This window comes from Populus alba, chromosome 13 (genome assembly GCF_005239225.2).
Source record: "Populus alba chromosome 13, ASM523922v2, whole genome shotgun sequence".
Classification (NCBI taxonomy): domain Eukaryota; kingdom Viridiplantae; phylum Streptophyta; class Magnoliopsida; order Malpighiales; family Salicaceae; genus Populus; species Populus alba.
This window is the reverse complement of record NC_133296.1, coordinates 7,175,248-7,236,195: the sequence shown is the minus strand read 5'-3', so window position 1 is coordinate 7,236,195 and position 60,948 is coordinate 7,175,248. Positions and strand designations below refer to the sequence as shown.

Genomic DNA, 60,948 nt, shown 5'->3' with positions numbered 1-60,948 from the left:
TCCCATCAATATCCAAGAGTACATGCATTATAAACAAGAATACGATCAAGAAGGATCAAAAACATAAATTTTTAGGAATTTATTTACATGTGAATTTCAAAACTGAATTAATTGTTGGGATTTAAATGAAATCTATGCCATGTCAAAATGATAGGTCTTCTCATTGAGATACACTCCAACACTCACGTGTTAAGGGTTTATGTATTTAAATCTCCCTAATTTAATCAATGAATATGTTCTACTAAAAGCTTGCTCTTCAATCTTGTCTCCATTACTAGAATGTTACAAGGTATATATGAATTAAAAGATCTTAATTTTCAGTTGCAATGAGCCTAAGGTTAAAGTGAGGTAAAAAAAAGGAAAAGAAAAGGTTAAAACCAAAGGAAGTAGAGCATTCTAAAAAAAATGAAAACATATAAAAAGTTTAAGATTTCAAGCCATTAAAGCTTTCACACAATGGGTAAAACATTCAAGTGTCAAAAATTTTCAACATAATCTCATGAGATATCAACAAGCTCAAAAAGGCTCACAGCATGGGTAAGAAAAGTTAATATACTTTGGGTTGACTTTTTGGCTCAAGTGGATAAAATTTCTAGTGGCTTTATCATCTTCATGTATACATGTAATGTGAATATAATCTCAACAAAATATGAAGCAAGTTCTAAAGATATATATAAATTAGAGAATGCACAATCAAAGAATACAATGTTGAAAGCTGAAAACTTACATTGATACAACACTATTAAGTCAACATGGTATATTTTCAAAGTCAATCCATAAACTAATTAAACCTTAAAACTTGCATGGACACTTATTCATTCAATTTATATTTTGATCCATCTCAATTAATTCTCATATATAATATTCACATTCTTATAAATTAATGGTAGTACAATAGATAAAACTTAATACTTAAGGTGAAAAAACATAAATGTTTTTTTTATATATATAAAAACAATAAAGAAAACAAAAAGTCTCCAAATACCCCTACACTTTAAATGCAACATTGTCCTTAATGTTGAAATAAAAGAAAAGGAATATAAAAGAATGATAAACATAAAGAAAAATATGAAAATAAAAGATAAGGGGAAAATAACGAAAATCTGAATTTATTTTGTAAGGTTGCCTCCAAGTAAACACTTTTGTTCTATATCATTGGCTTGACACATCTCATGCTCATGCCTCATAGATTGGTTCAACTAACTCAATGAAAAGTTTTCAATTTCATAGAAAGTTTTCAATCAATGTCCATTGACTTTGAGCACTTTGTTTGTTTCTAAACTTTTAATCTTAACTACACCATAAGGAAAAACCATTAGAAACAATAAAGGGTATAATCCAACGAAAGCGTAACTTTGCAGGAAAAAATTTTCAAACATGAATGATAAAGGACTTTGTCTTCAACATGAAACTCCTTTTTTATAATCACTCGGTTATGAAGACTTTTAGTCTTTTCTTTCTAAATCCTTGTATTCTCGTAGGCATCATTATGTATCTCTTTCAACTCTTGCAATTGCAACTTCCTTATAATCTTAGTAATATCATAATTAAAATTGCATTGCTTAATGACCCAAAAAGTTTTGTGTTCAAGCTTTATTGGTAGATGACATGCTTTCTCGTAAATCATCCTATAAGTTGACATTTCTATAGGTGATTTATAAGTAATCCGATAAGCGCAAAGTGCATCACCAAGTTATAGAATTCAATCTCGCGTTAGGTTACACTATTTTCTTCGAAATGGACTTGAATTCTCAATTTGAAATTTCAACTTGGCCATTCGTTTGATAATGGTAGGTTGTGAAAGTCCGATGAGTCACATGGTACTTGCGTAGTAATGCTTCCATTGAACGATTACAAAAATGAGTGCCACAATCAGTAACGATAGCTTTAGGATTCCAAACCTATCAAATATATGAGTTTTGACAAAATCTAAAACAACTTTAGCATCATTAGTTCATGTGGCTTTCCCCTCAATCCATTTGGACACATAATCAACAATAACAAAGATATAAAGATTAACAAAAGATGAAGGAAATGGACCTATAAAATCAATACCTTAAACATGAAATATTTCACTTATAAGAATATTAGTTAAAGGCATTTGATTCTTATGATTGATATGGCTAGTTCTTTGGCATTTTTCACATGATTTGTAAAAGTTATATGCATCTTTAAAATAAAAGGTCAATTAAGACTATTTTCAAGTACCTTGTGGGCTATTCTTTTTGCTCCAAAATGCCCACCACAAGAATGAGAATGATAAAAAGTGATAATGGAATGGAATTTATCCTATAATACACATCTTCTAACTACTTGATGTGCACAAAATTTCTATAGATAAGGAGTGTCCTAAAAATAGTATTTAGCATCAGCTCGTAACTTATCTTTTTGGGATTTAGATAAACTTGAAGAGAATTCTTTGGTGACTAAATAGTTCACCAAACCTACATATCATGGTCTTGTAAAGAAATGTAACACATATAATTGCTCGTCCGAGAATGTCTCTTTTAACTTTTTGGTTTGTATATCCTTGGTTTGCAGCCGACTCAAGTGATCATCTACATAATTCTCGACACCTTTTTTATCTTTGATTTTAAGATCAAATTCTTGTAAAAGCAAGATCCAAACAATCATTCTTGGTTTGGATCCCTTTTCTTCAAAATATACCTCAAAGCTGCATGGTTAGAAAAAACAACTTTTATACCCAGTAAATAGGACTTGAATTTTTCTAGAGCAAATACCACTGCAAAAAGTTTTTTTTAGTTGTATGGTAATTGCATTGCGCTTCTTCCAACATGCGGAAAGTATGCGCAACATGCAAATTCTTTCCTATTATTTGCCCAAGTACAACCCCTACTATGTAATCACTCGCAATGCACATTATCTTAAAAGGTTTATCCTAATTTAGTGGTTGTATGATGGGGCATATGTGACACCCCTCCTAAGCTCATTATGGGCATCTTTACACTCTTGATCAAACACAAAATCCACTTCTTTGGCTAGCAATTTGTATAAGGGTGTTGTAATCTTTGAGAAATCTTTGATAAAGCGTCGATAGAAACATGCATGGCCAAGAAAAAAACAAACCTCCCTCACGTATGAGGGGGAAGATAATTATGAAATAACATTTATTTTAGCTCTATCAACCTCTAAACCATGCGAATACACAACATGCCCAAGAACTATTCCTTGTTTTACCATAAAATAACACTTTTCATAGTTCAGGACAAAGTTAATTTTAATACATCTTTTCAAGACTAAAGATAAATTTTCTAAACACTTATAAAAAGAATCACCATACACCATTAAATAATCCATGAAAGCCTAAATTATTCTTCCAACATAGTAAAAAAAAAATCATCATGCATCTTTGAAAAGTTATAGGTGCATTACATAGACCGAGTGGTATTTTTTTATATACATATGTACCAAATAAGCATGTAAAGGTAGTCTTTTCTTGATCTTCAAGATTAATAAAAATTTGATTATATCCACTATATCCATCAAGAAAGTAATAAAAGACTTACCTACTAAGCATTCAAGCATTTGGTCCATGAATGGTAATGAGAAGTGATCTTTGTGTGTAGAAAGATTAAGCTTTTTATAATCAACACATTCTCTGATCACTTGAGATGCAAGTAGGAATGAGTTCATCATCTTTGTTCTTTACCAACATGATTCTAGTCTTTTTGGGCACTGCATGGATTGGATCTACCCACTTACTGTCCGTTATGAGGTAAATGACTCTTGCATCCTATAATTTTAAACTTTCAGCTTTCACTACCTCCATCATTGGTGGATTCAACCTCCTTTGCAACCTTTGTTGGTTTTGCATTGTCCTTCAATAGTATGTGATACATATACATTAAGGGACAAATGCCCTTGATGTAAGCTAAAGTCTAATCAATGACTGTTTTGTGATCGCACAACAATTTCACAAGCTTTTCTCTTGCACACTTGTCAAACCTTTTGCTATGATAACAAGGGGTTTATTGTTATCGCTAATGAATACATACTTTAAATTATAGGGAAAAGGTTTCAATTCTAACTTGGGTGATAGTAAAATAGATGACAAAAGTTTTTTATGTGAAAGTACTAAATCAATAAAAAAACATCACCAGAGAGGGAGGTTTGCAAAGCTAAAGCTAAAGCGGATTCCTGCATGTTTTGGGGAACATATGTGTTCTTCTTCATCTCCTTTATCTCGGTAAAATCAACGCTATAACAAAGTTAAATTCAATTACTTGCTGTACATATTCATCAATTTGGTTAGATCATGTGATAGAATAAACATTATTGTAAGGATATTTCATTGCATCATAAAAGTTAAATTGAATTACTTCATTTTCTATTTCCATAGACAAAGTATCCTTACCACAATAAATTTTAATGTTGGCAATTTTCAAGAATGGTCTTATAAACAAAATATGAGTATTGGTGTTTGAGGAATTATATACCATATCAAGAATATAAAAGTCACATAGAATAACCAAACAATCAATATTGACTAGGACATCTTCATCACACCACGTAGATAAAAAAAACTATGATCCGCAAGTTGTATTACACTACTAGTCTTAATTAAAGGCTCAAGACTAAGATAATCATAAACATGTTTAGCCATAACAATAATGGATGTACCCAAATCACATAAAGCCCTTTTAAACCTAGCATTACCAATAATATATAGGATAATAAACACACCTGAGTCTTTTTGCTTTAAAGCAAATGCTTTTGACAACAATTGATATAACTTCACCTATACTTACCATTTCATAGCCTTTTAGCTTGTAATCTCTTTTAGTAGTACACGACTCCTTCAAGAATTTGGCATATATGGTGATTTGCTTGATAATATCAATCAAAGGAATGTTGAGTTCCACTTTCTTTAAAACCTCTAAATTTTTTTTTTCTTTTTCCTTTTTCTTGGACCTAGAAGAACTCAAAGGAAAGGAAGGGATTTTCCTGAAATTGGAATTCACGAATCGAACTTACCTTTGGAGTATTAGTGGTTGTTTTAATTTGTGGAGAAGTAGATTATTTCTTCTTTATGCTTAGTTTGGTTTCTATCTCCTTCTCTTCCTCCATCTCAATTTGTTTCAACCTTTGCTCTTTAAGTTCTTTACCACATTGCAGCGTGATCACACTAATATTTTTTTTCTAATTTAATGTTTGGGAAGACAATTTTCCATTAATTTATGCTTCTAATTTCTCAACACTTGAATTTACTTGCCCTATTTGCTTATTTAAGTTTTGAATAATTGACCTTGTTTCCTATTGAAAAGACATGACATTTTTTTGTAATGTTATTGTGTTAGCAGCTAAAGTTTTCATTATTTCATGAAGATCATCACTCAGTGACCCTATAACATTGGAATTTGTCAATGCAGGGGGTTGTCTCACTTGATAATTCTGCTAAGGCTGAAATCCATATGGGTAGAACTAGCGGCCTTGATTGCCTTGTTGAGGTAAGTTCCAATCATGTAAGTTCAGGTGATCTCTCCATCCATAATTGTACATGTTAGAAAAAGGGATCATGCTTACACTAGGGTTGGCCATTGAATGCTCCATCAATTGTATTAGCTTGTTCAATGTAATCTTCTTGCATTGTTAAACACATATCTAAAGCATGGCTTTGTAACGAATATATGCTACAAATTGTTTTGAGTTAACTACCATATCTGAGATCAATTGACATGCAACCTCTGGTGTTTTATCTATCAATGCCCCTTCATTTGCCACATCAATGATACTGCAGTCAGTAGGCATCAATCCTTCATAGAAGTATTGAATGAATATCTTATTAAGTATTTGATGATGAGAACATTGAATGCACAATTGCTCAAATCTTTCTCAATACTCAAAGAGTGTTTCCCCATGAGATTGTTGAATCCCATATATTTCTTTCCTTATATTGGCAACTCGAGAGGCAGGGAAGTACTTATTCAGGAAAATCTTCTTCATGCCATTCTAAGTTCTAATGGAACTTGATTAGACCTTACCTTTCGTTCATATTCAACATAAACCGAGATAGGCTTAGTTGATAAGCTGCAAGTAAACTTAAAATCATGAATAATACACAAAGAAGAATCAATCTCAATATATACCCTTGCAAAGTCAAGCCTTCCCTGCCTCTCAACCATGGTTGACACCTTGCTCAAACCCTTTATTGTTCACAAATGGAATGGTATGCCATGTAGTCTCACCTATAGTGACAATCTCTTGATTTTATTCGTATCAAATACAAAGTGGGGATTCCATTATTGTAGCACATTCACCTTCCCTCCAAATATCCATAACCATTTTTCAATAACCGAATAGACATCATCCTCAGCTTTGAAATGAAATATCTTGAAACCTTTGTCATCATCTTGACATCCTCAAAACCTAAACTCTTTCATATCTGAAGAGCTAAAATTTTCATGGCATGATAAGACATCCTGCAACCAAGGAAAAATCCAACAATAATTCTTTGCCATAGCAAATTGCTCTTATTAACAACATATCCGAGACATCCATCATTTTTACTATTTCATGCCTAGGTAATGGTTCCAAGGTAGATCTGTGATTGGGTATTGGTGACTCGAATCTTTTCAGCTCACATTTGTTTCATTTCAATTTGGTCCCTCAAGTTTCAATTCTTTTAGATCAATAAAAGTTTATTTTATTTTATTTTTTTTCAAACTGAGCATCAACCGAGGGACAAAATGTTTTCTCAACATCACATGATTTTCTAATATAGGTAGTCAAACCAAACCAACAAGTCTAATCCTAAATAAACTCAAATTTAAAGGAATAAATTGAAAAACAAATCAAGGCATCAAAATAATAAAAGCCAAAGGACAAAAAAAAAAACATTGTGAAACACTATTACAATTCATAATTTTTTTTCTTTGTGAATACCCCCCCTCTCTCTTTAATGACCACGGATGTTTAACTCTAAAATCTCACTAAAAATTATGTTTCCTTCACATGATACACACAAAGCATTTGATAACCACATCTAGCTCAATACCTGCTTTAGCATAGTTGACCTTGCTTTTTCTCTATGGTCTAATCCTTGTTTAATTTATAGGACACCATTACATATGTGTTCATAACCAATTAACAAAAACATTTATTGGTACAAATATAAAATCTTGTTTGCGTGGTTGCTTCTGCGTTTGAAGCAACCACAGCAAACAATACGTTTGGTTATGTCAAAAACACAATTTAATTTCGGTGGGGCCCATGTAAATTCGCGTTCTACACGCGAATTTTGAGAAGCAGCTCCTGGCTACTTTTCGAAATTTAATTTACGTGCACAGTGCAATTCACTTGCACTGTGCACGCCAACAGTGCAATTTATTTGCACTGTTCACGCGAACAGTTTTAGTTTTTTTTTTTTTTTTTAGTGTGTGTTTTTTTTGTATATATATTTTTTTTAAAAAAAAAAAAAACTAGTTTAGAATGAATTAAATTTACTCGCATTGTCATGTAAACAATATTTTTTTTTCTCGAAAAACTAGTGTAGAGTGAATTAAATTCACTTGCACTGTAATATCAAATCAATTTTATTCCTGATAATATTTTATCTAATTTTATATAAAATATTATTTATTTTATGAAGTAATAGCAATAGTTAAATCCATAACATTTAAATTAAAAACCATCAGTATTAGTATATATTTTTAAAATTATTTTATAACCTCAATTTCAAAAGCACTCTTAACCAAACATATTAAACTACCTTTTATTCAACCTCAATTTCAACCACAGTTTTAATCAAACACCTATTTTTTAAAACCAACTTCAACTACAAGTACTTTTTATAAAACAACTTTTTTCAAACCACAACCACAACAACTACCACAATACCAAACACACAAAGCATTTGATAACCACATCTAGCTCAATACCTGCCTTAGCATAGTTGACCTTGCTTTTTCTCCATGGTCTAATCCTTGTTTAATTTATAGGACACCATAACCAATTAACAAAAACATTTATTGGTACAAATATAAAAGCTGGAGTACGGACTTGTTCAGGGAACAATATCTGCTTTATTATTTGTTGTTTATAAAGCATTTGATTAGGAAGTTCATAAAGTATGGTCCAGGAAATATTATTCTTGTTTGGAAGAATTGCAACATTAATTAATTAGAGGCATCCACAAACTATTTGGATTATACTATTATTAATAAATGTTTCTAAATTTGTAAACCATGCGTCTATTAATTATTACTCTGTATATCATTTTCCCAGATAGAAACATCATGCGTACGCATAAGCAACATTAACAACTTGAACAACTACTGCATTATGCTTCTATTGGTACTTGCCAATATTATTGTCCACTAGAAATCATATTGGATTGTAAATTTATAGCAATAAATCAGCAATTCCAAGACGATGTTCAGTTTCTCCATTAACGTGATCCATAAACAACTCCAGATGTAGTTTTAATATATATGAATTCAAAGTATATATATATATATACACTTATATATAAAATAGCAGTACATTTAATAATTTTCAGAGTACTAATTTTCCTTGCAAGGCGGAAAATGGGGGTTTAGCATTGCCACTACCATTTGACAGCTTCTTGAACATGCTATCCAGCTCCTTCGCGAATCTTTCCATTGCCGGAGTCGGTAAGCAAAGAGCCGGTATGATATCTGAAAGCTTGCCACATTACCCCTGGCAGGCACACTAGACATTGTGAAGTCCATCTCTGCACCATTGTGTGCCATTAGCTCAGCCACAGATCGCACTTCAGATCGAATTCCAATGTAAAGCCTGAATAATTACGAGAAATCTCTCCTGCTGGCGCCATTGCCACTGTGTATGCAGTGCAGTTGCCATGATAACGGAGGGTCGAATATATTGCGAGCATTGACAATGCATACTATCCGCGTCTCATCATTGGGGTTTGGTTGAAGTGCAATAGCTCGACGACTCCACAAAAATGCTGTCAAGACTTCAAATGTAGAGCAATGGCGAGGGTGGAGCAGAGCAGAGTTACGAATAGCTGATATGTTCGAAGGTCCATAAAAGAATGAACTATGGGTCCTGCTAGTAAATGGAACTCGTGGAGAAAACAGGTTTCATAAATTATTATTGATAGATTTATTGATGGAAAAAACATGCAAACAAAATTATATACTTCATTCCATTGGTATTTTCTCTCAGGAAGATTGTCATATAACCAAAAAAATATCGTATACAATTTCATCGGTAATTATTTAAAAATATTTTAAAAAAACTATTTAACAAAACTAGAATAATTAAATTAATATAAATCAACACTTCATAATACTCAGAATTAAGTTGCTTGCAAAAAAGAAGAAGATAATCAACTCAAACAAATAAATAACAAAAAAAAAATAAAACAACAACATTGATCTCATATGAAAAATAAATCCTACAATAACATTCTACAAATATTAAGAACAAAATAATTTAAAAATAAAATAAAATGAAAAAAAAAAAAAAAAAAGAAAAAAAATCTTACCATAATGTAGTTGCGAGTGAAGTTGAGAAGAGAAAAAAAAATTCATAAAGTATGTTAATTTTAAAAAAACAAAAATGAGAAGAGAAAAGAAAAATAGAGAAGAAGATATATCTGAGAGCGGAGGAGATGAGGAGTTGAGGCGAGAAAAGAAGGGAAAGAAAGAAATGGATGTTGATGTTTTTCACATAAGAGGAAGAAGAAGAAGAAAAAAAAAGAAAAAAAAGAAGAAGAAGAGGCCCGTCTATTGTGAAATAAGGGGTTCTATTTATTAGAGTATTTTACCAATGGTTTTATCGACAAATAATTAAATATTAATATTTCTAATTATTTCGTCAGTGATTTCGTCTGTAATATTGAATTAAAATTTTTAATTTAATCAAAAAATTTTAGAAACCGCTAAATATCACTAATGACTTTATAATTCGTCGGTGATTCCATTTGTAATATTTAATTTAAATTTTCAATTTACTTGAATTTTTTTAGAAACTCGCCAAATAACACTAGCGACTTTTCAATCCATCAGTGATTTTGTCTGTAAAGAACAATAATTAATAGTGCAATTGGAAAGTGAACAGTTCCAGAGCTCTAAGGAAAATACCGTCAAAATGTTCCATCGGTGATTCCCTTTGTAATTGACATAATAAACAACGTCAGAGAGAAGTGAACAATTTACCAACGATTTTACCAATGGATTTTATCGTTGATAATTCTGTTGGTATAAATGACACGCCTTCATATTTTTTTGGCTTTATTTTAATTTTTTTTCTCACCATAATTCTCTTGATATATATAGAGGGAATATTTTCGTCGGTAAAATTCACTGTAATTTACTGACAGAAATATTCCGTTAGTATTTTCGTTTGTATTTATCAATTTTCTAATAGTGTTACATATTTGGGATTGAAATTAAATGTTTAGATTGAATTCAAATAATGTACCAATATAAATAAGGTTATCTAGCTGCTAGAAAAGATGGTTAGCCCCTTATATGCAATTTGTTTTATGTGATTTATTCAAAAAAAATAATTCCCATCATAGATTTATTTATTTTATTTAACAAGTATTCATTTACTTTCTTATTTTATTTATCTTTCAAATTCTTCTTATTATTTACCTATTTTTGTTCTTGTGTGGTGTTATTTGAGATAAATATACCTATCTTAAAATCTGAAATCTTGAAACACCTATATTTGTTTGGTTTTGTGAGTCTACTACCTATCTCAAACTAGGATTTAGATCCTAATTATTAGTTCTCCTTATTATAAGGAAGAAATGATTAATAGGCAGCATAATTGATCAAAATATTAATGATTGATCACCTGATTATTTAATAATTGATCACATAATTATTTATGAAATTAATATATTGGCACAACCGATATGATTAGATTAAGTGTTTGTTTCATCAACTAGCAATTATGCCATAAAACAATATAGATAAACTTGTCATTGTAGCACTCAATGAACAGTCATTGCAAGAAATAAATATAGGCTAGTTTCTTGGCTGAGAATTACTTGATATTACTTCATCACTACGGGTCCTTGTGGAACAACTAGTATTGGATATACCAAGAGATGACTCTTCATCATTTAAATTGCCTTTACAACATAAAAATACATCAAGACAAAACTTTAATGTCTTTATTTAGACTCTTACGTTCCCTCAATTCCCAATAATGATGTCACACCCAACTATACACGATATGTTGTTTTATTTATGTCTCAAACACAACCCTATGAGTATCCATTTTATGGTTAGACTATGTTGTTAGATGGCCATAACTAATTATGATGAGTACCAGTCAACTAGCCATAACTACTTCTAAAGAAGCAACCTTTTATTAGCCATTAAATCACTCTAATGTTATTATGAGGGTCTTCTAAACATAGATAGAGAACACAACAAACACATTCTACCATAATAATATTATGGTAATCAATAAAACTATGTAGGCCGTATTAGATCTAATGAAACAAATACAAAAAACGAGTAATGAAAAAGTAGTTCCAGAAGTTTATAGGTTCATACACCTAAGGGTAAGTCCAATATATTTTATAGTTAAATACACTCTAATAGGGTGTTTGAAACTGTAATACTCCAAGTAGGACATTATATAGCAACATATGAAGAACTACAACAACCACAACCAAGCCTGAGTATCCTTACCTCTTATGCAACAATTGTCCTTAGAGTATATAAGCAAGCATAGGTCAATTATATAGCCTAACAACCCTATTACAAACCATAACAACATATCATATTGCAGTTTAATGCCCCACCAACTATTTTATAATTGCATAACCCTAATCCTTTAGCAAAATAAGCCCTTATTATCGATCATTAAGTAAAGAAAAGGATAAAATAGGTGAACTAGCCAACATTTAAGAAAAATCGAGCTAGAAATTTAATGAACAACTAGTCTTCTATATATAAAGTGGATTGATAAGTTATACCCAATTCCTAAATGAATAAAGAATGTTGATTTAAAATAATTTTCTAGGAAGATAACTAACTAATAAAGGACTAAATTGTCAAGTTCACTGACTAATATGAGTTTCTCTTAACAAATGCACTATAACCATAACATAAAGCTAATACATTAAAATCATTCTAGAAGGGATTTAGTAGAACATAATAAATCATTTTATAGAAACCAAATACCTAAACATTTATACTTTTATAGATGATGTTACTTGATATAAGAAGATGCTAGAAAAATGATCAAACAAGAACGAAAACTAAAAATTATATAGCCCAAAAAAATGATGTTTGTTAAATGGAAAGAAAAAGAATCCAATTTTTTTTTTTTTAAAAAATGACTTGAATGAAAATTATATAGTTGAGGCGGTTCACTTTTTATATGTGTGTGTGTGTGTGTGTATATATATATATGCATGAGGTGTGTTTTTATTATAAATGTTATACATAATATTAAATATCTTAAAAGAATTAGGGTTAGTGGATGCAGTTTATCTGAATAGTGCAATACTTCTTTTTTATTTTTTATCATTAGGTTTTTTTATTGAATCCTTTGTGCATAAAAAAAAATCAAAATAAAAAGGATTACAATGTAAAACACAATAAAAAAAAATCCACAACCAGTATTAAAATCATGAAAGAAGTGCATGTTAGATTACCTATTTTCCTTTCTCCTTCAATTTATTCCTAGTAATTTTAGGAGTTTTAATTTAAATCCACATATTCATTTTATTTTTTATTTTTCAACCCATAAGCTTTAGAGAGGAAACAGAAACACATCTAAAAACAATGAAAAAAAAAAAAGAGGATCAATCTTAGTTATAATTGATTCTATTAGATAAGAGTTGTTACATTAAAATGTTTTTAGACCTTCAAATTCCTAAAAAAGTATTTTAGGGATGAGAGAGAAAATATTTTTCAATTTGACTTTGTATTTTTAAACTCATTTTGGGGTGTTTTAAGATGAGAGATTGGTTTATTGACTTGATAATGATGCTTATTAGGTATTCTAGATGAAAACATGTTGAAAAATAAAAAAATTTTGTTCAAAAAATTATTAACCTAGTTTTTTGAGCAACTTTTTAGTAATTGAGAATTGAACAAATAAACGTGTTAATTATATTTTATTTTTAAAAAAAAGATGCATGTAAAATCTATAATATATTTTCTGCAAATGCCATAACACAAGTTTTGTTCTTATATTTATAGTAGGAGATGGATATATACAAACGGGTAAGAGATAAAGTATGAGGGTTGAGAGACACTTGAAGTGATCTTAGCTTGATCCTTATCTCCTTTTGCAGTAGTGGATGAGCTGAGTTTAATTGTGTTGTTGGTGGGTTTGACTAGGTCTCTAATACGCCCCTTCAAGCACAACGATATAGGAAGAACGTTGAGCTTGGAACGCAGAACACCAAACCGTGAGGAAGATAGTGGCTTGGTGAAGATGTCGGCGAGTTGGTCTTTGCTGGAAATGAAGTTGATGGAGAGAAGTTTCTTGGCTACCATATCACGTACAAAGTGGAAATCAATTTCTACATGTTTCGTTCTTGTATGAAATACTGGATTTGCACATGGATAGGTGGCGCCGATGTTGTCACACCATAAGACTGGAGGTTGAGACATATGAATGCCAATTTCAGAGCATAAGGACATGAGCCAAGATAATTCAGCAGCAGTGTTTGCTAGTGATTTGTATTCGTCTTCAGTGCTTGATCGGGCAACTGTTTGTTATTTGCGACAGCGCCATGATATTAAGTTCCTACTAAGAAAGATGCAATAACCCCCAGTGGATCGTCAATCATTGCGGCTTCCTGCCCAGTCTACGTCAGAGAATGCCTGGCGATTAGTGGATGTGGAAGCATTAAAGTGAAGTCCATGTTGGATGGTTTGTTTGAGATATCGAAGTAGACGTTTGACAGATTGCTAATGAAGGTTAGTTGGTTTGTGCATAAACTGTGATAGTTTATTCACATAAAAGGAAATATTTGGGCATATGATGCAGACATATTGAAGTGTGCCAACAACACTTCTATACATAGTCAAATCCAAGAGGAGATCACCTTCAAAACTGGAGAGATGAGTAGAGAAAGCCATTGGAGAGGTGATTGGCTTTGCATCTGCCATTTTTGTTTGTTTGAGAATGTCCATAATATATCGCTGTTGTGATAGTATGATGCCCTGGTTGCATGGCATAACTTGAATACCAAGGAAATAGTTCAGCGGCCCTAAGTCTTTTACTACAAATTCATTATGTAATTCTCGGAGCAGTGACTGAATAGCAACATGACTGGAGCATGTGATAATGATGTCATCTACGTAAATTAATACCAATATGAGATAATCAGTGGAGCAAAAAATAAACAGGGAAGTGTCTGACCGTAAGCTGATGAAACCAAGTTGAATCAACTTAGAGCTTAAACGTGAGAACCAAGCTCGTGGGGCTTGTTTTAAGCAATATAAGGCTTTGTGCAGCTTGCAAACATGAGACTGGTGTTGGGGATGAAGGAAGCCAGGCGGTTGTGTCATGTAAACAAACTTAGTTAATGTTCCATGTAGGAATGCATTTTGTATGTCAATCTGATGTATAGGCCAGCCACTACAAAGAGTAAAAGAGAGAACTAGACGTACCGTAATTGGTTTTACCATAGGGCTGTAAGATTCACCATAGTCTAGTCCTGGTTATTGATGAAAACCTTTTGTGACAAGTCGTGCTTTGTAGCGATTAATGGAGCCATCTGCCTTTCGCTTTAACCGAAACACCCATTTACAACCAACGATGTTTGATGCTTCTGAAAGGGGCACTAAAGTCCATGTTTGATTTTGCAGTAGTGCATCATACTCAGTATTCATTGCTTTTCTCCAACACTGATTTTGCATGGCAGTGGAGTAACAAGTAGGTTCCATGGTTGGTTGGGTAGATTTAGTAAAAAGAGCTCGGGGTAAGGGATAACGGATAGTGCCATCTGTATGAATTTTGGGTTTGGTGATGAGGTTCTTTGCACGTGTGGTCATGGGGTGAGTTGATGAAGGGAGGGGCGTCTGTGAGTTAGTGTTTGGGATAGTTGGATAGGATGGTTCAGGTGGGGGAGGGGGGTTTAAGGAATCTGAAGAGGATAGTGAGTGATGGTGTGGTGGTGTTGTGGCAAGACTTCGTTGGATGATTTTTTTTGTTGATGATGGAGAGTCCAAAGAAGGTGTTGTCGTGGCCTGATAGTCATGAGGAATGAGTAATGGACTTGGATTGTTGAATACCTGCACGAATATGTTAGGGGACAAAAAAGATGTAGGAGAAGCAAACGTGCATGAAAAAAAGTTTTCATTAAATACTACATCCCGGGAAATATAAACTCTATTTAATGGTAAGTGAAGGCACTTGTACCCTTTATGAAGGGAACTATACCCTAAAAAAAGACACAGTATAGACCGTGGTTTGAGTTTATTTTTATTATAAGGACGTAAGTTTGGTCAACATGCACAACCAAAAGTGCGTAAAAAGGAGTAATCGGGTTCACAATGAAAGAGAGTGTGAAAGGGTGAATTATTTTGAAGCACAGGGGTGGGCATGTGATTTATAAGATAGCATGTCGTAGAAAATGCATCATCCCAAAATTGGAGAGGAACTTTGGCGTGAAAAAGTAAGGCTAGGTCAATTTCGACAATATGTCGATGTTTGCATTCAATTTTGCCATTTTGTTGATGTGTGTGGGGGCAAGAGACACGATGGGAGATACCGAGAGTTTGAAAGAGTGTGTGAAAAGGATGGTATTTACCACCCCAATCAGATTGGACTATACGAATTTTTTCCTTAAAAAAGCATTCAACATAATTTTTAAATTTATGAAAAATTCTAGTGACATCACCCCTACAATAAATGGGATACAACCAAGTGTATCGACTAAAATCATCTAAAAAGAAAACATAATATTTAAAACCAGATTTGGAGTAAATGGGGGCAGGGCCCTAAACTTCTGTATGGATGAGCTTTAAAGCATAGGTAGAGCCAGAGAGAGATGCAGAGAATGGTAATTGTTTGGACTTAGAGCTGAGGCACGCGAAGCATGGATCAGTGACTTTAGAATTAGAAATTGGAAGTTGAAAGGAGGAAATAATTTTCCTGACTAGCTTGAGGGAAGGGTGGCCAAGCCGTGAGTGCCACTAAGGAAGAGAGACGCGTTCACCAATTAAAGCGAAAGGGGATGTTTGATTTTTAAAAGATGGGAATTGATAGATATTCGAGCCATGAAACAACAATTTCTTCGAATGTCGATCCTTCAAAAGAAAATAATTTGGGTGAAATTCAAAGAAGGTGTTAGTATCAGATGTGAATTTATGAACCAATAATAAATTCTTGGAAATTTGAGGAACATGGAGAACATTAAGGAGGTCAAAGTGAAGAGTTGGAGAAAAGAGACGGGTGTGTCTAATATGATGAATGGACAACCCTTTACCATTGCCAATTCGTATTTGATCAGGGCCATGAAATTCTTCCGACTTGAGGTTGAGGTTTTTCATGTTAGAAGTTACATGATGAGTTGCACCGGAGTCTGGATACCAATTGAGATCAGGACCATGAGAAGGAGTTGAAAGGTAGGCTTGTGGTGGCTGAGGAGAGTCTTTAGAGAAGGACTTGTTGTGGCGGTTTGAACAATCAAGAGCGATATGTCCCACACGGTTACAGACTTGGCAAACAAGGTGAGAAGAAGAGCCACGAACTAGAAAGAAGTGAGTGTTGCGCCCCTTGCCACATGACTGTCGATTTGAATATGGCCATGAAGGCCCCCTTCCAGAAGGTAGGGCACCAAGGATTGAGTTGTAGCCGCTGCGATGAGGTCGAAAGGAATTTCCTCCACGAGCAGCATAGTAAGCCCCAGTGACCGAGAGGTCAATGGATGAGTAATGGTGCTAAGTCTGAGTTTATGGGAGAGAAGATGGCCATAGATTTCTTCTACAGACAGAGGTTCAACACGAGTTGTAACTAACGTGACGAAGGGATCATAATCAGGTCCTAGTCCAGCAAGCAGGAAAGCCACCATTTCAAAATCATTAAGAGGTTGACCCACGGTAGCCAGGGAGTCAGTGAGAGATTGGAACTTTTGAAAGTAGTCAGGAATAGAGGAGCTTTCTTTTTTTAAGGTAGCTAATTGATAGTGAACCTACATGGTGCGTGCACGAGATTAAGACGTGAATAGTGTCTCTAAAGTTGTCCAGGCAGATCTGGAGGTGGTGCAACGTGTAACATGAGTGAGCATTTTTTCCGTAAGGAGTTGAATTGATGGCACCAAGAATGATTTGATTTTTCATGGTCCAATGTAAGAAGGCAGGGTTTGGGGAAGTGATAGTAACACCACCAATGGTGGAGGAAACAGTGGACGGTGGGGGGGGTAGTAGTGCAATCTATGTACCCGAAGAGATTTCCGCCTCTAAGATGAGGAACGATTTGAGGGAGCCATAAAGGATAGTTGTCCCGAGTGAGTTTAACAGGATTGAAGTTGGTGAAGGTGATTAAAGGAGGGGTTTGAGTGGAGGAGAGGGTTGCTACTGCAGACATGGTGAGAGGGGATGAAAGAAAGAAAGAAAAAAATTGACGTAAGCCAGATGTGCTCTGATACCATGTAAAATCTATAATATATTTTCTGCAATGCCAGAACGCAAGTTTTGTTCTTATATTTATAGTAGGAGAAGGATATATACAAATGGGTAAGAGATAAATTAAAAGGGTTGAGATACACTTGAAGTGATCTTAGCTTGATCCTTATCTTTTTCTGCAGTAGTGAATGAGCTGAGTTTAACCATGTTGTTGGTGGGTTTGACTAGGCCTCTAATAATGCATAACATGTCATCCATTTCTTCTCCCTAAAAGGGGGAAAAAAGCAAGTACGGATGGACTGTTTTTTTAAAATGAGGTAGGAACTTTAAATGAGGTAGGAACTGGGCCACCCAAGGATAGGCGTTTGACCTTTGTATATTTGTTCCAATATGCACTCTTCTATTTTTATTTTTTTTTGAGTAAATTTCATTACAATGTATAATTTAAAATAAACTAAAATATTATTTTTCAGAATAAAACTATATATTTTTTTATAAAATTATTACGTGCTTTTTAAAAAAAAAGCTTCATGATTTGTATTTATTTTTTCTAAAATTTTAACTTTTAGCTTTTATATGTAAATTTGTTTTACTATTGTATGGTTATATAAAAAGAATAAGAAAAAAAAAAAACTATTGTCCACAATGAGGTAGTTGGTCTTTCTCCGCAAGTCAACATTAGCCCACCTCGGCCATCAAAAGTCCAACTATTGTGTCGTGTCAACTTTAAATACGGTGGCTTCGCTGGCTCTCATATTATTATTATTATTATTATGAGTTTGAGTTCAAAATAATCCCGAGAAAGACCAACTACCTTATTATTATTATTTTTAAAATTATTTTTAAGATTAATATATCAAAAAAATTTAAAAATATTGAAAACATTTTAATTTAAAATAAAAATAAATAAATGAAAGTACACTCCTCAGATCTACATTTATATATATAATTTTCCAAGGTCATCAACCAAATCTTGTCTTGGCTTGTTCTTCAGTTATTTTTAAACTTTCACCGGGGAAGTACAAGAAGCGATAAGGACATGGTTCAGCGACAGCGTTGAACATGGGATAACATGTGCATGACTGCTGTTACCTCCTCGCTGCTAACAATAATTAACGTTTTCAAAAAATTAGTCTCGTCAAGGAATCTTTTTTGTTATCATCGTCGCTGTCGGGGATAAATTTTTGAATAGATTTATCGTATTATTTTTAGTTCCCCGACAATTTTTTTACCTCGATAAATTTACTTTTTGCTCCATTCTTAAGAGAAAAAAGAAAAAAAAGGCATCAGTCATAAGCTAGCCAAAAAGTTTTGAGAGAGGGAAACCAAACCCCAGATGAATAGCATATCTCTTTTAATTAATTGGAGATATTTTGAACAAAATATAGCTTGGAGAAGACGGTGGTGCTAAAGTGAATGTCTACATCAGAGAAGGACTGGCGATAAAATGGTAGAAAGTTAGTTGAGGCATATATGGGCCGGCAAATTATAATATAAGGTCAGTAGAATGGGACCTGTGTAGTGTCTACTATTAATATTCAAGAAATGAGATGCTTGTAAACTACAAAACGGGCACATCATGATGGTCCCGTCCACGTTTCTTGATGGGATTTTTCATGAAACTCTCATCTCAAGACCAAGTGACTGGACCGGACCATATGCATAATGAGTGTTTTATTTTTGTGTTTTAAAATTATATTTTAAAAAAATAAAAATTATATTTATTTTATTTTAAATTAATTTTGTATATTTTATATTATTTTAATGTGGTGATCTTAAAATTAAAAAATATATATATTTTTTAAATAAAAAGTACTTTAAAGAATAATCATTAAAAAAAAATTTAGCCCTTTGATTTAAACTATATAAAACTTGATTTAATATAACTTGGTTAATTTGATGGATTTAAAAGCAATTTGGATAACTAGTAAAATATAATTCGACTTAAAAAAAATTAAATCAATACCTTTTTTTAAAAGTATTAAGGCAAATATATTACAAACCTGTCAAATTCATAATCTGGATTATGAAATTATGATAGCTCCTAAAATAGTATATCAAAACAAATTATAAAACGCAATCCCTAATCAACTTAATATAAAAATATAAAATTGAAAAAAAAAATTAATTAAACAGAAAAAATAAATCCGAGTCAATTTGGGTTAACCCATCAAATTTATTATTTAATCATAAAATCAGGATAATTCTATAAAAAATAAATCAAAATAAATTATAAAACTTAATCTTCAACAAACTTTAGATTAAAGAATGAGATTAAAAATTAAAAAAAAAAAGAAAGATAAAAACATATCAGTATTTTTAAAAAAGTTGTCTTGTTGCTAATGTATTTGTTAGTAAAAAGAAAAAAAATTTAAACTATATAAAACTTGATTTAATATAACATAGTTGATTTGATAGGTTTAAAAGTAATTTGAATGACTTGTAAAACATAGTTTGATTAAAAAAAAATTAAACTGATATCTTTTTTAAAAGTATTGAGGCAAATATATTACATTGATCTAAATCAACTCGGTTTAACCTGTTAAATTTATAATCTGAATCATAAAATCATGATAACCCCTAAAAAAAAACAAATTATAAAACACAATTCCTAATCAACTCAATGTTAAAGTATGAAATTATAAAAAAACAAAAAAAAAATAAATTGGAGTCAATTAAAGTTAACCCGTCAAATTTATGATGTAATCATAAAATAAAAATAACTTATAAAAAATAAATCAAAATAAATTATAAAACTTAATCTTCAACGAACTCTAGGTTAAAGAATTTTTTTAAAAAATTAAAAAAAATTAAAATAAATTATAAATCTTAATCTTTAACAAGGTTAAAGAATAAGATTAAAAATTTTAAAAAATAAAAATAAAAATAAAAATAAAAATACTATGCTAGTAAAAGGAGGTCGGTAGTGATTTTATAAACATATAGCCATAGCATTGGATTATTTGGAGCTGTAATCGGTTGCAGCCGTGTAGCCAAGCCATGAAGTTTTTTGGATAAGACTTCACATGATCCTTTTTGACGCGCAAACAGACGTATGCATGCTGTGGACCTCAATAATTTTTAGATATTGGGTGTGCAACAAGACGGAGTTCTTGGCCTTTTTGCGAAATAAAAAAATGAATTATATCTCAGTGGAAGTAGTCAGTTTCTATGCAAACAATTTATTTTCTTTTCTTTTTTCAAAGTTTTAAAATCTTCTAATTTAATTCTTAAAAAAAAATGTATTTTCTGTCAAACTTTTCTTTAATTTGTCCTTGGAGTTTTTATTACAACACCATGCTAAAAATCTTATTGTTAGAAATTTTCACCCCTATGGAAAACATTCTAGAATGCCATAATTTTATAAAATTAATAGTTTCTAGTTGTTAGAAATTATATATTTCTTACCGTTCTTATTTGTTTGACAAAAAATGGTTTTCAGTTTGATGGAAAATAATTTTTTAAAAATCACTTTCCAAACTTTCTTGTGTTTGTTTGTCGTTAAAAAAATTGGTCAACAAAAAACACTTTTCAGTTATAAGAAAATTTAACTTTGTTTTTAGAAAAGTATTTTCCTTTTATTTTAGACAGAAAATACTTTTTGAAAGTTATGAAAAATTTAAAAATATCATATTATTTGTTGATTATATCAAATTTGATCTTCAAATTTTTGATTTATATATATATATATATATATATATATTGAATATTTTTTTTTCAATTTGATCCCTTAGAATTTTATTTTTATATTAACTTTGGTCTTTATTTTTATAATTGTTATTTTTTTTCTTTATCATTTTTTAATTGAAATTTTTTATTTATCAAATTTAATCCTCATTTTTTTTATTGTTACTTATTTTATTTGAAATAATTTATGAAATGATAATTATTATTTTAATTTTTTCATCTTTTAATTTTTTTTATTTGTTAGATTTGATATCTATTATTTTGATTATTATTTGTTTTATTTGAGATAATTTATGAAATTATATTTTTTTCTCAATTTCATTCTCATTCTCTCTCTCTCTCTCTTCAACTATTATTTGATAAGATATCTGTTTTTTTAATCTTTTTATCTAAACCCCAATATCTAAAAGTTTATTAGCCCCAATTAATTCGGTCAAAACAGGTCGGTCTACTATGGAGTAATGCTATCTCATTTATAATGAACTCCATTCACAAAGCTCAACTTAAGATCTAAATTAAATATAATAAATATTAAATCACTTGAACCAATCATCATTGATTGATGTTTTTTTTTTTTTTAATTTATAAATTATGCTTGATTTTTTTATTATTAATTAGATATGTTTGCCTGTTGTCTTGTGATCTTATATATAGAGGAACGATATTCGAATTACAATGCTTCTTTTCTATGACAAATATTTATTTAAATTGTTTAGATAAGGGGGCTGGGCATCTTTTGCTAGCCTTGTCACTAACTACAGTGTACAGATCATGAAGGCTATGTTTCGTAACGTTTAGCAAACACACCCGCGTGTTGTTTCGGAGCTGCTTGTCTAAATTTTCAATAAATTACAATCAAATTAAATTCAAGTAAGAAAAAAATAATTAAAAACGCATTATATTAATAATAATAAATTAATAAATCAATAGTCTCATCGAGGCAAGAGCATTTTGTGCGAAATAAAATATTAAGTATTATTTTTTTCTTTACTTTCTCCATTTTGTTATTATTTTAATTTATTCATATACCTGATTCAGTTATTATTTTTTAATTGATACTATGTTCTAATCACTTAATTGTTAATTAAATTACAGTTTCTAATAGTCAAGTGTGGATATTTTATAAGTTGTTTCCATGATTTAAATAAAAACTTTAATTATGTAAAAACAAAAAACTGAGCAAAGTAATATATAATTTACAATTACGAGCTGGAGCATAAAACATTAAGAAACTATAAATTAAGATTTATTTATCGTAATAAATTTTAATTCTTTTACTTAATTATTTATATAATATGAGGATGTGTGAAATTAAACAACAAATAATTGTAATATAATAAAATCATCATATTTAATTTATTTTACATTTTCTTTCTTAGAACATTTTTTTTTAATTTTTAAAAAAATTCTAAAATCCAAAAAAAGGAAAGCCTCAAGTTCATTTTTTGTATATACCAGGCAGTTTTGAAAATAAATTTTTATTTAGATTTGTTGTAATGAAAACCGTTATTTGTAAGAAAAACAACTTTTAAAATTCTAAAAAATAAATATATTTCATTAGATAAATTTTTATTTATTTTTCAAACCTAATTAAACTAATGAGCAATAAATATACATACTAGAATTCATAAAGAAAATTCTAGTATTCATTCATGTTTAAATATATATACTACAACTCACGGAAAAGCAAAGTCCATTCAAACATCCTTTCAATACAAATATAATAATAGAATTCAAACTTACAATTAATATCAATTCAAAAATTTTAAAGCATTAAAATTTTAAGAATGAATGTCAAAATTTTCATTAAAATTTCCAAATCAAGGAAATCTCTAATTTTAAGGGATTAACATCTAAACTTTTATTAAGAATAAAAATTGATGAATCTACTATTTTTGGAGATTGACATCATATTTCTCGACAAGTTTTCAACATCCTTTAAAAATAAAAAAAACTATAAATATCATAAGATGCATCATAAAAAAAGGTTAAGAAATAGATTTAGATAATTAATAAAATGTGTAGAATGAATTTAAGAGAAAATAGACAATAAAAATAACCTTTTGTTTTAAAGGTTCGAATAAGATTGATGTCGATCTTTCCTTAGGCATTACTAATTCAATATTTGAATCTTTAGACTAGTTTTCATTTTTTTATTCCTAATTTCCTTTTATTACCAAAAGGAGCAGGATTAATAATCAATTATAGCATTGTATGCAACCAAATTTAAAAATTAAATAAAAATAAAGTAGTCTCCTTTTTTATGGCATGGAAAGTTTAATTTGGTACGTGAAGTTTTAGTTTATGTATTATTCAATTCCTATTGTTTTGTTTTAACATATTACACTTTGATCCCAAACTTTATTTATTCATGTTTTTGTATCTAGAAGTTGAGAGAAAAAAAGAGAGGGAGTCATTGTAAAATATTGAGAAGATAGATAGAAATTGCTCATGCCCGGATGGCTAGTCTTGTTGTCAATAAAAGTTGAATAAATGTGGTGTTACATTTTAACCATGTAAAAAAAAAAAAAAAGTAGATTAAAGCTGATAAAATATTCTTTTTACTTATTGAAATTTTATTTTTAAAGTGATTAAAGAATCTTTTGGGATTAAAAATTAATTTATTGAGGTATTTAGGATGTTGTTGAGATATTTTAAATGAAAACAAGTTGAAAATATAATTTTAAATCCCAAAAACCCAGACCTTGAATTTTCAATAACCAAAACATTATCCAAAGCATGACAAGTTATCTGCCATGGTAGATTATGTGTCATCCATTTAAAAATAAAAACTAGAGTAGATTAAAAAAAATAAATCAATTAGGAGCACATGGCCTTTTCAATTATTTTTTAAAAAATTTCTAAGTAATACCCTCTTTCTTATTTCTTAAATTGTTTAGTTTAACTTTTTTAAAATAGTAATTCATCTCCTTAATTATTTTTTAAAATTTTAAGGAAATAATTGTAATAATTTGCCTTTAATTTTTTTCCTCTTATATTTTCTATAAACAAATTGTATTTACATAGATAAAAAATATAGGGTTATTAGCAAACAGAATTAATACCATCTTTCTGCTTCTCAGTTGAAGAATTAATAATACTGGAAAGCACATTCTTGACACTATCTTCTTTTCTCTTAGAAATTAACTTGAAATATTGCCGTAACGCAGTGCCGGTTATATATAACTAGCTTGTTATATATATCAAGAAGGATAGGTAGCCTAAAATCCACTGAAGAGGCCGTAACTTTGATCAGTGAGCCACATACGGCTTTACAGGAGATGAGCCACAAGTCGATCCAAGAAGCCAAGCCAACAGTTGATCAATGACAAATACAGCCAAGAGACACAGTTGAAAAATCATATCTACTCCATAGCTAAGACTGCTACTACTTAGATAAATAAATCACTAAAATCCATCACTACCGATCGATTTATAAAAAGAAGGTGGCGCCACTTGCATATCTTTTACATTTATTACGTAATAAGCATGGAGGATGCTCAAGCTAGAAGCTTACAACAACCATGTATTTGTCCCATATGCTCTCAGTTTTGCGCATGTTCACGTCATAAGTGTACAACAACCAAATATTTGTACCATATGCTTAAGTTTTTCCTATATATCACCCGTTAGGTGGCATCATCTTTCACAGAACTCATTCTATACCACATCAACATCAATGGCTTCATCACTCGCTTCTCTCGTTTTCAAAGTTCACAGACGTGAGCCGGAGCTGATCAAACCAGCGAAGCCCACCCCACATGAGTTCAAACTGTTATCTGACATTGATGACCAAGAAGGGCTTCGATTCCACATTCCGGTCATACAATTCTATCGCCACAATCCCTCAGTGCAAGGGAAAGACCCCGTCAAGATCATCAGAGAGGCAATTGCTAAAACGTTAGTGTCTTACTATCCATTTGCCGGTAGGCTGAGGGAAGGGGATAACCGCAAGCTCATGGTGGAATGCACTGGCGAGGGTATCCTGTTTATAGAGGCTGACGCCGATGTTACTCTTGAGCAGTTTGGTGATGCACTTCAACCTCCATTTCCTTGCCTGGAGGAGCTCATCTTTGACGTCCCTGGCTCTAGCGGGGTGCTAAACTGCCCTCTGTTACTTATTCAGGTATGTTTCACTGCACCCGTGCATGGACAAGTGTATTGTTTATATAAAAATTCCCTCTCTTAACTTTTTTTTTTCTTCATTTCGGGATGCTTTCAATAATATATATATAAAAAATCCAAACTATTTACTTTTAATGTTATATCCTAATTAGTAATTACAAATATTATTAAATCTAATTGGGTGGATTAATTTATCACTTAATTAACCGATTGAGTTTGATATTTTTTACAAAATATATATTTTTGAAATGATATGTACTTATAACTCATTTAACTTTTTTTTAAGTTATGTATTGTTTTTTCTTGGAGAAAAATTAAAAAGAATAAAAAATAACTGCAAAAAATAATTAATTAGTTTTTAAGACTCTAAAAACTATAATATATTTAAAAACAAGAAAAATAAAAACTAATTTATAATTTACTCTCACATGTATCAACAGTCATTTTGAAAGATAGACAATGGTAACAAAATTACACGAGTTTCTTTCTTTCTTTGTTTTTTTTTTCATGAAACGATTAAAATATGCAATTACAATTAGAATTTTGTACTCATTTGATGTCAAATAAATATATGATTATTTATATAGTTTTAAAACCTGATTCGGCCAGATAAGTTAATTTAGAATTTGATTGATTAGGAACTAGAATTGGACCGGGTTTATGAAAAAATAAAAAAGTTAAAAACTTGGTTGACTTGATGGATTGACTCGATAATCCGACAAAATTAGATCAAAAATCCAGTTTTAATCTATTAATTATTTATTTTTTAAACTAAAATGATATCATTTTGATTTACAAAAAAAATTAGTATTGACCCGTATGACCTGGTAACCCGTCCCGGTCAAAACATGATCTGAGTCTTGAATTGGTCACCAACCAGGTTGGGTTAAAAACAATAGATATTCTATTAAAAGAAGAAGAAGAAGAAGAAGAAGAAGAAGAAAAAGAGTTTCATGCGAAGAAGCCTTTTATCTGGTTTTAACCCCATAAGTTTCTCTTTTAGAAATCCATGGGAATCTATATATTTTCTATAGCAGGATAAGAAAACCAGTTAAACAGAGGAGGAAGAACAAATCACCCCATATATGTTAAACCCGATTATAATCTATTAATTATTTATTTTTTTAATTAAAATGATATTGTTTTGATTTATAAAATAATTAGGATTGACTCGTATGACCTGGTAACCCATTAAAACTCATGACTCGGTCTTGAGTCGGGCTAATAACTGGATTGAGTTTAAAAAACCATGATTATTCTATTAAAAGAAGAAGAAGAAAAAAGAGTTGCTTACGAAAAAGCTTTTTATCTAGTTTTAACCCCGGAAGTTTCTCTTTTAGAAATCCATGGGAATCTATATATTTTCGATAGCTGGATAAGAAAACCAGTAAAACGGAGGAGGAAGAACAAATCACACCATATATGTTACATGAGGTTCAAAAGTACTCTTTAGTATATACTTTCAGGGAATTAAGGAATACTTTAAATCAGAGGTGTTGACACAGGCATAGCCCAATTCATGGTGTCTGATATACTACGCAAAATGGCAGGTGACACGCCTCAAGTGTGGTGGTTTTATCTTTGGCCTTCGCCTCAATCATACCATGAGTGATGCCACCGGCATAGTCCAATTCATGGCGGCGGTTGGTGAGATGGCACGCGGAGCCACTGCCCCCTCCGTCCCAGCTGTGTGGGAAAGGCATGTTCTGAATGCAAGAAACCCACCACGGGTTACATGCATACACCGTGAGTACGAGGAGGTAGCTGACACCAAGGGTACAATTATTCCACTTGATGATATGGCTCATCGCTCCTTTTTCTTCGGCCCTTCAGAGATATCTGCTCTTCGAAAATTGATCCCGCCTCACCTCAGCCGGTGTTCCACTTTCGAAATATTAACAGCATGTCTTTGGAAATGTCGGACCATTGCCCTCCAACCAGATCCTACTGAAGAGATGCGCATAATATGCCTTGTAAATGCTCGTGAGAAATTTAACCCTCCATTACCAACTGGATACTACGGTAATGGCTTTGCTTTTCCGGTAGCAGTGGCAACTGCCGGGGAACTCTCGGAGAAGCCATTTGGATATGCCTTGGAATTGGTAAGAAAGGCCAAGGCTGAAGTGACAGAGGAGTATATGCGATCGGTAGCATCTTTGATGGTAACCAAGGGGAGACCTCATTTTACAGTGGTAAGGGCATACCTTGTATCGGACTTAAGAAATGCAGGTTTCGAAGTGGTAGATTTCGGTTGGGGTAACGCCATATACGGCGGGGCTGCCAAAGGTGGAGTTGGGGCAATCCCTGGAGTTGCAAGCTTTTATATTCCATTTAAAAACAAAAAAGGAGAAAATGGGATCGTGGTGCCATTTTGCTTGCCAGCTCCTGCCATGGAAAGATTTGTCGAGGAGCTTGACGGTATGTTGAAGGGCCAGCTACAAAGTGGGCAAACTCATTCCAAATTTATCGCATCTTCCTTGTAAGTTTAATTGTTTACTTTTTTCCCTCCCGTAAGCTAAATGGTTCCTATGTGATATAATGTAACCAAGATTTTCGATTCTGTTTTGATTGCTGTTTTTATTTTTTTAATTGAAATAAAATGTTATAGTTTTGGAATATTTCAACGTGTTGTTTCGGGATTGTAATATATATATATATTCAATAAACATAATTTAAATTCAAATAAATTGTTTAATTGTTTACTTCTTTCCCTCCGGTAAGCCAAATGGTTACTCTGTGATATGATGTAACGAGGTTAAAAGTGTGCGTGTGAAAGTGATGAGGAGCGCTGCTAAAAAGAGAAAAAAAAAAAAAATGGTGACCATCGATGAGAGAATGAATAATATATACACCCATCATTTATGTATGTTTGTTTGAAATTTTCTACAAAAGTTTACTGAAATATTCACTTTTCCAGTCAATTTAGCTCTGTGTTCTGATGATAAATCATTTGTTGCAATTATAATCAGGTGAAAGTATACTGCGTACGTACATACACATGTAAACGCGAGGTTGCAAAACGATTATTTCTAGTTGCATACAAGTGATGTCCAAAATCATCTACAAAACTGATATTATTATTATATTTTATTTAAAAAAATAATGCGGTATATCAAAGTAAGTGCAGAGACCCGGAGTCCCTGATATCTGCAGGTGCTCTGGACTGGCGCGGACCAACCTAGTCGCACCTAAAAACCAGGCATGCTAGGTCTGGCGCATTGTCAAGCTCATTTCCCAATAGGTCTAGCATGACATCAGGTATAGACGTACTGGGTAGGTGCGGTGCTATGCCCAGAAAGTTTCTAGGGTTCTTAGTGAGCAGAAGAGGATCATGCAATATTACATAAAAAGTCATACTTTGATCTAGCACAAATGGATAGAAAACCTGCATATCAGTTTGCCAGTGCCCTTGAGAAATAAAGTTGTACAACTTAGTGCCAGGTTGAAAAGCTAAGTAAACGAATCATTTATAGACTCCATTAAAATTGACGAGGAATCATAAATGATTGTAAACTTTACAAGCTAGATAGCATTGTGTGGAATGTCGAGGCAAATAACCACCTCAACTTCATAGCAAAATATCCTTTTGCTCCTTAAAAAACATCACCTAAAGTATTTCACAATATTTTTGAAGTTTTATGCAATCAAATCCCTATTTTATTTTCCTCGTTCTAGAATCGTAATTCTCTGTATAAATTACACTCTAATTTTTAATTTTTAAAATTGATTTTCAATCAAGTTATAATTGATAAATCGTCCTAGTTGAATTTTTTTACCATTGATTCTTAATGTTAGTGATCCATTAGGTTTTTAATATATTATCACAAATATAAATCATAATCCTAAATAAAAATATGAATTATTTGATTTATTAGCATTTAATAAATCAATTGATTTATATTTAAAAATTAAGTGCATTCTCTATCAACATGTTATGATGCTCTAAATATTAGAAAGTGATATATAATTTGACTTAACATTTTACTGAACTAGTTTCTTAGTGTAATTACTTTCATTAAGAAATGTTTTGATTTAAATATTTGAGTCTAACATGTGTTTGATCATGTTATTTAACAAACACTTATATGTTTGTTTTGGGTATCTTTCATACCTTAACTTTTGAGGATAATTATTTCCTTTCATAAAAACAAAAACATAATATGTATTGGTGTTAATAACTCTAATTAATATTCATCTTAATAAAGCTTTGATAAAAAAAAAAAAAACATTAAATGCTTTGTTTTTTAAAAAATTGTAATAATTATAACCACTTTATAATTTCTTTGCAAAACATTTTTATTTCAATGATTTTATTTTCACTCAAAACTCATTAATTAAACATAAATGAATATTATAGATAAATAATGTCTTTATTAATAATAAATACTTTTTTCCATTAAAAAATTAAATTTTATATATAATTAACTTATTAATTATAAAACATATACACTAAGTATTGATGGCAATTATTATGTTAGGGAAAGGAAAGTTAAGAGGAAGATATTTGAAATAACATATATTAAGTAATGATATTATTATATAAAATGTACAATTTGATATAGTATTTAATACAATTGTTTGAAACTTGAAGCAAATCATGGACCGTATGCTAGTTAAACCATTACCAAAATACACTAAAGAAATGAGTATTTTATGGTGCTTTATTGTTCACTTTAATATTTATATAAACCGTAAAGCATCTTAATATATTATTTTAATCACATCACATAAATTCTACAACTCAGCTGAGATAGTTCTCGCGCATGGGATGCCTGGGTTTTGAGTTCGAGCACTGGTAGAAGCATGAATTTTCTAAGATGCACTGGTGGAAGCATGAATTTTCTAAGATAAACAAAACATTACCTTTTATATATATATATATATATATTGTCGCATCAATTCCACGCCTTATTAAAGTTGGTTCGCGCGTGTGGGATTTCGTTGTCACGAGTTCGGGCACTTGATGAAAGCATAAGAACATTGTTTTTCTAAAAAATAGTCGCCTGCCTCCTTATTAAAAAATATTAAATAAAGCAGGCCCATACCCGCGAGTCTGGTCCAGGCCCATACGCACCTTGCCTGCTCTCATAGCACTTGGTCTTCTTCTTCTTGTTTTTTTTTTTTTTTTTTTTGGCACTCAAATTGTTTTTACTATATTATCTTATTTTTCAGTTTTGAGTTGTTAAATATTTTTTTAATAATAATAAAAATCCTATTGAAATAGTTTTTTTTATTCTTCAATTCTTTAAATAAAATTTGAACGTAATTTTATCACATTTATAATTTTTTTAATTTTCAATAACATTTAAAATATTAAAATACAATTTTAGTATTTTTATTTTCTTGTAACAATCATAATTTTTTTTAAAAGAAATAATGATTACAGTTAAAAATATTTTCTTAAGATAAGAGATATGAAAATAAAAAAAATATATTTAGAAAAAAATAATTAAAATAACTGTATTTTAGAGTTGAATAACAATAGAAAAAAACCCCATCAAATCTAGATATTTTATTTTTGTGTTTTAAAAAATTTAGTCCCTCGTAGCATAGTGATGACATATAAAATATAATTTATTGAAGTTCCTTGGAGATAAAAAAGAAGAAGAAGAAGAAGTCTTTCAAATAAAATAAAAATAAGCCAAATTAATATAAAAAAGTGATGGTTTAATCTATTTTTACTAAAAACTATTTTTAATATTTTTCTAAGACAATTGATTTCGTAAAATAAGTCTCACAAAAACATAAAAAGTGATATCATGAATGAAAAGTTTATGATAATGGTACATATTTATCAGAGACTTATTAGCTATGTATTGAGTTTAATTGAACAAATTCAAATACTTGAAGGGTTTATTGAAATAATTCAAAATGATTTTTTTACTTATATATTGATACATCTAGGCCCCGTTTGTTTGCTGGAAAGTAGTTTTCTTTTGGAAAATAATTCCGGGGAAAGTGAATTCCGAGAAAGTGAATTCCGAGAAAATATTTTTTGATATTTGGTAGTGTAATGGAAAATAAGCTGGAAAACACTTTCAGTGTTTAGTTATGTCATGAAAAATGAGCTGGAAAATAACTTATTAACATTTTATTTTTCTCAAGTTTATTAAAATAATAAGAAACAAATCTTACAAATTAAAAAGTTGAATGAGAATGAAATTGAAAAAAAAAATATAATTTCATAAATTATCTCAAATAAAATAAATAATAATCAAAATAATAGGAGATCAAATCTAAAAAATTAAAAAAATAATAAAAGATGAAGAAATTAAAATAATAATAATCAACATTTCATAAATTATTTCAAATAAAATAAGTAACAATCAAAAGAATGAGGATCAAATCTGATAGATAAAAATTTTCAATACAAAAAATGATAAGAAAAAAACAAATAACAATTATAAAAATAAGGACCAAAATTAATATAAAAATAAAATTTTAAGAGATGAAATTGAAAATAAATATTAAAAACAAAATATATATAGCGATCAAAAGTTTGAGGATCAAATTTGATATAATCAGCAAATAATGACATTTTTAATTTTTTCACAACTTCCGGAAAGTGTTTTCCCCTAAATTTTTTAGGAAAACACTTTCCTGAAAACCAAGCCAAAATTTTCTTTTATTGGAAAGTGTTTTCCATTGACCAATTTTCCTAATGGCAAACAAACACAAGAAAGTTTGGAAAGTGATTTCCCGGAAACCACTTTCTGGAAAACAAACACAGCTAAAGGGAAAACACTTTCCTGAAAACCAAACAAAATTTTTCATTGACTAAAATTGACCGGAAAGTATTTTCCGTTGACTAACTTTCCTAGTGACAAACAAACACAGGAAAGTTTGGAAATTGGTTTCCAAAAACCAGTTTCGAAGGAAACAAACGAGGCCCTAGTTTCTGTTCGTTTTCCATTCCTTTTCCTCTCACATAGAAAACAAAGTCTATATAATTGCTGACCTTATGGTTTTTATAGTTACACCTTCATAAAGCATATAAACGCACATTCAATTCAACATGATTATTTTTAAAGAGCCAACCAACAAGATGTTGGGTCTTTTTTGAAATTTTTATATATAGGAAAATAATAAATACAATTTATTTAAAGATTTAAAGACTCTCATTAGACAATCTATACTTTTTAAAGGTTTTTATAAAAATTACATAAAAATTAAATATTCTCTTTGAGACTTGATTAACTTCTTAAGGTAAGTTATTGCAAATCATATGTAATCTAAGTTTTTGGCCTCTAATAATAATTTATAAAAACCACTTATGATAAATCTCCTAAAACTCTTTCAGGAGAGAGGGATCGTTGTGTTAGTGAATATGTTTTGTAACCAATTAATTGGTTATATGTAACACTGATTTTATTCATTTAAAACATATTTATTATCACTAAAGACTTTCTTTATCTTTAATATTTATTTATATTTGATTAATAAATCTAAAGTAAAGATAAAATTCATGGAACTAATATATAGGTTTTTGTCAAATAACATGTATATTAAACTAACCCACAATATAATTTCATATAAAGAGATCACCTATATTTATGGAAAGACTTACATGCTAGTTATGCAAGTAATCCTTAGACTTGAGATCACTAAATTATCTTATATAAAGAATGTTATGCTTTGATCTTAAACATAAGTTATAATATTTTTAATATTTGAGTGATCATAACAGATTATTATATATTGTACTTGATCTTCAAATATAAATTATTTAATCATTGAATTGACAATAAATTAAATTATTCAATCTTATTTTATTTAGAATTATGATTTATATTAAGACCAACATATTATAAAACATAATAGGTCACATTATAACAACCACTAGTTAGAATGATTAACCAGGTGTGACTTGATTAATCATCAAAGTTTAATTTCTGACCAAATATTTTAAATACATGTAACTCATGAAGTTTCTAATATGTTAGTCCAAATATAAATCACAATCTTAAATAAAATAGAATTAAATAAATTAAATAATTTAATTTATTAACAATTCAATAAATTAATTGAAAATCAAGTATAATATTTACCAACATGTTATGATCCCTCAAATATTTAAAAAGTTATAAATAGTTTGACTTAATTTTTAATGATTAGTTTCTCAGTATAATTATTATCCTTTCATTAAAAATATTATATTTTAAACATTATAACAATTAATATATTTGCTTTATTATATCATTTTTTCTTATACCAAGTATAATTACTAATTATTTAAATATTTTTTTTTTAAATTTCATTTTATACTGTACAAGGATTTTACAATGTCCTAGATAGATCTAATCTTTCTCTGGTAGTATAGTAGATCGATGATGGAGATTCAATTCCAAACTCATATGATGCAGATCTCTCCAAGCTGCATGTGATCGATCAAATTGAAGAGAAACGAAGAAACGAAGTTTCGCTTAATCAAGATTTTAAAATTCTTGGAGAAGCGAGAAGAGATCAGAGAGAAGGAGAGAAAATCTTGAATTTTTAGAGAAGCCAAAAAAAAGAAAAAAAAAAATTATTTTTTTTATATGGAATCAGCAGCCACAAATCCATTTGTTGTAATACTTGCAGTAACAAATTTTTCATTCTTAAATATTAAAAGAATTATATATACACATTAGATGTATTTTTAAAAATATTTTATGTTTGAAAATAATATTTTTTTAATTTTTATTTTTAATATTAACACATTAAAATAATAAGAAGAATACTAAAAAAATATTAATTTAAAACTTTTTAAAATTTTAAAAAATTGTAATACTAAACAATAATTAAATTTAGTTTCTTCAATTCGTACCAATTGTTTTCTGTCATTCTGTAGGTAATTATTGATGAAGAAGTAATTCCATCACCAATTTCTTATGGTACTATAGATCAAAATTTATTTTTTTATTAATTATTTCATCAATAATTCTCTATCGGCTACCGCACATCAAAACTTGTTGCACACTTTGCTGGCCTGATTGATCCTCTAAGAAAGCTAATAATTTTTTTAATTTTAATTTTATTTTTAATTTTCATTAATAAAAGAATTTCAATTTTTTTTTAAAATTGTGAAAGAAAAATATAATATGTACAGAAAACGTTTTTTTGGATAGAGTGACATTATCCACAGAAGTTCTTTTCAAATCAAATGAAAGGTAATGTTACAATATTTATTTAAATACATAAGTAAATTAAGAAAAGACATGGTATACCACGTCAACACATTCACACCAACCAAATTTATGAAAAACAAATTGCCTATCCATGGCTTTCACATTAAGCGCGTACAATGAGTTTCACATTGAAAAGTGTTGTGAAAAACTGTGATGGTTTCTGAAATTTTATACACGGATTAAAAATAATAAAAGAAAATTATTTAAGAGTTTTTAAAATTATGCTAAATAAATCTAGAATTATTTAAAAATTTATTATTTGAAAATATGATCTTCATCAGTTTTGAATAATTTTGTAAAGGCTAAACAAGTGAACCACAAACCATCAAATTATCTAGTTTTTAATGTTTAATTCATACGAACCACTAGTAAAAAATCATCTAAATTCCTATTTAGGTGAGAGAGATTACTATATCTAGAGTGCAAATTTTTTATTTTGTGACTTGTATAGTTTTTTGTGTTGCAAAGACCTAACTAACTATTTATAAATTAAATATTAAATTCATTAATTTGAATATTAAAAATAAATTAAGTATTTATTAATCATAAATATTTATTATATAAATAAAATAATAATACATGTAACTACCCAATCCACTACCAAAAAATCAGCGAAAACTAACGGAATTACCGATAGAATTTTTTTATCGGTGATTTTTACTGACGGAAATAATTTCGTTTTGAATTCTGTCGGTATATACCGACAAAAAATATCCGTTGGTGATATGGTTGGTATATACCGACAGACTTTGTTAGTATATACTCTGTCGGTATATACCGATCGTATCACCGACGGATTATATATATTTTTTGGAAAGTTGCAATGGTGTGATGACATGGATTTTTTCTAGATGATGTTATCGACAGAATGATTGAGGGATTCAGATCGGGATCTCTGTACAGTGCTATGGCATAGTCACCGGCGGACTCACCGATGGGTATACCAATGAAACTTGTCTGTCGATGATTCCATCGGTAACAGTCGATATATACCCACTCTGTTGACACTCTATTTCTCCTTCTTCTTCCCCATCCCACCTCTCCCCTCCCAAACTGCAACCAACCACCCATCCCAACTCTCCCCCTCTTCTTAACACAAACACTCAAGTTTCTTATATTTTTGTACGTGGTCACAACATCCGTTCTTGTGGATTTTATCATTTTTTCTAAGTAAATTTATCCTTTTTAGTTTTAACATTTGAATGTGAATTTTTTTTAGTATATGTTTTTTTTTAACGTATGTACTTGTTTGATTGTTATTTGTAAAAAAAACTTGCAGTATGAATGTATAATTTTGTAGTTGTTATAGTTTGTTTTAGATTTTGTCAAATTATATTTTTTTGTAAATTGTTGAAACTTTGTTTGAATTATACCGAATTAGATGTGTTGTGCTGAAATAAATAATAGCTTGTTTAACAGATCCATTTTAATTTTTATTAATTCTATTGTGAAGTTGTGATTTCCATAAATTTATATATGTATAAATTTATATGGATGTTGATAGTTGATAATTGATAATGAATATTTAACATAAGTGTTTTTTATTTTGTTGGATAATGTTGGTGCAAACCAATATTTTGGTATGCACACGGGGAACTATTTGTTCCTAATGAGAGCATGGTAGAAAGGGTGGTTGGGTCAACTTCTAGTACTAGCAACATGTATGAAGTTGGAAAAGACAACAGTAATCCTTACAAGAATATGGTTATGGATGCAATGAGAATGAATGAAAGTAATGTCAGTGAATGTCCAATCATAGAAGGAGAACCTAAGGCAGATGTAGCAAGGTTTTTTGATCTGTTGAAAGATTCTAATGATCTATTATGGGATGGTTGCACGAACCATATTAAATTATCGACCATAGCACATGTGTTCACTATCAAGTCATATCACGGGTTAAGTGAGGATGGTTATGATAAGATTATTGAATAGGTGAAAAGCATTTTACCTAAAGGGAAGAGGTTGAAAGAGAACTTCTATGTTGCCAAGTCCATGATGAAACCCTCGGTTTAGGATACCAAAAAATTGACATATGCCCTAACTTCTGCATGTTATACTACCTTGAAAATACTGAGCTGACCGAGTGTATGACTTGTGGGCATTCCCATTACAAACCTATAACTGGTAGAGGAAAGACTCTCGTGGCATATAAAAAATTTAGATACTTTCCAATCACACCTAGACTGCAGAGGTTATTCATGTTACCAAGAACTGCTGAGCACATGACATGGCACCAATCACATCATGTGGTTGATGGAGTGATGATGCATCCTTATGATGACGAAGCCTAGAAACACTTTAATAGTGTGCATCCTCACTTTTCAGTTGAATCAAGGAGCGTGTATCTTGGGTTGTGTACATACAGATTCAACCCATTTGGGTCATTTGTTGCTCCTTATTCTTGTTGGCTAGTTATATTGACGGCTTATAACTTGCCATCGGGGATGTGTATGAGGCCAGAGTTCATGTTTTTATCTATGGTCATGCCAGGTACGAGCAGTCTAGGATGGAATATAGATGTTTGTCTTTGACCGTTGATTAATGAGTTGACGTAGTTGTGGTCCTCTGGAGCTTTAACTTATGACATCTCGAGGAAATAAAATTTTGTTATGAGAATGACTTTTATGTGGACTATCAATAATTTCCCAGCTTATAGAATGATTTCTGGTTGGAGCACGCATGAAAAACTAGCATGTTCATATTGTATGGAGAACAACAAGGCATTTATGCTAACAAACAGGGGTAAAGCTTTCTTTTTTGACTGTCACCGTCGTTTCTTGTCACCCAATCATAGGTATAAAAAGAATAGAAAGGATTTCTTTGTTGGCTGATGCAACCATATTATTCGATAGTTTTACTCACATTTAACTAGTGTTTTGCATATGTTTTATATATAAAATGCCTTGATATTCTTTTTTTTTTTTTTAATGTTTTGAAGGCACTTTTGGATGAAAGATGCAAAAAGGAGTAAACTGGAGGTAATTGGCATATTTGACCTTCAGTTGATGTTTTGTGCAGAGCGTGAGTTCTAAAGGTCAAAATGAAGTGATTCCAGTGGCATTAAAAAGCTAACATCCATACCTTTCTGGACATCTAAGGCAAGACAATAAACTAAGGAAGAGCATGGAAATCGCAGCTTTTAAAGTCAAATCTCGCAATCTACTAGTGTTGACTTTCGGTCATTCCAACTTGAATATCTGGAGCTACAGAAGTCCAATTGATGCAAACTCAATATTGTTGGATTCCTGACTAAAAGAAATATAAACCCTCCAAATTTCAGCCAAAAACGATGTCATATGAGGGAGATATGATTTTTTCAAAGATGACAACTTAATTTTGCCAACAAACAGGTTTCGTGAAGAAACGAGTTCAAATTATGTTCTGAAGCATCTAAACCGACATCCAAGTTTTTATTTCAGCAATTTAGCTCCTCTAAGTCAAAGCTTGAAGATTTCATGCAAAGCTATTCTCCTTATTTAGGAAAATAGTTATTAAACTACTTAAATGTAAACTGTCTACTCAAGGGAGGACTATTTTGTAAAATAGAGATTAGGGTTTCCTAGCATATAAAAAGAATGAGAGAAGAGAAGGGGGGACAACCAGCCAACAAGAGAAAAACGCCCCCTTCCTCTAAGAAACCCTAAATCATGCATTCTTCCATCTTTTTGATTAGTTATTCAATAAACATGCAAGACTAAACTTGTTTTCTTGGTTGCAAGGACATGGAAACCTTCGGATTTTAAGAATTATGATATTTATTTTACTTTTCTTTTCAGTTTATATGATGAATATGTTTCTTCTCATATGCTTATTTTTCGTATGATTGTTTATTTTAATTGTTAGAGCGGACTCTAAGTTTTTATTGTAGACAATCTATTGCTAAGTTTGATATCAAAACTGGAGTTGTGGTATATGAACTTGTGAAGCAACTGAGTTTAATAATTGTGGTGGATCTACGTTATTAATCTTAGGGAGAACATTCAATCAAATCAAACATAAACTGCGGACAATTATGTTTTATTAATTAATAAACTTATCTAGTTCTTAAAGCTGCCACTGAATTAAATTACTAGTGTATACAATGTGGTTGTTTGATGGTTAGGGTTAGTTATATGGCGGATCCGTTAACTAACTAATGTTAAGAAGAGATAAATATTCAAAATATAAATTGATATTTCGTTTCCATGATCAGTTCTTTTTTTTTTTTTGGGTCAAATGTAAGAAATATATTGATCAAAAAGAGCAAGGCGAGCTTGCATTACAAGCTGGAGACCAGCAGTGAACATAGTATGTACAGGCGAAGCTGATTAAACCAGCAAATAAACCCGAAAAGGGAACAGACTCCCTTAAACAAAACCAGCAGAACAATAACCACCCAAAACCAACAAATGAGCAAGCCTAATCAGGCCTGAACAGCAACCAAGAGAGGCGCCCATACCCAGCCAATAACATGCAGGACATGAGGGAACCAGCCTATTGAAGTGAAGAACCCAACCACCGGCAGCATTGATGAAAGCTTCAGCCAACCCAGCCAAACCAGCCGAATGACATATATGCAAACAGAATTGAAGGGGCCAACCAATCCAAGACAGCCACACACCATAGAAACCAGCCACGGGATGCAGCCAAGCAACGCAGCCAGCATTGGAATAAAATGCATAAAGAAATGAAGGGCCACCCGGAAGCTATCCATCCAGTCGTAGACAGCCACGCATCACTGAACCAGCCACAAGATGCAGCCAAAAAAACGCAGCCAACCTTGAATGAATCCACGCAGGGACCCCGCGGGAGCAGTATGACAAAGACACCCACCCAAAATCAAGCCTAACAAATTAATTCTTTAGCCTGCTGACCATATTTCATCATCATAGACAGGGAAGTTTCATCATCACAATGAAGAAAGCAAAGGCCTTCATCATAACAGGGGAGGCCAATCAAATTCTCCCACCCATCCAGATTAAATCCATGTTTGCATGAACCATGCACTCACTAGACGAATCTGCTCCAAAAATTTGCCAAGGAAAACTCGCTTGGACCCACCCATGCATTGCCCATGCAGCAGCATACACCCAAACCAGCCACGAGAAAATGAGCAAAAATAATTCTGCCTCTTCATATTGATCCCAGCGGGCTACTTCAAATAGAACACAACCCCGCATGGAGCTAATGAATTGGAACCAACTGGAGGCGGTCCTTTTCATGAAAGTAGAACACGGTATAAAACAAAATTTGGAACCTCCTAAACATGGCTTCAACTTCTCTGGATTTATCATCAAAAATCCGTTTGTTTCTTTCTTCCCAGATAAGATATACAGTGATTCCCAAGGACACCCTACGCATCCGTGAGACAAGATTGGACCTCTTGGGATAAAGCCCCCGAAGTGCACTGGAGATGGACGACATCCTCCTGCCAATGCGAAGCCAAACTTTTATCCTGTCCCACAACCTGCCTGTCCAGTTACATGCGAAGAACAAATGAGCATGGGACTCGGCTTCACACCGACAGAAGGCACAGGAGGGATCAAACGGGATGAACCACAACCTGTCTCAAGTTTTAAGTTTGCCCAGGGTCGCCAGCCATAATATAAAGCTGTATTTTGGAAGTGACCACCGCTCCCAGACAACCCGTCCCCATGGGACCGTTGGACCAGCCGGCCTGAAGAAATCATATGCATGGGCAAGAAAAGGACCTGCAGAATTAGACCAGTTTCTCATCATAGAGACACTCTCCACCTCTGAGCCCCCACAATGTTGAGAGATAACCTCCCGAACTGTGATGATGGCTTTCCACAAGGGGGACGAAGAGTGATGCACCTGGACCGACCAGACGGAGTCAGTGCTCAAATAAAAATGGTGAATCCAACGAATCCAAACCGAGTCCGATTTAAGATGAATATTCCATAGCTGCTTGCTGAGAAAACTACGGTTGCGGGCTTGGAGATCAAACAAACCCAGACCTCCCTCGTTTTTAGGGAGACAGACATTCTTCCAGGCGACAATGGCGGAGGAACCCCGACAGGCATCGCCAGTCCAGAGGAAGTTCCTGCAAATACTGATAATTTGCTTCAGCACACTAGCAGGGACAGGGAAGATATTTAACCAGAACTGGACCTTCCCAAATAAAACCGATCGGAGAAGCTCCAATCTCCCTGCATAAGTAAGATATCTACCCATCCAGCCTTGGATTGACGAGTGCAGGTCTTGCAGAAGCGGGGTGAATTGGCTAGCAAGCAGCCTGTGCAGGCTAAGTGGGACTCCAAGGTATGTAAAAGGAAACTGCCCTTCGCTGAAGCCGGAGGCTGAAAGAATGACAAGCTTCTGCACAGAACTAACTCCCCCAAATCAGTTCTTATTTCTATAGGTGGATGTGTGCTTGCGACCAAGGTTTGTTCTCTTGATATTTTTCTGATTTTATTAAATTTCGTTTGATAGTTTTCTATTTTCTTTTGCTTTAGCCTAGATAACGTCCAAACCCCCCCTAATTGCATATTATCTAGCATAAAAATCTGACTTGAACCTTTCTCTTTTGTTTTGTGTATTGTTTGTTTTGTGTTTAGGATGTTTTGTATAGTGTTCTTTAGTTTTTTTCTTTTTATTTATTAATTTTATGATATTATTGTTTGTATTGCCATAATAAAGAATGTTATTGTTGAATTGATGTTTAAAATGTTAATTGAAATATAAAATTAAATTTAATTAGTTTTTCTTAATTTTATGATATTATTGTTTGTATTGCCATAATTGTTATTGTTGAATTTATGTTTAAAATGTTAATTGAAATATATAATTTAATTTAATTAATTTATCTTAATTTTAGGATATTATTGTTTGTATTGCCATAATTGTTATTGTTGAATTTATATTTATTGTTTGTATTGCCATAATTGTTATTGTTGAATTTATGTTTAAAATGTTAATTGAAATATATAATTTAATTTAATTAGTTTATCTTAATTTTAGGATATTATTGTTTGTATTGCCATAATTGTTATTGTTGAATTTATATTTTAAATGTTAATTGAAATATAGAATTAAATTTAATTAGTTTATTTTAATTTAGGACATTATTGTTTGTTATGTTTTTTTTTATTATTTTGATTAATTTTAATTGCTATTTATGAATTTTTATTGATATTAGTTGAAAATATATAGATGTTGAATTCCTATAGATGTTAGGTTGTATATGTTAGGTCAAGGTTGTCAAAAACACATTTTTGACACGGCATGGAAAATACAAAATAAACTCGGATCGTAAAAACGGATCGTAAAATCGCAAGGAAATTTTTTTTCATACATAATTCAAGCACCTTAAAATACATAGTTGAAATAAAAATTCATACATAGTTTAAGCATTTTAAAATACATAATTCAAATAAAAATTCATTTAAATCATCTCAGGCTCCAATGCAAATTCTCAATAAATCATCTCAGGCACCATTGAGTTGAAAGGAATTTAACTTCCCTTTATTTTTCCTATAGCACATCAGGAACTAATGTGGATCACATGTCATTTGAATCCCAATGTCTTGCCCTGGATGGCATGCTACAGAATGTTCTTGGCCTAGTGTGAATAATCTAGTTCAACTCTCCAGTTTCATGGCTGGACACAGGAACCTCGAGAGATGGAAGTTGGAAGGAGTATGTTTCTTCATCTTAGATATGCTAATATAGAAAGCAATCAAAATTCAGGACAGTATTGAGCATTCATTTCATGCTCTGCCCTTCTAGTGGGAATTGAGAAGTATACCATAAATTTCAGGTTCAACAAATGCATAATTGAAAAGATCATGCATTGCTCGAGCATTCATAAGTAAGAAAATGAGAAAACTTAATGCATGTGATTCCATTTGTACAGACATTATATAACTTCAAAGTTGATGAATAATTTTGATTATCTAATATTAAATGATTTTCTTAGCTAAGCAAATACAATCAACCAAATTTAATGTGCAGTCAACCAAATATCTCTCCTTGCTCATTGTCGTCTTACACTTTATCATAAGTGCATGCTTTCTCCTTGTCACTGCACCATTCTTAAACAATTTTACACTACCTACATTGTGTTCTAGGACCAAAATGCTAAAGGTTTATCAAAAGAAATAAAGAAAAGATTGTTAAAAATTATATCAAGTAAATGTATGGTGTGCGTTCTTATATGATGGTTCACTCAGACATTCTTACAAATGCTTGGAATACAAAGGCACAGGTCTGCAAATCCAATCATCCATGCAAGGTCACTTGAAAAATTATATATATAGAGATTGCCATTACAAGGAGATAGGAGTGGCAAAGGCCACATTAAAATCAGCAACAACATAATTTTGAATTTTTAATGGTTCTTGTCTTGTTCAGGAAATAAATCACGAAGAGAAGAACAATTACCCCTCTTTTGTATAATAAAAAATGATAGAGAATAAGAGGATTTAGCAAGCAAACCTGGGCACTAATTAAAGGTAGTAAGGCACAATTGTTGCTTCATTTACAGTGGCAAACAAAACCAGCTGAGAAAGTAGAGACTGGAGATCGGAGAGGCAGAGACAATCAGATGAAAGATAAAGAAAATAAAAAAAAAAATGGTGTTTTGAGAGAAAGAAAAAGAGTGGAAGGCATTGCTGGTGTTAGTTGCTTATGCTAAGGTTGAGATTTGAGAATCAGAGAATGTGAGATTTGGGGAAAGAGGAATTTTCTTTGAGACAAATGGGATGGAGATTGGAAAGTGGAGAGGAGAGGACTGAGAAGTCCGTAGTTTTTGTTAATTTTTTCAAACTCGGTAAACTCGGACCGAGTTCACCTAGTTTGACCGATTTTAACCGAGTTGACCGAGTTTGATTGAGTTTGCTAATTTTCGAGTTTATTACCCGATTTCATACGGTATATATGAGTTGACTCGTAAAATCGTACGATTTTACGAGTCAACTCGCGAGTTTGACAACCATGTGTTAGGTTGTATAGAGTTGATTTTGCAATATTTGTGTAATTATCAATATTTGTAGGTATGAAAACTATGGGTAGTCTCTAATATAAGGAAAGTGCTGTTGAATTTTTTTAAATGATTAAATTTCTATAGATGTTAGGTTGTATATATGATGTTGCTGGAGTCAATTGGATTGCGGTTATTGTAAAGATTGCAGGTGTGAAAACTGTGGGTAGTCTCTAGTATAGAGGAGGTGTTACCGAATTTTTTTTAAATAATCAAAGTTAATTGTGTAATTATTCGTATACATTTATGTAGATGTGTCAAATGAAATCTACAGCATGTCGTCAGCAGACGGTAACAATTAGTTCTTCTAGCTGGAGGAGGACATCTCCTTAGGTGCTGATCATGGCGAGGCATCTGTGCCAACTTGTGATGCTGCCTCTTCTAGTGTGGTTTCGTAGTGCAAAGACGGTGTACCTTCATAGCGGAGTCAATTCACCTGCAAGTACCAGACACAATGGAAGGATGACCTCTAAACGTAAATTTGTTTAGGTTTTAGTTTTACACACACACACAACACTTATAACATAATTTATGAACAACTAATTAATATTTTATTAATTTTATTTAATTTCAGGTTTATAAACATTGAGGCTGTCAGGACAATAACATCAACGTTTAAATCATCGATGGAGATTCTATTGTTTCAATGGAGTTAGGTCTCCAGACATCCTGAGTGGAGACCTAATATTGATGCCTGGTTTCGGCGATTTCAGGTATGTGTTAACTTTTAATTTCCAGTTTATTTTTAATAAATAATTTTTGTAGTTTTATATCTTGTACTATTTTTATTTAAAATGAATTATTTATATACACAAAATAAATTTGAGTGGGATAGCATGGACAATAATATTGTCAGGAAGGTATGAGAGAATCACCCGGCAACTATAGAACATCGAAAATAATATTTATTTTTTATTTATAATTTTATGTTCTAAATTCTAATTAGTTACTATGGAGGTAGGTTGTGTGATTTTTGATATGACACAAAATAAAATAAAATGAAAAGATATGAAAGGGACAAAGATTTTAAAGGATGAAATGAGGTGGTGGTTTGACGGGAATGTAAACTGCCATTCATCTTAGGAGATATATGGGCGGCATATATTGAGCACGTGACATCTGAACGGTTCTCATAGCATTCACAGTCTAGAGTCGACAACCGAAACCAGTGAATTCATGGTTCGATGACCATGCACACCGGCGGCTCCGTCCCGTTCAGCACACATATGAAGCAGATGGTAAGATTAATTTAAATGAAATATATCATTAATTAATTTTTTGTTGCTTATAAATATATTTAACTTGCTACTTTTTTTTTCCTTACAGGTTATGTTTCTTGGACTTGAGCCGAGTCCAATGGAGCTATTTGTAAAGATGCATGTGCAGAGTCAAGATTGTCAAAAGGGGGTGCATTAGTCCGTGGACAACCGTGCTTAGCACTTCGTGGTATGTTCGTTCAATCATTTTATTTCATAAGTTATTATTTTCTTGAATTGAATATGATGATTTAAAAAAAATAAAATTCAAGAGGCCTATAATAGTTGGTTGAGGGACAGATATGGGGACGATCCTTCGACCTATCCGAATTTGTGGATGGAGGTCGAATCGTCTGGTGGACCCGATAAAAATCAGGTCTATGGGCTCTCCAAAACTTGTTGTCGACCTGTAGTGTCTCAACTGTTGAGAGCTCTCCATCAATATCGAGCACCTAGTCAGAGGAGTTCATAGTCTTGAAACAACAATATGAACGCCTCTTGACGGATTATGATCAGCTCCGTCAAGTGGTCATGGAGATTAGATGAAAGATGAGTGATGATACATGTGCAGCTCCTTTTTGGCCATACAGTCCAGGAACAACCATCCTCCTCCTCCTCCTTCAGCTTCACTGCTATTTTAGTTTAATTTTGTTTTCTAAAACATTAAATTTGTAATGAATATTTGGATGAATATTATTTAACATTATTTTTACATTTTTAATGTTTAATACAATTTTATTTGGTTATTAAGTTTTTTTTTTTTACTGTTAATAAATATATATTTTTAAATATTTTAAATAAATACCGACAACTTTCCAGACGGAACCAGGCCGTCGATATTTTACAAAGAGTTGCAAAAAAAAGACCACCCATGCCACAATCACCGATTGATAAATTTCGTTAGTATTTAACATTACTATTACTAATGAAATATATCGGTCGGTATTTGATAGAGAGTTTTGAAATATTTACCGCCCATGCCACAATCACTAATGGATTTTTCATTGGTAATTACCGTTGAATATACAGATGGAATTATTCTGTCGGTAAAATTCTCGTGGGAATTTTTTTTTTGTGCTCTTCATTGTCTGTAATACTGTCGATGTTCTGTCGGTGTTTGTTTGTTTGTTTTTTTTTTCCCAACATAATTAGCGACGAAATGTGAAATTACTGACAATCACTATTCCGACGGACGTATTCCGTCAGTTAGGCTATTGGTAAAAATGTTATTGACATTTTGCGAGCCTCATGCCGATGAAATGAATCTGTTGGTAAAACTATTTAATGATGTAGTGATCGATTACAGAAAATATTAAATTAATATTTACATAGTTATTTTTGTGTTAATTACAAACAACATGGATAATGACTCCCCAACAACGACTAGTTGCATGTTAAAAATACTTATCATTTGAAACAAATTTATATTGTCCGGTGAAGTTACGTTCTTATAGATAAAACTGTCTATAAGCTTAACAAAAATTGTCTTAGCGCAACCCAATTAGCTTAACAAAAATCCAAAAACAACCTAAATAAAAGGTGAAAAACATGGTTTGATTTTTTAAAAAATTTCAAGATATTTTTTTAATATGAAAACGGAAAAATATTAGATCGATTTGGGTTTCATAGCATAACTTACCAAACCAACAAATTAGATCATAAAACTATTTTTTTGTCTAATAATATGATAACAATAGATGCTTGCAAAATTGAGCACCAACTGAGACCGATATATTTGCTTGAGTTTGTGATAACCTCATAGAATAACAACTAAAATAAATAATAAAAATTAATTTAAAATTAATTAAATGTTGAAGGATAAAATAAAAAAAAAAATAAATTCATCAAAGATTCAATAAAAAAAAATGAAAGATGGAATTAAAAAAAAAACTATCTAGCATTGTTTTTTTTTTTTTTTTTATTATTAACATGGTTGTTCGAACCAGCTTGCATGCACCTTAACTAATCTTACGAGTCCTGAAAATTAATGACCATATAAACCTCTAGTAACTTTAAAATATGTGAGACTCAAACTGATAATTTTTAAATAGTAAATCTAGAATTTAATTAGTTGAACTACACCCCCTCACAGTTATTTCACATTGTTCATGAAAGTGAAGGAGGTGAGGGAATCGAAATTTATTTAATGTAGCAGTTAATAACAGTGAAGGAGGTAAGGGAAGTAGTTAATTCTTGGAAAATTCTCAACAAAGAATACATTGTATTCTTTCTAGTCTGGTCGAATCTATCGTAATCGCGCTTTAAGAGAAATTGTGCACACATAAAATAAGCCCACTATATTTCAAAAACTTTTGCATTATAAATGAAAGAAATATTTCACACCATAAATAAAAACAAATAAATTAATTGATGACCTGATCAATCCTTCAAGAGCTAACTTGACAACAACATATTCTACCAAATCATATATATATTACACACACACAGATACTTATCCATGTAACAAGGTCCGTACTTGTTCCATGCTGGCTAGTCAAAACCTATAATTAAACAACAAGAATTTTTAAATTAACCAACCCAAATTAATGTTTGTATTGATAGATAGATAGATACATAAAATTCAAAACCTATAATTAATTAACCATGACTAGGTGCAGGGAAAAAAAGAAGAAGCCAAACACAAACTGTAGTAGAAAAATGAAAAATGAATGAATGATACAATAATGTGTTTATATAAAAATTAAATATTTACATGTCAAGAACATTTTTAAATCAAGAAATAAAGGCTCAAACCGATCATAAATAATAAAATCAACTAGATTTGAAGAATATTAATCGATCAAGGAACTAAACTGCAAGAGTTTAAATTTACACAAATAACTAATAGGTACAATCCCACTCCAAATGAGAATTCTTTATGATAAAACTAATCAAGAGACTAATTATTGAGTATGTGACCACCTCTTGACTTGGTAACAATCATTATTTTCTTGTCTGCAGAAAATAATATTTCTAATATTAGAATTTGAACATATAGTCTTCATGAAAGTTCTGGGCAATTGTCTCAGCTTTCCAACAAAACAAGAATGAGGTCATTTAGACTTCTAAAACTTGTGATATGGGCTGATTACTGAAAAATATCTAGGCTGTAAGATAGATTTCGACTTCTCTATTGCTGCTACAATTTAAACTTGAAAACGATCCTTTTGAATCTTGGACTCTGTATGAAAGTTTTAGACCTATGTCTTAGCTTTCTATCCATATAAACCAGAAATAAATCAAGTTCTACAGTTCCAGTTATGATCCAATAACTGAATGGTGTTCTAATTTGAATTCAACTAGCATCTCTTTTCTAGGCTTAACTCTCTTTTTGTCTTCTCAATTTCAGTAGTTAAACTCATCAATCAATCATTTGATTTATGTGATAGGTTTACATTTAAAATGAATATTTACTATAAATTAAAGGTATCTTATAATACCAGACTTGTTATTATAAAAATGCTTTAGTTAAGGAGTTATTAATGTTTCAAGTGCAAAATAATGATATAAAACCTTGATAAAAATACACTTTTAAGTACTAATCACTGGCTCACAGGTTCAAATAATTTTTTTTTACTTATTTTCTTTTTCGATCTCATTACTTGATGTAGATTTTGATTTTTATTAGAATAGGCTTTATGATTTTCTTTGTTTTTTTTATAGGGTTATCTTGATCTCATGATTTTGACTGGTTAACCTAAGTGGGCTCGCACTTTTTTTTTTTTACTTTTAATTATTGTTTTTCTTTTGGATTCTTTTATATGATTGATTTTTTTTTATCCTTCAATACTTGATCTGTTAGGAATTGGTCTTTGTTGTTTTTCCATGTTTAGTGCTTCTAGTCAAATTGTCTGAGACATAGGTTTTATGGGTTAACATTGTTGTTTTTATTGCTTATTTTTTTTTTCATGATTCAACATTGATTTTTATGATTTGATATTATTTTTTCTCTTTCTTTAAAACACATTTGTGTTGACTGAACCTTAAATACTTTCTTATTTTTTTATTTGACTTGCAGCAGAGTGTGGGTCACGTGTAGAGAATGAGACTATGCTTGAAGAAAAGTACTCAATTCCAAATTTATAATTGTTGGATATTTTTTTTAATTCTACCATAACCAACAACTATGTGATTCGACCTGCCTATCTACCAATTCAAATTAACCAAGCTTCATATTTATGTTTGAATTGATAGATTAATTAACTTGCGATTGACGAGGGATAGGGAAAAAGAAAAATCAAACACGAGAAATGAATGAATGGCACAATTTCAATTTGTGTGTTAACATCAATGTTCACATGTGAATTCGATAATAATATTATTAAATAAGAAAAAAAAACTAAAATCAATCATGAATAGTATACCAACAAAATTTGAAGAGTTCTAATGAATCAAGAAAATCCAAAAGAAATTGATCATAAGACCATGTGTCACGATATACAAAAAATTATTATCGATTGTAAGAATTAAAATTTATATAAATGACTAGGAGGTTAAATCCTACTCAAAGTGGAAATCACTTATAATTTAAATTGACAAAGTTGTTTAGCTTAGTTAGGAATTCACATGATTATCAACAAATGAAAGTTTAGTTTGTATTAAAAATTCAATATACCTCCTTATCTGATATATGTTACCTATAAAATATTAGAATTATATACTTAGATTAAAATTCTAACACTATATCAATTAAAATAGGGTCATCCAACTACTTTAAAAAATGGCTAGCCCCATATATGTCATTGCTTTTATTTACAACTTTATATTTTTTTTTTCTTTCAAATCATTTTCATGTTTACCTATTGTTCTTCTCATATGATGTTGCTTGGGATAGATATGTATTTCTTAAGATTTAAAATCTTGAAATACCAACATTTTATTTAATTTTATGAGACTATTATTTGTCTTTGCTTATGTTCCTAGTTGTAGTTTCTTCTTATTAGAAAGAAGAAATTGATAATAAGTTACATAATTGATCATAATATTAATGATTAGTTTAATTAGTTGATTATGTTAGTTTAATATGCCATATAACCAGTTGGTTGGTTTCACGTGACATTATTATATTCATATAAATATATAATTATTAGTAGTAAAGACTTAATGTATCTTTAATATTCATATAATATAAGATTAATGAATCTAGAGTAAAGATAAAGTCTATGAGACAAAAATGTTATACAAAGAAAATTATAAAGTTGTTATAATTATGGGATTTCTATTGCATCAAAACATTATTTCTAAAATGTTCCTCGTTGATACTCTCTTACATATTGAACATTCATTAAAGCTGTAAAGATTGATACATATTATGTTATTTTCTTTATGAAAGGAAGTAGTTGTTCTCATGAGCTGAGGTATAAGAGATACCTAGAACTAATATGTAGGTGTTTATCATAAGACATGTACACTAAACTGACTTGCATGAGAATTCTATATAAAGAGATCACCTATGTCTATGGAAAAGCTCTCGTGACTGTTATGTAAATGATCTTTATACTTGAGATTACTAAGTAATCTTATATAGAGAATGTTATGCTTTGATTTTATTACTTTTTATCTTAATTAAGGTAACGAAGGGCAAACATTGGGTATAATATTAACTATATAAAGGTATTTGAGTGATGAAGAGAGGATTCATCACCTTAGGTGAATTATGAAAAATGTTTCATCTATTCTTAAGTAATAGTGACTAAGAAATCCTTGGTCAAGGTGGAATGAAATATGAAAAGAGTTTCAAATCTTATTCAAATGATCAATGACTATTATGTAAAGAATAAACATTATTTAACATGGTAGATATACTCTATGTTTTTATGTTAAATTGAAACAATATTGATAAAAGGATATTAATTACACTGAGAAATCGGTCACAGAAAGGCTAAGTCAAACCACTAATGACTTTTCTAATATTTGGGGGATCATGACACGTTATTAAACGATGCACATAATCTTCAAATTTAAATTAATCAATTATTGAATTCATAATAAATTAAAATTTTTAGTTTATTTAATTATAATTATAATTTATATTTGAGCCAACATATTAGGAACCTAATAAATTACACACATTAAGAATCATTAATCAGAAAATAAACTCGAATGATTTAATTAAGTATGACTATCTAAAAATTTCATCCTAAGTCATAACAATTAACATGGACAAAATGGATTAAAGCCGATAAGCATTAAATGCAACAAATGTTGGAAACATGTTACTCTTAAGATATTAGAGATTGAGTGTGGTGAAAACAAGCCTCTTTTACTAGTGTAATTAGAATTCTTGTAATAAAATATTAATTTATTAGTAAAATCTTTCTTATAAGGCGTCAGGTCGACGACGGGTCTGCCTTTTATGAGTATGTATTGGAAAGGGATTTGAGTATAATCATAAAATTATTATTATGAAGTTCAGTAGTCACTACCTAGTGTTATAGTTACTAGGAAACTTAAGAACTACGAGAGTCTGGGTAAATGACTAGTTATGCAAGAGAAAGACACATCTCCAAGTGCATCCCAGCTAAAGTAAGTTACATGGTTATTTAATTATTTTTCTATATCATGCTTCTATCTATTGGTCTTATCTATGGTTCAAGGTAGATCTACCTATATGAGGAAGTCTCTTCCATATTGGGTTAAAGCCTAACTATTCTAAAACCTAAATTTTAGTATCATATTTATTTCTTTGTATTTTTAATACTTAAGGGAAAACACTACTGTGTAGTTCTACACCTCTAAGTATTAAAGTTTACAACTAAACCCTAACACTTTAAATATAAAGTGAATAAAATGATTGGTGAAGAATTTTTATATTTTTGCCAAATCCTAATAGATAATCATGAACTAGTTACAATATCTATTTTTACATTTTAGAACATAAGAAAGTACATTTTTGTTTTTATATATAAAAAGTGTGCATAGAAAACTTTTAAGATTTGGTTGTATGGATGAAAATAAAATATATTTTTTATTTTTTTAAAGAGGGAATTAATTTAAAATTTTTTTGTTGATTTTTTTAAATTAAAAAAAAACATTTAAGAAAGGTTTTGGAGGAAGCCAGGTATTTTTATATTAGATCTGTATTTTGCAATATAATATACAACCCAATATTATGCAAAATTATTAGAAAAACATGAGAGATCGAAAATTACAAATATTTTAAAATGATCCTTAAATTTTTTTTTATTATTAAATTTAAATTGGGCTAGATTTGAAATAGGTCCAGCCTGACTTATCAACAAGATTTGTTTTATATCTCATCATTATTTTATTAAACATTCAAGTTAACTCGACTTGATTGTAGCTATTGTTATCTTAATATTTAGGGGAAAAAATCATTTTATATACATTAATTAATATATTTGCAATGCCTACAAATGTTTTTAATGTTAAGAAAAGTTGGACACGCAACAAAGCAAATGCCAATTAGCTAGTGGTAACCTCAAGAATTATTGGCTATTAAAACATGTTGAATGATTATATTTGTATTGTTACATCCTTCTGCCAGCTCAACTGTTAAGGATTGATTATCTTATATTTGAACGAGTTAGATTCATGGAATTTCTGAACAATAAATACAATCATAACCACCGAATATGAGGTGATTGAAAAGACCAACGAATCTATAGGAAAACATCACCATCTCTAGTGGGCAAAAAAAAAAAAAAGATTAAAACATGTTACATGCTTCTGCCAGGTCAACAATTAAGGATACCCACGTTTTACACACACACCGTTTTACACACACACACATATATAAACCGCAAAATCTAACAATCTTAAGTGGGTGTTTGTTATTCTGGCTGCGGGTGAGGTTCACCTGCAACCACAGCATTTAACGTTTGGTAAAATTAAAACAACAGTTTTTTATTCATGGGGTCCACTTGTAACTGTGGTATGCCACAGGTTTTTGAGAAGCAGCAATGCTGCTTCTCGTCTAGACATCAGCACCAACAGTGGAGCCATGCTCCACTGTTCACTACATGAACAGTGGCTTTTTTTTTAAAATTTTGAAAAACAGTGCACTAAAAAATTAGTGCAATTAATTAATTTCACTCGTATTATTCACGTGAACGTGAATAATATTTTTTTTGTTAAAAAAATAGTTTAAGGTGAATTAAATTTACTCGTACTGTAATTTCAATTTTATTCTTGATAATATTTTACCTAATTTTATTACACACTCAAAAAAACATGAAAACTATAGTTCTTGTAGAATGATTTTTGTACGTAATGAAATTGTAATTTTTTTCTTAAAAAAATTGAGTTTTACTCGAAAAACTAGTATTTAATATTATTTATAACACTACATAAATTAGAAAGATATCGCATGATGACGTAACATTTGTGAAATTTGATCGCAATTTCAATTATGTTCTTGTCAGGTCCGACCCAGTTAAAAAAATTTAGTTTTTATTTTTATTTTAATTGTGTTTTATTCAAAAAATTAGAAAGATATCGCTTGATGACGTAACAAAAAATTCAGTTTTTGTTATTGCATGCTTAAGAAACAATGAAAAATATAATCATTGTTGGATAGATTTTGTATGTGATGATATTGCATTTAGTTTAATGGAATAATTTTTAAATATTTGATATCAATATTTTTTATTTCATGATGTAATAATAGTAGTTAAATCTACAATGTTTAAATTAAAAATATTTTTTAATTATTTTAGAATCTCAATTTGAAAAGCATTTTTTTAACCAAACACATTAAACTACTTTTTGTTCAACCTCAATTTCAACCACAGTTTTAACAAAACATATATTTTTCCAAACCAACCTCAACTAAAAGTACTTTTTATAAAATAACTTTTCTTAAACCACAACCACAACAGCAACCACAATACCAAACACACCCGTAGGTCAATCTTTTATCTTCTCCATGCTAGCTACTTCAAAGTCCAAATTTGTCCGATATACTCTTAGCCTTTTCTATATATAACTTGCTAGTTGGCTTCATTTTCATAAAAATTCTATACCACAATGGCTTCATCACCCTCTTCTCTAGTTTTCAAAGTTCACAGACATGAACCCGAGCTGATCAAACCAGCGAAGCCCACCCCACATGAGTTCAAACTGCTATCTGACATTGATGACCAAGAAAGCCTTCGATTCCACATTCCACTTGTACTATTTTATCGCCACAATCCCTCAATGCAAGGGAAAGATCCTGTCAAGGTCATCAGAGAGGCAATTGCCAAGACATTAGTGTTTTACTATCCATTTGCCGGTAGGCTGAGGGAAGGGCATAACCGCAAGCTCATGGTGGAATGCACTGGCGAGGGTATCTTGTTCATAGAGGCTGAAGCTGATGTTACACTTGAACAGTTTAGTGATCCACTTCAACCTCCATTTCCTTGCTTGGAGGAGCTCCTCTTTGATATCCCTGGCTCTAGTGAGGTGCTAAACTGCCCTCTGTTACTTATTCAGGTAAACTTTTTGCATTTGAAATCAAAAATTTTAATTTCGTATCGTAATTTTCTTGTTATTAGTGCAAGTTGAGGAGGAAAAAGTCATATCATATATGTTATATATATTAGGTTTAAAATTATGTTCCTGCTTTGTTGTGTTGATGATCTAAAAATTCCAATCCACTAGTCAAATAGGCAATAGCTATTACATCCACTCATCAAATCATCTCACAATCATCTAGGTATATATATGTCGTCTAATTTATTATGCAAATTGGCAGGTGTCACGGCTCAAGTGTGGTGGTTTTCTCTTTGCCCTCCGCCTCAACCATACCATGAGTGATGGCCCAGGATTAGCGCAATTCATGGCAGCGGTGGCTGAGATGGCCCGCGGAGCCAACGCCCCATCTGTCCCTCCAGTGTGGGAAAGACATGTCCTTAATGCAACTGAACCACCTCGAGTTACATGCAGACACCGAGCGTACGAGGAGGTAGCTGGCTCCACGAGCTCAATCCTTACACATGATCATCTGGTTCATCGTTCATTTTTCTTTAGCCCTGCAGATATAACTGCTCTTCGAAGATTGGTCCCACCTCACCTCAGCCATTGTTCTAGTTTCGAAATATTAACGGCATGTCTTTGGATATGTCGGACCATTGCCCTCCAACCAGATCCTAATGAAGAAATGCGCATAATTTGCCTCGTCAATGCTCGTGAAAAATTCAACCCTCCGTTATTACCAAGAGGTTACTATGGCAATGGTTTTGGTCTTCTAGCAGCAGTAGCCACTGCGGGGGAACTTTCGAGAAAGCCAATTGGATATGCTTTGGAGTTGGTAAGGAAGGCTAAGGCGGACATGACTGAGGAGTACTTGCGATCTACAGCCTCTTTGATGGTGAGCAAGGGAAGGCCTCTTTTTACTGTGCCAGGGACCTACATAGTGTCGGACTTGAGACGTGCCGGACTTGAAAAGGTAGATTTCGGATGGGGAAATGCTATCTATGCTGGGACTGCAAAAGCCATCCCTGAACTCGTAAGCTTTTATATTCCGTTTACAAATAAGAAAGGAGAAGATGGGATCGTTGTACCATTTTGCTTGCCATCTCCTGCTGTGGAAAGATTTTACAAGGAGCTTGAAGGCATGCTAAAGGGACAGCTAGTTAGCGGAGGAGCAAATTCCAAGTTAATCGTATCTTCTTTATAAGTTAAATTGTTTACTCTTATTTTCTGTGTACCACATATCATTTATTTATGTTTCGTTCGAATTTCATTTTTTAATATTAGTACGACATTTACCTTTTATGTCCATTCAGCATGTGCTATGACTATTAATAATATGAGTGTTTATTTTTCTATTTCTTGTTAGGGATGTTATTTAAAAAAAATAATTAAATTGTAGTTGGATATAAAATAATCAAAGAGGATATTAATTTTTTTCATACATGACATTGAACATTTAATATATATTTAAGATCAACTACTTGTAACATAAAACTTTTATAATTCTCTCATCAAATTTAAAGTAGTTTGACGAGGATGATGATTGTTGTTGAAACATTATTTTATAGGTTTTACAATCGTTTATGATAAAAAAATAAACACATCTTTTTTTTTTTTGAAAGAAGCTGTTATTATTAAGTAATGCAAAATTGTGCAATGCAATCATTACACAAAGAAAAAGTTTGCTGAATTAACTAGCAAACCTATATAACATAAACCCTACAAACTCAATAAAAACCTTCCACCATCTGGTTCCTGCATAGGAGCCAAAAGAATGCCCCAATCAACATAATCTGCATTGGATTAAACAAAGTACCGATAAATTATCTATGAGGGTCATAACCAAGCCACAAAATCAGATATTCTGTGCACTCCTTGTTTAGCGAGATGATCTGCCATGTGATTGCTTTCCCGGTAAGAATGAGAGTAGGTGATTGAATCAAAACATGAAGCTAGCCTCTGAGCTGAAGAGAAGAGTTTATGATGAATCCAAGGCCTATTATAAGAATTATTCATCCAGCTAATGACATTGGCAGAATCAGATTCGATAATAATATGTTTATGATGTAAGAAGCAGTTAGAGGCTGACAATTCGATAGCTTTGACTACTGCTCTCAGCTCAGCTACATTAGAGTCTAAGATCCCAATCGGCATAGAAAAAATACCTAAAAGTATTCCATGATGATTCCGCAAAACACCACCTATTCCGGAGGGGCCAGGTTTTCCGATAGAGGATCCATCAACATTCCATTTGAATCTATTCGTCATAGGGGGAGACCACATAATACCAATCCTCAACTTTTGAGAATTAGTCCACCGAACCAGACCTTCAGCAGATCGAAGCAAATCTGAGGAGGAGTAGGGAAAATCCGGTTCAATAGCCTTTAACCATAAGCAAAGTCGAGTAACAATAATGAAGAACAAAGTATCATAATCTGGGATCTTCTGCTTAAATATTACATCATTGCGAAGAAGCCACATAGACCATGTCGCAGAAAAGAACAACATCACCCATACTTTTTTCTGAAATTTGCCATAAACCAAAGAGTCCCACTGAGAGAAGAGATTTGCCAAGTTCCTTGGACAACACCAAGCTAAGCCCCACCAATTGATGATTTTGGACCAAATGAGCCAGTGCTTGTAGCAATGAATAAAAAGGTGGTCGACCATTTCTTCCTCAGCCAAGCAGATCGGACAGATTGCAGCTGAGATATCCAGTATGCCTCTTTTAACTAACATGCTGCGGGTGTTGATTTTGTTGATGATGGCCATCCAGCAAAAAACCTCTACTTTAGGTGGGACGAGACCTCTCCAAATCCCCTTGAAGGAGAAGACAGTGTTCAATGGAGAACTAGGAGATAAAAGCCCACATAGAGATTTAACCGAGTATCTTCCTGTGTTATTGGCTTTCCAGACAAGCCGATCCTCTGCTTCTTTGTCCAGTTGCATTCTTGACAGAATAGCGTACATTTGAGTAAGAAGTCCAGTATTCCGGCCTCTCAAATCTCTGATCCAGGAGAAAACCCAGCACCATGCATGACCATCCCACATTCCCATCTTTTCTAGGCTGGCGTCTTTATCGTTGGACAACTGAAATAGAGTAGGGAACTTCTCTGCCAATCTGCCATTGCCTGTCCAGTCATCAAGCCAAAACTTAATCCATTTTCCATTGCCAACTAGCATCACAGTGTTATTAGTCACAATATTCCGCAATCTAGAATCTTTGCCACAGTAATTAACAAGCCGAGACCATGTGCTTCCAGCACCTGTGATATGATCCTGCGGTATAAGACTGTGGTATTTAGGATTGTAAATGCTTGTAATCACATCCTTCCACATGCTCGACTCCTCAGAGCCATACCTCCATAGCCATTTGAATAGTAGAGCTTTATTTTTGTTTTGCAGAGATCCAATGCCAAGTCCACCAGCACTCTTTGGCATCGACACAGTTGGCCAGCCAACATTGCATATAGACTTGCCTTCCTCTTTTCCGGACCACAAAAAGCATCTAAACTTCTTTTCAATTGCTGTTGATACTGCCACAGGCATAGGGAACAGAGAGAGAAAGTAAATTGGCAAGTTGCTAAGAACCGATTTAATTAAGCATAACCTTCCCCCTATCGATAAGAGCTTCCCTTTCCATGCAACCAACCTAGAGCTGATATTTTGAATGATAGGATTCCACATCAGAAGTCTGCAGGAATTTGCACCAATGGGGAGGCCAAGATATTTGAAAGGGAGGTGCCCTTGCTTACATCTTAGTGTCTGTGCAGTGTAATCACACACGTGATCTTCTATACCCACACCAAAGATACTGCTTTTGGAGAAGTTAACTTTCAAGCCTGACATGAGCTCAAAGCATAATAGTATGCGCTTAACATTCTGCATGCTTTCTAAGGAGGCTGAACTAAAAATAAAACACATCTTTAATAGAGGTTTTAAGAAGGGAAGAGGTCAATGGAAGAAACTGTGAAATATTGATGGAAACAAGAAGACGATGAGAAACAATCAAGAAGGAGAGGAGAGATATTTTGGTCAAGAAATAATTGAATGGTCTTCAATGTTCAATAAGCAGGTATGTATGCCATGCTTTTGATGAATCTATATGGTGGGACCATAATTATTATATGGGTATCACATTCTTCCACCAACATTTTAATGTTTTCCAAACAATTATTAATTGTGGATACACCACACCACAATTTCTACCATAAAAATAAATACCTTCTGACAAATCTATGCTTGCCAGCTCCTACCATGGAAAGACTTTTCAAGGAGCTTAAAGACATGCTTAAGGTCTGATACAAAAAAAAAAAAAGAAAAAAAAAAGAATGAGAGGATGAATAATACTTACCACGTATCCTTCATGCATGTTTCGTTTGAATTTTATTTTTAATATTAGGATGACATTTACCTTTTATGATATTAATAAATAATTTGTTGTGATTATGATTAAGTAAAACTATATATGAGTGTGTTGTAAACACAAGGTTGATGAGTCTGTCCTTGAAGAAAAGGACTCTTTTGTATATTTGTAACTGTTGCATTGTACCGTAACTTACAACCTCCCTCCCCAAATTAATGTTTGAATTGATAGATGGATAGATAACATTAAAAACCTATAATTAATTAACCCTGACCAGTTATAGGGAAAAAGAAAAGTCGAACACAAACTTAAATAGAAAATGATAAATGAATGAATCATACAATAATGTGTTTACATCAAAAATATATATTTTTTTAGATTAACATTAGTGTTTAGTCTAGTTTCCATATACCTTAACTAATTCTATAAATCCTGAAGTTAACGATCATGTAAATATTTAATATTCTTGAGATTTGTGATATTTGAACTAGTAACTTTCAAGGAGTAAACTCGAGACCTGACTAGTTAAGTTACATCTCTCACGGTTAAAAAATAGATATTTACTACTTAAAGTGGCACACACTATGCCACGGGCTCACTTTTTATACTTATAAAAAATTTAGGTCCTAATTCCAGTAGGACCTAAGACTATTTCAGTCTTGTTTGGCCATGACTCAAGGCTATTTGGATGTTGAACCCGGTTAGACCCAAGACTATTTTGGATCCTGCAACCTATAGGACTTAAGGTTATTTTAGATCCTGCACCAGGCAGGACCAAGGCTATTTTATATCCTGCACAGGGCAGGACCCAGGGCAGGACCCAAGGCTACTTTGATTTTGCACATGGTCGAACCCAAGGCTATATTTGAGTCCTGTAGGCTACAGGACCCAAGGCTATGTTGGGTTCCGCAGCCTTTAGGACCCGAGGCTACTTTGGGTCTTGCATTGGACCCGAGGCTATTTTGAGTCCTGTACGACTCGGACCTAATGCTATTTAGGTCTTGCATAAGCCCGACCCAAAGCTATTTTGGGTCCTGCACTTGGCCGAACCAAATGCTATTTTAGGTCATGCCCTGACTCGACCCAAGGCTAATCTGGGTCCAACAGAGGCCAGGACCCAAGGCTATTTGGGGTCTCGCACCGGGCCGAACCAGTGCTATTTTGGGTTCTGCCTAGCCAGAACGAAGGTTATTTTGGGTCATGACCAGCTCGGATCCAAGGCTATTAAGGTCCTAACCCAGCCAGGACTCAAGCCTATTTTGGGTTCTGCATAATGTTGGATCCAATATAGATTTTATAATATTAATAATAATATTTAACTTGTCTATCCAAGTTCTTATATTTTTTTTATTAATTTTTTTTTAAAATGTATGGCTTTTCTTCGATGGTAATAATATATTTTTTAATTTACTAATGATAATAATAATAATTCAAATAATAATATTTTTTTAGTAATACTTTGAATTATAATAAAAATAATAATACTATAACATGTTTAAATCAAGAAATAAAGGTTGAAATTGATCATAAATAATAAAATCAACTAGGTTTGAAGAATATTAATCGATTAAGGAACTAGACTGTAAGAGTTTAAATTTACACGAAATGACTAATATGTTCAATTCTACTCTAATTGAGAATTCTTTGTAGATAAAACTAATCAAGTCATTTAGCTTAGTTAGAAATTCATATGATTATTAGTAAATAAAAAATTTAGTTTGTATTAGGATTCAATATAGCTACTTATCTTATATAGATTACATTTATTTTTTAATATTATGATTAAATTAAAATATTTTAATCTCTATATATATGATAAAGAGCTATATTGAATCTTAATACTATATAAACAAGCTCTTTGAGATTCCTAACTAAGCTATATTGAATCCTAATACTATATAACTAATCTCTATGGTTTGGTAAAATCAAATTCAATTTTTAATTTTTTTTATTGAATCCGTTGTGGCTAATTTAATGAGTTATTAGTGAAATTTGTAATGAAAATTTTTTTTGACAAAAACAATTTTAAATTTTGTTGATTTTGCTTCTAATTGAATCTTTTTGTGATGAATTCAATGAGTTATTGGTTAAATTTATAATAGAAAAGTAAAATTAAAAGAAAGAGAAATTTGCATGTATAATTCTTGATTTATTATTTTGAACACATGTATTAACTTTTTAGTTTACAATTAATTTTGTTATCAATAACAAATAAAAAGAAAAGCATTAACATCATCCATAGTTTTTTTCTTGCATTGAACAATAAAAAAAATGCTCCATCTCACAACATAGCGCAAGTAGTTAGACTAATACACACACACACACAAGAAATATAGGGCATGGAAAAAATACTATAGCACTAGACACAAATTACTATTAATTGTAATAG

General features: G+C 31.5%; 2 protein-coding genes and 1 non-coding gene across 3 annotated transcripts; all 3 read left to right on the top strand.

The window, feature by feature from the left end:
* Positions 1–5,809: 5,809 nt before the first annotated feature.
* LOC118053582 (small nucleolar RNA R71) lies at positions 5,810–5,916 on the top strand. The gene has a single exon (XR_004688400.1). It is a non-coding gene; the product is annotated as a small nucleolar RNA R71 (small nucleolar RNA).
* Positions 5,917–24,886: 18,970 nt separating this feature from the next.
* On the top strand, positions 24,887–27,991 carry LOC118053573 (benzyl alcohol O-benzoyltransferase). Its single transcript, XM_035064888.2, has 2 exons — positions 24,887–25,374; positions 26,924–27,991. Exons 1-2 carry the CDS (start codon positions 24,928–24,930, stop codon positions 27,854–27,856), a joined length of 1,380 nt encoding a protein of 459 aa, XP_034920779.1. The 5' UTR covers positions 24,887–24,927; the 3' UTR covers positions 27,857–27,991.
* A 25,655-nt stretch (positions 27,992–53,646) lies between these two features.
* Positions 53,647–55,548, top strand: LOC118053577 (benzyl alcohol O-benzoyltransferase). Its single transcript, XM_035064893.2, has 2 exons — positions 53,647–54,211; positions 54,474–55,548. Exons 1-2 carry the CDS (start codon positions 53,765–53,767, stop codon positions 55,395–55,397), a joined length of 1,371 nt encoding a protein of 456 aa, XP_034920784.1. The 5' UTR covers positions 53,647–53,764; the 3' UTR covers positions 55,398–55,548.
* The last annotated feature ends 5,400 nt before the right edge of the window (positions 55,549–60,948 follow it).

What these genes read in the sequence shown, in the direction of transcription:
- LOC118053573 (XM_035064888.2), top strand. Translation starts at nt 24,928, where the DNA reads ATGGCTTCATCACTCGCTTCTCTCGTTTTCAAAGTTCACAGACGTGAG. An exon ending in GCCCTCTGTTACTTATTCAG is followed by an intron (nt 25,375 to 26,923) that starts GTATGTTTCACT and finishes GCAAAATGGCAG; the next exon opens with GTGACACGCCTCAAGTGTGG.
- LOC118053577 (XM_035064893.2), top strand. Translation starts at nt 53,765, where the DNA reads ATGGCTTCATCACCCTCTTCTCTAGTTTTCAAAGTTCACAGACATGAA. An exon ending in GCCCTCTGTTACTTATTCAG is followed by an intron (nt 54,212 to 54,473) that starts GTAAACTTTTTG and finishes GCAAATTGGCAG; the next exon opens with GTGTCACGGCTCAAGTGTGG.